Genomic DNA, 72,089 nt, shown 5'->3' with positions numbered 1-72,089 from the left:
GATGTCGTGCAGCCGTGAATGCGGCTGCACGGTTCCGGGAGCTGGTTTTTATAGTCTCTGAGTCTTGGTCATTGATGGGATTACACGGCGCCTGGGGGCCAGTTGTTGGGTGTGACCCCCGCCTACTGGAATTCGGAGGATCTTGGTGGAGGATGCTCAGCCCTGATCCGAGTAGGCTTGGAGATCTTAGCCCCGAGACCCGCTTGCCTTTGTTCCTCTGCTGGTACCTTCAGGTGTGTGGAGAGTGGTCTCAACATAAATTTCTTTATTTATATTTTGCCTAGTTGACACATCAGTGATGAAAAGGAGATACCAAAATCTTGTACTACTGTGATGTTGCTGTTGGTATCTTTCTTTAGGTTTGTACATATTTATACATTTTCATAATGATTCATTCAGTCCATATTTGATAATGAATGCTAAGTCTTCTTGATGTATAGATTCCTTGATCAATACATAACATCCATGTCTGTCCTTTATGGTCTTTTTAAAATTTGTATTTTATGTTAATTGGTATGAGTATGACTGAATTGACCTCCTTTAGGCTAATTGTTATATGCAAGTTTAGGCTCAACATTTTGCTTTGAAACTGCTTTCTTTTATAATGACACCTCAGGTTTGTCTCTAGTAAGCAAAAGAACGTTAGGTTCAGTTTTCTGATCCCTCCAAGATACTGTGGTTTTTCACTGGTGAGTTCAGGTCATTTTCACTGTATCACTGTCATCCCGTTGTTCATCAGTTTACTCGAGTGGGTGCCAGTAACCTCATCCCAGCCCTGAGATTTTAGCAGTCTCTCCTTACTCGTCTTTCCTAACGGTGCCATATTGGAGGGTCTTTCAGGGTCAGGCAAATGAGACCCATTATTGTTACTGCTTTTGGCATATTAAATACGTCATGGGTATCTTGCCAGCTCTGCCATGTGGGTGGGATACTCTTGGTAGCTTGCCAGGCTATCCGATATATATATATATATATATATATATATCTTTATGATTTTTTGCCTACTTCTGAACCCCATCAAATATGGTATGGTTCACTGTCACTGTCACTGTCCTCCTGTCATTCATCAATTTGCTTGAGCAGACCCAGTAACAATGTGAGACTTGTTACTGTGTTTGGCATATCGAATACGTCACGGGGAGTTTGCCAGGCTTTGCTGTGCGGGCAAGATACTCTTGGTGGCTTGGTGGGCTCTCCAAGAGGGGCGGAGGAGTCGAACTCGGGTCAGCAGTGTTGGCTGTGTGCAAGGCAAACGCGGTACCCGCTGTGCTATTGCTCCAGCCCATGGTGTGGTTATTATGGAAAATGGGTAGGGAGTGTCTTGTGATGTGTTGGTCCAAGAATATGTTCACTCATATGTGAGTCTCTGCCTGAGCGTGTGGAAAGCAGCCTGGAGCATGGCGGCTCTGAGCCAGACTGTTTTCACTGGGGTCACCCCAGAGGAGGCCAGGTGAGAGCCCCCTTCACCGCAAGGGATGCAGCCCCAGCAGCAGACCTCCACTAATCAACCCCCACCATGCTCCAGGGCACTTTCAGGTCTTTTAAAAATTAAAATTATTGAGATAAACTTATTGTTTGGGCTGGAGTGATAGATAGTACAGCATGGAGGGCAATTGCCTTGCATGTGGCCAACATGGATTCAAACCCCAACATCTCATATGGTCCCCCAAACACCGCCAGGAGTATATCCTGAATACAGATCCAGGAGTAGCCCCTGAGCATTGCCAGGTGTCACTCAAAAAGAAAAAAAAAAAACAAACATTATTGTGATCACTTTGCATGGATTGTGACTTTTTGTGATGTTTGTCTTGACTTTAAATGAGACCACTTAATGATTCTTGCAAACATTAATAAATGGTCCGTAGCTGTTATTTGACCTGAAAATTTTGTAACAGCCTTTTGAACTTAAATGATAACTTAGATGGGCACAGTATTCTTGTTGATATATTTATTGCACCAAACTTGTTGTCTATGTTCAACCATTGTCTGTTGTAGATAATCACAATAAAAGCAATCAGATTGGCACTTTTAACCTCCATCCAGTAGGGCAAGTAATATCACAAAGAATGAAGCAGACACTGCAGCTTGTGTTAAGAGCAAGCCGGCCTCAATAGCCCAAAACAAAAGGCTCCTCAGCTTTTATTAAGTACAGCTTCCGTTTGCCCCCTCTTTCTTATCAGATGTACGCTTTGTCAAGATGCTATTACATAAACTATTTGCACAGTGGTAGGAACGGGGAATACAAGGGAGATAAGCAATAACCTTGATACTAATAGAATGCTCTGCTTTTTTTTTTTTTTGACAGGACTATTGCTGCCAAGTTGTCTGTTTTGTGATCCTGTAAGTCAATCTAAGCCTGTACTCTCCCCAATAGGACATTTCCTGTTTAGGCTAGTGCTTTCCCTTAAGCTTGTTAAAACCAGGATATTGCTAATATTGTAGGGCCTGAATTTATGAGTTGATTTCACAAGAGTCTCTTTGGACTAGTCAGGTTTCATTGGATAGATCCATTTGGAGACTTATGAAGGTTCCTTTATAATTAAGTTTATTCTTAGACCTCACTTCTTTAAGATTTTATTTCTCTATCCTTGAATTTGTCATTTTATTACAATGTATCTTAGAATTATTCTATTTGCTTTTATTTTTTTTCAAACTCTTTGAGCTTTTCATATGCGGGATTATGACTCAATCATTTGATTTGGAAAACTGTCAGATATGTTTCTTCAACCAATAGTTGGTCCCTATTTACTCTCTTTACTCTCCCTTGGGTACTACTTAATTTGGATGTTGTTCTTTTAAAATTATTGGGAAACTCCTTGCTGTTGTCTTTATTTCTTTTTTAAAAAAATTTTATTAGTGAAACACCATGAGGTACAGTTTTAGACTAACAAATTTTCATGCTTGGGTTTCAGTTATACAATAATTGAGTACCCAACCCTCCACCAGTGCCCATTCCCCACCTCCAATGCTCCCAGCAATCCTCCTACCACCCACCCTTTTGTTCTCTCTCCCTTTTGTTCTCTCTCTCCTTTGGGTGCTGTAGTTTGTTCTCTCCCACCCTTTTGTTCTCTCTCACCCTTTTGTTCTCTCTCCTTTTGGGTGCTGTGGTTTGCAAAAGAGGCATTGAGTGGCAATCATGTTTGGTCTATAGTCTACTTTCAGCAAGCATCTCTAATCCTGGGAGGATCCTCTTGACACCCTTTACTTGGTGCTCCCCTCTCTATCTGAGCTGCCTTCTCCCCCAGCATGTGCAGCTGGCCTCCAAGCCATGGAGTGAACCTCCTGGAGTATCTCGCCCGCACGGCAGAGCCTGGCAAGCTCCCCGTGACGTATTCAATATGCCAGACACAGTAACAACAAAGTCTCCAATGGAGACGTTACTGGGCCCGCTCGAGCAAATCGATGATCAACGGGAGGGCCTTTTACCTTTTACCTTTATTCTTAGGTGTTAGTCTCCCATTTTGTTACTTTATATTCCCCAGATGAACGCGATCCTTCTATGTCTATCCCTCTCTTTCTGACTGATTTAACTTAGCATGATACTTTCCATGTAGTACCACTTGTATGTAAATTTCATGACTTCATCTTTTCTAACAGTTGCATAGTACTCCATTGTGTAAATGTACCAAAGTTTCTTTAACCAGTCATCTGTTCTCGGGCACTTGTTTTTTTCCCTGATTTTGGCTATTGTGAATAGTGCAGCAATGAACATAGAAGTGCAGATGTCATTTCGACTGTACTTTTTTGCCTCTCCGGGATATATTCCCAGGAGTGGTATTGCTAGGTCAAATGGGAGCTTAATTTCTAATTTCTTTTCACTATTTTTTCTTTCTTTACTTTATCAACAATATTCTGTATCCTGTCTTCTTAGCACATAGATTCATTCTTTGCCTTCTATTACTATGCTGATAAATACATCCAATGATTTTTTTTGGCTTACCTACCATACTCTACATTTTAATGATGTTTAGTTGCCGTTTTCTCATATCATCTCTCACACTTTTTTGTTCCTTGATTAATTATACTATTTATCTCAGTTTATTGAACAACTTTATAATACATTGAAGGCTTCATCTGAGAGATTATGTAGATCTTGAGTGTTTTGGAGATTTTTCTGGGCATTTGTTTCCACCCATTAATTTTGGTGGGTTCCTCTGATTCTTCTGTGAGAACTGTGGTGAGAATTTAGTTTCGTGCAGGCTTGAATAACAATATAAGTCTGACTTTTACCCATTTCACACAGTATCATTGGGACTGAGTTTGTACCATATCCAGTCATGATACAATACACGGCAGCATACAATATCAGTGTGGAACATGGATGTCTATGCCATAGAGCTAACTGCACCAGTTTTCTCTGGGTGGCTGAATTACATGGAAGTGTTGCATAACATTGGTTTATCCCTGCTCCTCCCTCAGGGGACTTAGGTTTATTGAGTTACTCCCATAACAGTGCTCCTGAGGCACACCCAATTCCATCAGGCATTAATAATCCTACATTTATTTTTCTCTTTCCTTTATGTCATTTAGCAATGTCCTTTTTGTATAGACACAGGAAAACAAATGATGCAATGCTTTTGTAACATGGGGGTTAATTGACTCCGAATAATATTTACTGTTGGGCATCTCTCATATTTACCTGACTTAAACCTCAGTTGCTCTTACTTCCTAACAAAAGGAGGGTTCAAAAGGACAAGGATGGAAAAAGGACAAGATGTAAGCTACCCTGGCAAGGAAAAGGGACAAGCTAAGTACCATAAGAAGTACAATAAGTTAAGAGCAAGGTCATGGAACAAACTCTGTCATGACCCAAAAAGAAGTAACTGAATAAGGACCCTTCTGGGTTAAGAAAGACAAACCTGGCCTGAGGACTATAGTCTGGGCTATATAGCGAGTTGTCCCCAGGAAGGGCCAACCTTTAGGATTAATATATCTCTTACTGTGTTCATATAAAATGACTGGAAATATTAGTAAGAAGTAAATTAACTATGATTATTTAAATGGATTACTAGCTGATGAAAGGAGAAAGCAATGCACCATTACATGGAATCCCACCCTTGAGCAGATCTCCTAGTAATCTAGAGTGCCTGATCCTCAGATGAGATTTTGTCCTTGAGTTAATCTCCTAGAAGAACTTTCCCTGAAGGAGTGGCTTTACACTCTTTGTTATTAGGATAATGTTCAACCCCACCTATATACACCCCCAGCCTTTATGACTTCTATATAACTATGCTGTAAACATGGAGAAGGGGGAAGAAATCTAGCTATGTTGGAGAAATTACTATGCAGTAAAGGGAAGAAATAACTATGCTGTAACAGAGGAGAAGGAGACATAACTACAGCTGTAGGGGGAAGAGAACTAACTCTGTAGGGGAAGAAAATAAAAATGCAGAAGAAGAAACAACTATGCTGTAGGAGAATGAAGATCTAAGGATGAGGATGAGACTGAAATAAACGGTCCCTGATTACCAGCCAGCCTGGGGCACTGTTCGTCTGTTTCCCCGTACCTCGTTCCTTCATTCACCTGATGTTATGGACCAGCCTGGGGAGGCGGTTCTTGGATACCACCTAACACTGAGGCCAGCACACCTGCGCTTTTTGAACTCACAAGGAGGCACTATTTTCTTTTTTTTCCTTTTTGGGTCACACCTGACATTGCACAGGGGTTACTCCTGGCTCATGCACTCAGGAATTACTCCTGCCGGTGTTCTGGGGACCATATGGGATGCTGAGAATTGATCCTAGGTCAGCCACGTGCAAGGCAAATGTCCAGCCCTGAAGGCACTATTATCTTAAGGCTACCTCCCTTATTCCTCACATTACCAGCCACCTGTGACAATAGCTAACTTTTCACTCTGCTCTTTTGAGGGAAGATGTTTCATTTACTTTGTGGGGATGTAGTGGGGGTGGGGGCAACTTTGGGTACTTCCTCCTAGAATCACCTCTAACTGTCAGCTATCTACTTTCTGCTGTGAGGATGCTGCCTGCTATGCCACCAGTTATGAAGGGAAAGAGCCTTGGGCTGTGTTCAGCTAAGGGCACATAGCACCCAGTATCCATGCCATTTATCTACCCTGACTTTGCACATCTGCTTTCTGTATCTCTTCCATCTAGCAGGGTTCAGATGTATAAATACATATCAACCCTATATTTAACCAGGTTATTACACCAGTTTGCTTACCTCTTGCCCTTGACAAAAGCTCCGGTGCTGCAAATATTTCCATGATCCCCTCTCTCTCCCTGGGATGATCAACTCAGCTATGGCTTTGGTGGTCTTCAGACCATATTCCATGACCAAAGAAATTCACCAGTTTATCTGGTTTCCAGTCAGGGGGAGTTGCATGTACATATCTGTGTCCCATATCATGTTTTCCTTTTTGAGTTTTGGGAATAGGAGCTCCCTCATTTCACTTGCTATTGCTCCATCTTCAAGAAAAGTGCCTCCACACATTTCTACTTCTTTAAATGTGTTATTGCTGCTTACTACATATTGTAGCTTCTTATTTGGTACATGACTTTTCAAAACTGTAGCACTCTAGCACTGTAGCACTGTCCTTCCATTGTTCATGGATTTGCTGGAGCGGGCCCAGCGATGTCTCCATTGTGAGATTTGTTACTGTGTTTGGCATATCGAATAAGAGGAGCTTGCCAGGCTTTGCCGTGCAGGACTTTTCAAAACAAATCTTTAAAATATTCTTGTCATGGGTGGTTTCTGAAGACTCTAGTCTATTTTTAAGCTAGTTAGTAGAAATTTATTTCCATAAATGTCTTGAGTTCTTAAAAGATAATGGCAGAGTGTGGCATGCTTTTCATACTAGTGGTGTGGGTGCTATCCCCAGTACCACATGGCGCCCCAAGCACTGGTATGAGCAATCTATAAACAAGGAACAGAGAGAAGTTCCTGAGCAGTGCTATGTGTGGTTCAAAAATAAAAGCAAATCCTCTTCTTTCTAAATACTGATAAATATTAATTTATTTAAAATTAAATATGTTACATGTAACTAGTATTTACCATACAGAACAAATCTTGTAGCAAACTTTGTAGCAAAATTGACACTGAAAGAAATCAATGTTTTCATGCATTTAGTTTGGGATAACATACAAACACACCATTTCTAGACTCTCAAAACAACTTTATACACATAAAGGGGATGGCAGGTGAGTAAAATAGAAAGAATGGTATTAATTAGCATACAGATATCATATTCTTGGATTCCTGAGAAATAAAGGGGCAAGAACCTTGACTCTAGGTTTCTCAGTCTAGGCATAGTGGACCACCAACCTGCCTACTCTTGTCAGTTCTAAATGTTTATTGGTGAGTAGAGGACCATGAGCTCCTCAGGGCATTGTATTCAAGAATAGCTGGACAGAATGTCTAGTTATGCAAGGAATCTTCATTCCATTTTCCCCTTTCAAATTCTGGATAGAACCCTTATTATTTACAAGCATTTTCCTTTCTATGACCATATGCTTCAGAAAGATACTCTCCACCTCAGGCTCCATGATGGGATTTCCTTGGCTTAATCCAGTACTCGTTGTGTTTTTTCCTCATTTTCCCTCATCTGCCTTCCAAATAGTTTTCAAAACTGTGTACCTCTTTACACATTAACAGTTTCTTTTTTAGTGACTACACTCAGTGTAGGTTTGGGGATCATGTGGTGCTGTGGATGGAATCTGGGACTCCTGTGTTCCAAGAATGCACTCAGCCCTTTGATACAACTCCCTGGCTCCTGCATTCACAATTCCACACAGAAGAATTGTCCATAACTTTTCTAAATTTAAAGAACTGTTATTAACAACTTATAGATAGTTGTTTTAGATATGTAATACTCTAACGTCAATCCCACCACCAGTGTCAGCTCGCTTCCACCAGTGTTCCCAGGTTCCCTTCCAGACCAACTCCACTGAATGCCACCTTGGCAGGCAGGCACTTTGCAAAGTTTAGTGGTTGTAGTTCAGATCGCATATATTCAGTGTTGCTGAATCTGTGCTTTGGATATGTAGTTATACCTCTACCCATATTCCAGTATACCTGAGACCCCTAAGTCCTATTCCCCCATTACTTCCTTTTCTCATCTTCCTTCCCAACCCCCTCAATTTCTTTTCTTCCATTTTGTTCTCCTCCTTATATTCTGAGGTCAAATATTATCTAGGAGCAAGTTGCCCTTTTTATTTTGCAAATTGTCTCTAAGTCAGGATACTTTTTCAATACTTTAGCCATTTCCTTGATAACTCTACCTTAACCTTCACTTCCTGTTTATGTGGAGAGCCTAAAATCACCCAGAGGTGAAAGCTGAGGGTCATTGCCTGAACCTGAATCATGCCCTGGTAATATATGTGGCCTTCTAGATTTTGCACTATATGTGAAAGTTTTACAAAGCCTTTATTCTCCAAATAAATTCTACCCACGTTTTATTCCAAGTCTTTTAATTTGTTTATTACTTGCTCAAACTGTAATCTTTTGCCCACGGTACTAATGATGTGTTTAATTGCCTTCAACATTTTTAATGCATGTCCTAATTACTCACATTTCTTCCCTGAGTTTTTAATTAGGCAAAACAAAGGCAAATACTTTGCATATGCTCTTGAAGTAACACCCAGTCAGGTAAAAAATATAATTGCTTGGGAAAAAATTTCCTTCTGCTTAGTACTAAGCTTTGTTTTTTAATCCGTTTGTATCCCTATAATTCTGTAGCACCCAGAAGTAAATCCACCTTATGGATTCTTATTCCCTATACTACGAAATAGAGGGGAAATATTCATAAGTGCAGAAACGTCATAAAAGTTGTTAAAGAATGTGTTAATTTTTTCCACAAAGAATTTCATGTGTTATCATTATAAAAATAATCAGAATTACTTACATTGAACTGGGCTTCCTAAATTTAATGGGGATATTCTAATCCTAGTGTGACAAGAATTAAATAACAATATTCAATCAACAAGGACAAGGTGGGTTAGGTTAATATAGTAAAGGTCAGAGCTAATGCAGTAATCAGAATAATCCTATTACTAATATGCATATGAAGACTATCCATCTTGTCCTTAGGGACTGTGATTGCTATTTCATTCCACAGGATATTGTTTCAATCTACAGAATATGATTACATTAAGTATAAATATTGTTTTAAGTATATCATACTGATTAGACCTGATGAGCAGGATATACCAATTATCTTAAGTGCATGTAAGTTGTATGCATTCCAGAGGAAATAAAATGAGCTCTAAAATTTCAGAGACAATATCTTTTATGATATTTTAGATAATATAAAGATGTAGACCATAATAAAATATCCCATCCAAAGAGGAGGAGGAGGAGAAATTGCAATATCAGACCTCAACCTCTTTTATGAAAGAAATATAGGAAGAGGAAATATCTTTTTTAATTTTTATTAGTGAAAGACCATGAGGTACAGTTGTAGACTTACAAATTTTTGTGCTTGGATTTCAATTATACAATGATCAAGTACCCATCCCTCCACCAGTGCCCCTTTTCCACCACCACGGATCCCAGTATCACTCCAACCCCATATCTCCCTCGTCCCACCCTGCCTCCGTGGCAGGGCATTCATTCCCTTTTGTTCTCTCTCCCCTTTTGGGTGTCGTGGTTCTCAAAAGAGGCATTGAGTGGCAATCATGTTCGGTCTATAGTCTACTTTCAACATACTTCTTCCATCCTGGGAGGATCCTCCCAACACCCTTTATTTGGTACTCCTTTCTCTATCTGAGCTGACTTTTCCCCTAGCATGTGTAGCTGGCCTCCAAGCCATGGAGTAAACCTCCTGGTACATATCTCGGCTGTTATTGGGTGTTAGTCTCCTATTTTGTTACTTTATGTTCCCCAGATGAATGCAATCTTTCTATGTCTGTCCCTAGGAAGAGGAAATATCTTAAAAGATATTTTGTTATCTTTAGTACTAGATATTTTGGGGATCAAAATTATCATCATAAATGATTCATTTCAAATATTCTTTTGCAATTACTGACATTTTGATTTTTTTAACTTCATGCAGCAAGTTAATTTATTGTTACCAATTGCATATGGAAACATATCATTGGACTACTGAAATAAATTCCACCTGATTACTGTTTTAAAATATTATTCCTTTTATTTATTTGTTTATTTTCATTTTGAATCAACCCGGCAACACGCAAGGGTTACTCCTGGTTCTACACTTCAGGGTTTACTCCTGGCAGTACTCGGGGGACCATATGGGATTCCAGGGGTTGGACCCAGGTGGGATGCGTGCAAGGCAAACACCTTACCTACTGTAAACAGTGCTGCAATGAACATACGAGTGCAGATGTCATTTCTATTATACTTTTTTGCCTCTCCAGGATATATTCCCAGAAGTGGTATTGCTGGATCAAATGGGAGCTCAATTTCTAATTTTTTGAGAAGCCTCCATACTGTTTTCCAAAAGGGATGAACCAGTCGGCATCCCCACCAGCAGTGAAGGAAAGTCCCTTTCTCTCCACATTCGTGCCAACACCAGTTGCTTTTGTTCTTTTGGATGTGGGACACCAGATAGTGTTTGGAGGACCCACTTGGGGTGGGAGATATGTGCTGAAAGTAGACTATAGACTGAAGACTATGGCTACTCAATACCTCTATTGCAAACCACAACACCCAAAAGGAGAGAGAGAGAGAACAAAAGGAAATGCCCCACCACAGAGGCGGATGGAGCGGGATGGGGGGAGGGGGGGATAGAGTGGGGATGGTTGGAGGGATAATGGGATTGTTGGTGGTGGAGAATGGGCATTGGTGGATGTATGAGTACTTGATCATTGTGTGACTGGAACACAAGCACTAAAGTTTATAATTTTGTAATTGTACCTCATGGTGGGGCTGGAGCGATAGCACAGCGGGTAAGGCGTTTGCCTTGCAAGCGGCCAATATGGCCGACCTGAGTTCAATTTCTCTGCCCCTCTCAGAGAGCCTGGCAAGCTACCGAGAGTATCTCGCCCGCACGGCAAAGCCTGGCAAGCTCCCCATGACGTATTCAATATGCCAAACACAGTTACAACAAAGTCTCCAATGGAGACACTACTGGGCCCTCTCAAGAAAATCGATGAACAATGGGAGGACTGTGACCGTGACCTCATGGTGATTCACTAATAAAAAATTAAAATAAAAAACACCTTACCTACTGTACTATTGCTCTGGCCCTATGTTCTTTATTTTCACTCCTTTTATTACTCCCTTTCATTCTTCTCATCACTGCTATGGCAGGAGTGGAGCAATAGCACAGTGGGTAGTCCATTTGCCTTGCATGCAGCCAACATGGCCAACCCAGGTTTGATTACTCCACCCATCTCGGAGAGTCCAGCAAGCTACCAAGAGTATCTCGCCAGCACTGCAAAGCCTGGCAAGATCCCTGTGACGTAATCAATATGCCAAAACCAGTAACAACAAGTCTCACAATTTGTTGTGAGACGTTACTGGTCATCAAACAAATCGATGAACAAAGGGAGGACAGTGCTACAGTGTAGTGCAGCACATACATGTCTGGCTGGGGTGCACATGCATTGTGGTGCTCCCTAGGGACTCCCATCAGGTTTCAATCTTCCCTGAGGAGTTATACTCTTATAGTTATACTCTTTTAGTGTGCACATGTGATTGCCAGGAGTCACACTCTTAGTCATGGTGATCATGGACTTTAAGGATGTAGTGCTCACTGATGATCTCTGTGGTGCTCATACAGACGTTCACCAGGTTTCATGTTTTCTAGATATGGAGCTCATATATCTTTTAATGGTGCTTAGATGAGGTTACATCCCTTTTTCTATTTCCGTGATGAAGACAGAAATCCCCTGTAGCACAAGGGATAATAAATAGAAGAGTTTCTAGGATCTTCCTTGGTGCGTGTGTCAGCACTGGGAATTAAATTCTCAAGCTTATACTTGCAAAGCAGATGTTTCTGAGACACTGAGATATCCCCAGATAGAATCATGATCACAACCATCCTGTTGTTCGTCAATTGCCTTGAGCAGGCCCCAGTAACGTCTCCTTCGTCCTAGCCCTGAGATTTTTTTTAAAGTGCCATATCAAAGCTCATTCATGGTTAGGAGAATGAGACCCATCATTGTTACTGGTATTTGGCATATTGGTTACGCCATGGGGAGTTTGCCAGACTCTGCTGTGTGGGCAGGTTATATTCAGTAGCCTGATAAAATTTTGCATGATTTTTAACTTGTGTGATCTAGTAATGCTTTATAATTCTGGAATTGCCATTTTACATTATCCATTCCTCACTGCAACCACCCAATATTTACTCCTTTCCATTTTGAATTTTCCCTCCAGGAAAATTTGTGGAACTCTTAGCTTTTAGAACCCACAACAGTGAACTTCTTTGGAAATAGGGTATTTATAAATGAATAAAATTGTATAAGGGTGACCCATAATCCAATATAACTGGTATTCTTAGAAAAATGCAAGCACAGATGCAGTGATAAATACTATGTGAAGAAATAAAGATTGAGATTGTGTATTTGTGTGCCAAGGGATGTGTGGCAATCACTAAAAACTATGAGTAAGTCATGGGACAGATTGTTCTTCAGATATTCCTGAAGTAACAAACCCTGTTGATAAGATAACTTTATTTTATAGATTGGGGTAACAAGAATTGTGAGAGATTAACTTCTCTCTCTTTAAACTACCTTATTTATGGTAATTTTTAATGACATCCCAGTAAAACTAACAGATTCCTCCCGAAACCTTTGTATGTCAGGTCTCTGAGAATTCTACTTTCTTCTTCACTTCAGATCTGGTCATCATGTTCAGTTAATCTGCACCAGAATCAAGTCTGAATTGAGCCTGGTATGGGTAAACTTCAAAGTTTCTCCCATTGCTTGTAACAAGTGGTTCTCAAACTTCGGGGATCTTCAAAAGACCTGGAACATTTCTAAAGCCCTGATGAGTGGCATATGCAGTTGCTTCAAGGTGAGGCCTGAGAACTTACATTTTGGAGGTGGAGCTTCCCTAGGGTGCTCAGAAATGTTGGAGGCTACCAGTGTACAGCTGGTCGTGCTCTAGGGGACATGAATTGCTTGCAGGGAACTTGGGGCCTCATGAATGCAAGGCATGTGCTACACCCCTTTGAGCTACCTCCCTGACCCCTGAGAATTTATTTCTGACAAGTTCCTAGATAATGCTGATGCTGCTCATCCACAGCAAGCCAATAACACCATCTGGTCTCCAGACAAGTTAAGTCAAGTTCATCCATGAGTTTATTTGAGTAAAATATAGTAGGGAATATGTCACCACATTTTTGTTGCACAGTTAGTAATTGTATATGCATTTGGGGATGCAATAAAAAATAATACAATTTGAAATATTTCATTCAAAACAAATAGAAAGTATACACTAATTTGAGTCATTATTATATATATAAAAATGTGTGCAGTTAAAAATTTTAATAAAGCTTTCATTTTAATAAAAATTGTTTTCAAATATATCTGTTTAAAGGTTAAGTTATTTTAACTAAGTTTTTATTGTATTAAAAACCTATGCTTTCAAATACATCTTTAAAAGGAAAAATTAAATTCATATGTCAGTTAATATTATTTTTGGATTCTAAATTTTGAAACAACACAAGTATTTTGGGAAATTGAGAACTAGAATGTCTATGAGGAAGAAATCTGTATTTTCTTTCACTATGTTTCTTTCTATAGTGCCCACTGTAGGATAAAATAAATTTAAATTAATAGCTTAGTGTTATTAATTGAATCAGTTACTTTCTAAATACGAGTCAACTCTATGTACAACTCTTTTCTCAAGATGAAAAAAATAAATTTTTTTCTTGTACCCTCTTCCTTGCATATCAAAATGTGCATACTTCAGTCATTTTATAACACTATCATTGTCACCCTCTTGTCTGCCATTACAAGTGCTTGAATTTTTTTCCTTGAGAAGTCACTCTGTAAAGTAAACAAATATTCCACCTTAAAAGATTGTGCTCTTTACAGATATCCATATCTGTAAAAATTCAGCAGGAGAGGGGCTTGGGGAAGGAAGGGAGGTAGAGAGAAAGGGACAGATAAGAGGAACCAGGCTAAGAATCATCAAACTAGTGAAAAACAATAATCTTATTTTGATGACTCATCTTCTTGTAAATGTCATATGTAACACAAGCTATAAATTGAAGTAATATTTATGCATTAATCATATAATGTGATCTTGAAATAGTTACCTTTTTTCTAGTTTGTTAGGATTTCCCAACCACCACTTCAAAATCATTGCTATTGCTAGATACTACATACCTGTTGCCAAATGATGACGTGCACTCATAGTGAGTCACTTTTGGTGCCTCTTCTGTTGCTCATTCTCAAAGAATATATCAGTGTATATTATCAGTTCTGGTATTTACCATCTCTGGTAGTCTTATTGGTATAGGATAAAGAACCTAACTGTGAAAGGAGAATATTTCAAAATATACCAAATTCTATGTTATTTATTATGCAAGTATATTATTAACATAAAAATCCTTAAAATTAAATGTAACTATTTATGTAATATGTATAAAATTTTGAAGCACAGAGGTTTCAGTAATAAACATCTGTGAATAGTTAAAACTCAAGACTGTACACAAATTCATATATTCTTCAAGGCTGCCCTCTGCTGGGTCTACATGCATTTTGGGTACTTTACCCTCATCCTCTTCCTCCTTGTCCTCCTTACTTACAGATTCTTCACTCTCTTCAACAGAATTTATATACATATTCAGTGACTTCTTTATTGAAGAATGATACATATTTTGCGAATAGCAATAGGAGGGAAACATATTCCAATTAAAAATAAGTATGACCATCCAGTACTCTACCCTCAAAAAATCTGAATAACAAAAATACATATACAATACATAATAATATGTAATAACTGACACGATTCTGGTGATTGATGCAATATTTCCATGTCACTCGCCTTTCTGTGCTTAATACATTGCAAGTCCAAGTCTTCTGTCTCTTTCCTGTATGTAAATGTAAATAATTTATTACATTTTTCTCTCACATCCTGTGCTGCTGATTAGTTCTGACCCATAGAAAATAGGATCAGAATCGAACCATTCTGAAAGTACTTGGTCATTTTTTTCAGAAAATCTTTGGAAGATATTATTTTGCTTAAAGTCAATCTTATGAGGGAAATTACTGTTTTTTTGACCCCTGAAAATGCTCCAAGAACATTTGGCCTTTTTCTTTTATCATCTTACCAAGAATATTTACATTTAATAATCATCAGGGCTAGAGCGATAGCACAGCAGGTAGAGCATTTGCCTTGCATGCGTCCAATATGGTTGACCCGAGTTCGATTCCTCCGCCCCTCTCTGAGAGCCCAGCAAGCTACCGAGAGTATCTCGCTCGCACAGCAAAGCCTGGCAAGCAACCCGTGACGTATTCGATATGCCAAACACAGTTACAACAAAGTCTCCAATGGAGATGTTACTGGGACCTCTTGAGAAAATCAATGAACAACAGGAGGACAGTGACAGTGACAAAAATCATAAACCAAATGTGGCATGAACCACTTGTTTGTGTCTTTCCACCCCCTCCAAGCTTCTTCTTGTGCATTTATTTATTGGTATTTGGCTTCTGTGAGTTCATAAATCACATTCTTAATCTCAGATCTATTACCAAACAGAGGCAGTATTCACTCTGAATGTGTGTGCAGCACGGGTGGGGGAGGGGGGGTCAGGAGGTGCTCCCAAGCAGTGGCCCGGGACACAGGCACCAATCACAGTGATACTTGGTTGGACATTTCAATGGCAGGGCTCCAACATGTGAAGCTTTTCGAGAGGCAGCAGTGCTGAAAGACACTGACTCCATCTGAGTGGTGCTGGAAAGTCTCCAGAGCTACACTCAGCAGTGCTCAAGGGACCACATCAGACATCAAACATGGATCCATTCTTATGCAAGTTATGTGTTTCTGACTCCAGAGAAGCCTAGTTTTATATGTGGGTTCATGTCCCAGCCTAGTTTTTTTTCTTATAAAAGAAAAACATTGACCTGCTACTGAGGCAAGTGCTAAGATTGGCTGCTTATGAGCCAACTGCTAAAACTGAAGATGTTGCTCCTGTGTAGTACCTAAGTCTCCTTGAGTACTCGGGAATCAATATTTCTAAGGCATGGTAGTGACATCATCCTGCCCTTTCTGATCTTGAACTACACTGGTTCCTCTGCTTTTTGGTAGACAGTTATCTCTGCAGGTTTCTCAACACTCAATACCCAAGGTGAGGTAGTCTTTGTAAGAACAACCTTTTAGACCTTGGCTCCCAGGATTGTGATTTTTTCTCTTAGGATTTGGGGATCAGGATAATGTGAACTGACCACTGTGTGGGACCTGAACAAACCCTGGCCATTATAATAGACACAATGTAATAAAAAGAATGGATCACATTCCAGAATAAGGATAGAAACCACATCATAAGGAACTTACTTATCTTCCATTTCTGTTTTCTCTTCCTCTTTGTTCACACAATTGTAGCTATACTCTACCTCCTCTTCTTCATACTCCTCATTCTCATATACTTCACCCCTTTAGCCTCCTATTCTCTCTTTTCTTTGTTGTCACTCTCGCTGTCATCCTCTTCTCCCTCTTATTTTTTGCCCTCCTTATCCTCTTTTTTTCCAAATTTTATTGAAACACTATGCCCTCCTTATCTTCTTGTCTTTGACATCTTCCCCTCTTCCTCCTCATTTCCCTCCTCCTTCTCTTTTTTATGTCTGAATTATTTTTAAAGGGTTCCATTTAGTAAACAATTTTAGCGATAATGAAGCAATTCTATTTTAGATGAACATGTATCACAAGTAATCAGGGTAGCAACTTCTGCTTCATCTTTGGAAATACTATATGTTCCACCACATCGGAAACTCAGAAAGAGTGACCATCTTCATTCTAAGACATTTCTTCAAGATGCACTTGAACATCTACTGCTCCAAAGTTTCTCAGATCATCTTTGCGGGGTCCGGATGCATTTCTGCCAAAAGCCACTGGGTTTCGAGGTTTGTCTGAATCTCTGGGATCATGGTCATTAAACAGCTTGATCAGGAGCCAGAGAGGCCATTCGTGGGCAGGGACTCGGTGTCTTGTTGGGGTGGGGAGAAAAGGGCCAGCTCCACCCCTATCCCATGATGACCTGTGTGTCTCGTCACCGCGGGGCAAAGCCTGACCATCCAGTGGCCTCTGAAGGATGGCGGCCACCGAGATGCCAGAGGGAACAGGCCAAGGCACGAAACCTAGTCCCCTGGGGTGGCCTGGCATCGGTAACCTACTATGGGGACCAGACACATTTCTGCCAAAAGCTGCTGGGTTCTGAGATTTGTTTCTGAGTCTCTGGGATCATGGCTGTTAAGCAGCTTGATCAGGAGCCAGAGAGGCTGTTTGTGGGCGGCAATTCGAAGTCTCGTTGAAGGCAGGGAGAAAAGGGCCAGCTCCACCTTCATCCTGTGAGGCCCAGAGTGTCTCATCACTGCGGGCCCAAACCTGACTGTCCAATGACCTCTGGATGATGGCAGTCACCGAGCCACCATGGGGGAGCAGGCGGAGGGACAACACCCTTTCCCCCGGGGTCGTCCGGTGCAGGTAGCCCATTCTGGGGACTGGACACAACTCTGCCAAAAGCTGCTGGGTTCCGAGATTTGTCTGTGAGTCACTGGGATCATGGCCGTTAAGCAGTTTGGTCAAGGAATGAGAGAGGCCTTGCATCCAACTATATAGCTGAGCCAGAGGTGGTTTGTGGGTGTGTCTCTCACATACCTTAACTTTTGGCTGTTTTCTTTTTTGGTAAACTTTGCCCCAAGTTTTTGGGGACTGGCCAAAGGCACAGCTGCAATTTTGGGGTATCTGGAAGTCTGAAGGCGCCATCAGGCTTCTGATGCACTCGCCTCACAGGTACAGATTGACCTAATGGCAGCACCATACCCCCACTCCTCTTCCTCTTTTAAGTACTGTGAATCCCAGTTCTCCTCAATTAATTCTTTCCCATCATACTTCTCTCAAAAAGCTCGTATGGTTGTTTTGGAAAGTTCTAAATGATGTAGACTTGTGCCACTGACTACCAAGAATTGGGGCACTGAATTTTCCATGAGAGATCTGAGTGTGGGATAAGAAAAAATCCCCTTGATAAAAAATCCCTAGGCTGTGATAGTAGTTCAAGTAAGCAAATTTAGCTTAGCTTAGACAATGAAGGCTGAAAAGGTTCACTGAGAAAGGAAGCATCCTGTTAGAATAAACTAGATTATCATGACATTAATGCTATATATTAAAGATGATTGCTGCTTGTTTATCATCCTGTGGTAACAGCTATGTAAATATTCCTGTAAAAGTACCTGCTAACTGTTCTTACAGTACCTTTTAATATAAACAATGATTCACATGTCTGGAGCAAGAGATCCCGGTGGGAGAGAAGAAATAATATTTAACAAATGCCCAGCCTACACCCTTGTTTGGGGCTGTCAGAGCTAGCTTTCAGCCTGGACAAATCACTATCTGTCTCATTTTTTTGTGATCAGTCCCGCTGGACCAGAGGTCAAAGGTGCCAGTCCAGTTGGTTTTATTTCGGTAAATCACCACATCTAAAGTCACCTCTTATCTCACCATTCACTTCAATCTGTCTACCTGGGGATAAACCTTGTTCCTTAGTAGAAGACATGATAGAAGGAGTTTACCACTCTGTGCCTAAACTGAAGAAGCAATCTGTTTATAATAAGAAAGGTTGCAAAGATGGCAGCCTTCAAGTTACTGATGTGAGCTAAAAACATAGGATCTTCCAAAAGGTTGGTAGGAGAGGAGCAAATAAGATAGCACGAGGGGAAGAGTGGGTAGTAATCTGTAACTTTGCCTGTGGAAACCTTTCAGAAACAGTCAAAGGAGCCACAAACAAGGATTGTCCTGGGAGCTGAAAGACTTGTAAAAGAATCTGGTGGGTGGGTTATAAGAGATAGTGCTTGAAAGAGCCAATTATCTGTGTTCTTCCTCTAATTTGCTGAAGGCCTCACAATTGTGAATTACTATTAGGCTCATACATACTTTGTAATTTTAAGTCTACCATCACTAGCAAAACTAAAGCGTTCTGATTTTGAGATGTCCTGTGGCTAGGACTTGTGATTTCCACCTGCCAATTACTTGTACCATAGAAATTATTTAGACAGGCAAGTAGATAGGGAAGACCCCCCTCCCTCAAGGAAATGGCAATGGATTTCCTGGGAAATAATAATATCAGTAGCCCTGAAGTTGCAAAAAGCTAACTTTGAAGAAAACAGGAACTAAAACCTTTTCACTTGGCCAGCAACAGCCTCAGAGAATGCTGAATCCCCTTTGGACAGAATCTCCAGCAAAAACAAAGGCCAAGAAAGGAATTTCAAAGAAGTCAATCACCACTCCCAACCCTGCCCCCTTGGCAACCTCCCTAGCAACAGACTTTGACCTAGGTAGAAGCCCCATGTGGGGCCAGGTTGGAAAAACCCTATAACCGCAACCTTGAACAAAGGAAGGGCTTGCATATGCTGCCTGAGCCCGTGTACTGTTTGCACCCATGTGTCCAAGCACATGTGGTACCCAAGCACATGTGTGGTCCACATATCCCCTCTTTTTTAAAAAATTTTTATTAGTGAAACACCATGAGGTACAGTTGTAGACTTACAAATTTTTGTGCTTGGGTTTCAGTTATACAATGATCGAGTACCCATCCCTCCATCAGTGCCATTCTCCACCACCACTGATCCCAGTATTCCTCCTACCCTCCATTCCCCCCCATCCCGCCCCACTTCTGTGGCAGGGCATTCCCCTTTGTTCTCTCTCTCCTTTTGGGTGCTGTGGTTTGCAAAAGAGGTACTGAGTGGCAATCATGTTTGGTCTATAGTCTACTTTCAGCATGCATCTCCCATCCTCGGAGGATCCTCCCAACACCCCTTACTTGGTGCTTCCATCTCTATCTGAGCTGCCCTTTCCCCTAGCATGTGCAGCTGGCCTCCAAGCCATGGAGTGAACCTCCTGGTACTTATCTCAGCTCTTCTTGGGTGTTAGTCTCCTATTTTGTTACTTTATATTCCCCAGATGAATGCAATCTTTCTATGTCTTGTTAGGACGTGGATCGTGATCTCCCTTTAATGACAAAGAGACTCCAGAGACTGCAAATAGCAAGCAAGGTTTATTGTGATACTGGCTAGCCAGGGTCGAGCCACCTACATAGATACGAAGGTCAGATAGGTGAGGCAAGATCCTGAAATTCTTCAAAGGAGATCTTATATATAAGATCTATAGGCCTTCACTGGCCATTACAGCAAAGCCCGTGCATTTCATAGCCAATATATTTGTAACAACATATACTTTTTTAACCAATCCATTTAAAAGTACATTACTCCTTAGCCTATAGATTCAAAGATCAGCATTTATGTACATAGGCATTGTGTCTAGTGGGCATCTGGTAACTCGGACATTCGGTTATCTTCTTTGTTCCCTTTGATTCTCAGCTCATGGCTCCTGCATTCCGGTGGAGCCGGATAAGGGAAAAGTTCCCAACAGAGTAACAGATAAGGAAGGGCCAACAAATTTCCGAATTTACATTCCAGCAAGGAAGAGTCAACAAATGGTTTCAGAATTTACATCCCAATAAGGAAGGGCTTCCCAGCTAAGGCTCTACTAGGGAGGGGGCAGGAAAGGAAGAGTTACTAATTTGCAGAGTTTAGCTCTGGAATTTTTCTCAGGGTCCCTAGGGACCTTACAGTCTGTCCCTCCCTTTCTGACTCATTTCATTTAGCATCATACTTTCCATGTAGTACCACTTGCATGTAAATTTCATGACTTTATCTTTTTTAACAGCTACATAGTACTCCATTGTGTACACATCTCCCCCCTTGAGATGTGTACTTTAATGCTTCCATTTATAATGTTGGGGTGTGTGTAGGGGCTTCTCCGCCTTTAGGGAAGCCTGCATTCTCACTTGAGCGTGTTACTCTCCACTCTCACACTTTCTCTCCCTTCTTCCCTTCAAAAGCCTCCCGAAAATCCATTTTTCTTCACTGCTCGTCTGTTTCTGAAATTCTTTTCTGTGAGGTGAGACAAGAACAGAGGAACCCTAAGTCCTGGGTGGCAGAGGTGGATTGGGAGAAATTGACTGTCTCTCTCCTTCCTGCTTCATATAAGCCACCCACAGGGCCCACGGATATCAGGAACAGATCCATAAAAATGAAACTTTCATATTTTAAAAAGAGTACAAAACTACCAGAATAGAAATAAATGAGTTTTACATGTTTAAACATTATTAAACCTACTTAGAAAAAATACATTGGAATATATTCAATTAGAATAATGTTAAAAGGATTATTATGAACAGGAGTTGGAAGGTATTTAATGAACACACCTGAATGCACTTAAAGTTCCTAAAGAATTAATAAGGAGGGATAAAGAAAGAAACTTCTTGTAAGGAACCAGGTTAAGTATGCAAGATATTAAAAGACAGCCTTCCTAGAATAATTTCTGAGTGAACAGTTAAATATATTTGCTACATTCAGCACCACTTAGCCAAGACCTCAGGTGTAAATGATTCTTACAATTACCAGAAAATCATTATTTTATATCCATTCTCTTTTGTTACTGAGCACAGAGGCAAGAAAGCAATACCTGCTGTTTCCTCTCACTTAAAACATACGCTGTCTTCTTTTTTATCTTACACAGTAACATTTTTTAATCTTTAAAACAATACATAAAATTTTATTTACAGGATCCCTGAAAAAAACTGATCAGGTATGCTAATTCTGTTTTCTTAGTTTCTCATTTTATTTTTCCCCAAAGTTTATTTTATTAGAGCACTGTAAATTACAAAGTTATTCGTAATTGAAGTAACCCAGAAGAAAAAGGACTTTTATCCCTGATGCAGAACAATTTCTATTTCTCCTTGGCAACCAGGGTCAGCTTACCCCACTACTACTTAAATACTTTTCTTTGCCTGTCGGCACACTGCTATGAAGATAATTGAAGTTACTGGGCTGTAGCTATAACTTCAAGCTCTGTAAAACCCACTCTGTAACTCTTACTAAAAGCAGTTCTGTTGGAATCCATAGCATTTAATATCAGAACCTAAAATTTCAGGAAAAAGAACCTCCATATCTATAAGCATGCTATGTTGATTAATAGTAAATGAACTGATATAGTCATACTACAAAGAAAATGTGAACCCCATACCTTCCCACAAAAGTAAAATACCAAGATTGATGACGCCAAACATATGTATTAAGACAGACTGACACGATTATTATTTATTTAGCAAAGCTTCAACCTCGCGATAGCACAGTGGTAGGGCGTTTGCCTTGCACACAGCCAACATGGCCGACCCGAGTTGGATTCCTCCGCCCCTCTCGGAGAGCCCGGCAAGCTACCGAGAGTATCTCGCCTGCACGGCAGAGCCTGGCAAGCTCCTCGTGACGTATTCGATATGCCAGACACAGTAACAACAAAGTCTCCAATGGAGACGTTACTGGGCCCACTCGAGCAAATCGACGAACAACTGGAGGGCCTTTACTTACTTACTTCAAAGAAGAGCAGGAAAATATTCTCAAACCAGTCTGATAATGGCCTAAGAGGGCAAAGAAAAGACATAGAATTTAACTTTTTGTTTTCATCAGGGAATAGGGGCTAGGATGACCAGATAGGGACTTTTATGGCTCAAATAAAAGGGTTGGAGCAATGTACAATATATAGGGCTCTTGTCTTGCATGTGGCAAACCATCGTTTGATCACTGACACCCCATATGGTCCCCCAAGTGTTTCAGGAATGATTCCTAGGTACATAATCAGGAGTAATCCCTGAGTAGTGCCAGCTGTGATTCCCCCGCTGCCCCCCCAAAAATCTACTGTATCCTAAGAAGAATTTACCTGAGATTTATCAGTATTCAAACATTTTTTAAAAAGTGGAATCAGACTAATGATTATAGGAATCAGTCTGATTTTAATTCCTTGATTCACACTATTTAACATTCCCTAAATGTTAAATAGTGCTAACATATTTAGCATTTTACACTAGATCTGAATGTATAACATAAAATCTCACTTTTTGTTTCAGGGTACATACCAGATTGTGGTGGTAGTAGCGAGTTCCCCGACCATACAGTGATGCACTGAACTGGTAAATCACTGAGTAGCTCTATTGGTTGGTATAATTAAGCCAAACATAAGTGAGATAATAATTTATGCTCCTCTTAATGGAACCTGAATTGACCCCCATGAACTGACTCCTTCCGTTGTTCATTACAATCTTATGAGGAAGTTGAGACAGATCTTCTAGGACTCATGCCATCTTATTGACTATGGTAAGAAAATTAAAGATAGGTTCCTTGTCATTGTCTCTAGGGTTATGTTTACTTGGTGCCAAAGTTATACAAGTTGACACCCAGAAAGAACAATTCTCTTTACCTGAAGACCCAGCAAAATTTCCAAGGACAAAAATATTGTAGAAAGTAATTCCAATAACTATAGGAATTACAGCTTTAATAATTATAGAAAACTATATGAGTTTAAAAACCATCCTCAACCCCAGAGGTAATATATTTTATAATGTCCACTCTGTAATACATACAAGTATATAACCCAAAGGCACTTTTACAACACATTTGGATCAATTTTTTTGTTTACTTTGTAGATCCAAGAGGACAGTGACACTGAGTATATGCTGTTTTGTTATCCATTTGTAGTATTCATATTGAAACAATGTTGTACTGCTCAGAACGTTTGTATATGTATGAGAGATTTCAGAGTATTTTCTTTCCCACAGTGTGTAATTGGAAAGATAAGCTTCGTAGTGGTTGAGACAGCTGCTACTGCCACTAGGCTCAAGTGAACAATGGGGATATTTTCCAAACCGTGGTACTGGATGAACTGGACATAAATCACTGATTATGCTCTCATTCCATGCCTGCCAAAGATATAAGGAAATACACCCCAAATTGTTGCTTTTCATTAGGTTGATGATACTTCTATTCCATGACCAAAAAAATCTGATTTTTCTAAACTAGCATTTAGTTTCCCATTGACCTAACTGTTCCTCACCTACAGCCATAAAAATTTGGTTGTTCTAGTGTTCACATGCATTATGGTACAATGGTAGACCTTTCAATGTATCAAATTATTTCCTATTGTTGCCTGAGTGAGCCAGAAGTTTAATATTGTTTCAAAAATTCTATCAAAGGATCTTTAAACCACAATGTCCAATGACTGAAGTCAAGTAGTAGTAGAAGCAAAAGGATGGTATAACCTCACAATTTGTGTTTAAGAAAAGTCAGTTAAAAAGAAAATAATAGGTAATGTTTGGAAATTGCAGTATGATGATGCAGAGAGCTTGACTACATGTTCTCTAATCACTTCTGAGTTCATGGTTTTCAAACAACCATTAGAGCCCACTGAATTCTGATGGAAAGTTTGCTTTGCCTGTCTGATCATTAACCCTGACTATGCTGCTCGCTCCAGGGCTCTGTAGACCAAACTGGGCACATGGTTTGATAAATCAAACAATTTTTATGGATAAATTACATGGGCTGGAGAGATAGCACAGCGGATAGGGTATTTGCCTTGCATGCAGCCAACCCGGATTTGATTCCCAGCATCCCATATGGTCCCCTGAGTACCGCCAGGAGTAACTCCTGAGTGGAGAGCCAGGAGTAACCCCTGTGCATTGCTGGGTATGACCCAAAAAAGCAAAAAAAAGTAGAATATCCCAGGACAAAAAGTGACAGAACAGTAGGAAGCATACTTTCCTTGCATGTAGCCAAATTGAATTTGATCCTTGGTACCACATATGGTCCCCTTGATGTAGGCAAGACAGGGAAGGACCCCCATAGAATGGAATTCCTAGGATGTAATAAAAACCATCTAGCCTTAAGACCATCAGGACCCACCTTGTGAGCACAGAAAGTAAGGACAGACAAGTACTACCTGGTGCCAGTAACAGACACAGAACAGGCTGGAGCCTCCTCCGAGAGAAGCTCCAGCAGGAACAAAAGTCCAGGAAAGGAATTTCAAACCGTGGACCACTTCCAACTCCACTGGTCTTGACAACCTCCCTAGCAACGGACTTTTACTTAAGTAGAAGTCTCATGTGGGTGCAGATTGGAAAAACCCTATAAAAATGCCTTGAACAAATGAAGCACATGCATATGCTAACTAAGCCTATGTGCTGGTTGCACCCACGTGGCTGAGCAAATGTGGTGCCTGATCTCCCCTCTTGAGATGTGTACTTTCATACTTCCACATCAAATGCAGAAGTGTGTGTAGTGGCTCTCTCCTCCTTTGGAGAAGCCCGTGTTCTCTCTTGATTGTGTTACACTCTCTCATTTTCTCACCCTCCTTCCCCTTCCTAAAATCTCCAAATAAAATCGGTTTTAATTAATTACTGGTGTACTCTTGAAACTCTTCTGTGAGGCAGGAGAAGAACCCGGTAACCCTGGGTCCTGGGTGGCAGATGCAAATTTGGAGAAAGTGACTGTCTCTCTCCTCCCCACCTCATATAAGCCAACCTTGGGGTCCACCAACTTTACTCTGAACCCGCCAGGAGTGATCCCTGAGGGAAGAGCTAAGAGTAAGCCCTGTGTAGCCCAAAAACTGAAAAGAAAGAAAAAAGAAACGGAATATTCCCTTGTTAAAAACAACTTTATGTGATGACCAGATCATCTTAATTATGATGTCTAGACAAGAATGATTTTGGTTGGGGATAAGGTGCTGCCAGCAGGTCAATCTGTACCTGTGAGGCGAGTGCATCAGCAGCCTGATGGTGCCTTCAGGCTTCCAGATACCCCAAAATTACTACTGTGCCTTTGGTCAGACCCTAAAATCTTGGGGCAAAGTTTACCAAGAAAGTAAACGACCAAAAGTTAGGTATGTGGGAGTCACACCCACAAACCACCTCCGGCTCAGCTATATAATTGGAAGCATGGCCTCTCTAGTTCCTGATCGACTGCTTAGCAGCCATGATCCTAGAGACTCAGAAACAAATCTCAAAACCCAACAGCTTTTGGCAAAAATGCATCTGGTCCCTGCAGTAGGTTACTAGCACTGGGCCAACCCAGGTGGGAATAGGTTTCGTGCCTTGGCCTGTCCCCCCTGGCGGCCCAGTGGCCACCATCCTCCAGAAGCAACTGGACAGTCAGGTTTGGGGCCACAGTGACAAGACACGTGGGGCCTCACAAGATGTGGGTGGAGCCGGCCCTTTCCTCCCCACCACAACGAGACCCCGAGTCACCACCCACAAATGGCCTCTCTGTCTCCTGGTCAAGCTGCTTAATGGCCATGATCCCAGAGACTCGGAAATAAGTCTCAAAACCCAGCAGCTTTTTGTAGAAATGCATCTAGAACCCCGCAGTAGGTTACTGTCACCAGGCCACCCAGAGGGTAAAGGGTGCTGTCCCTCCACCTGCTCCCGCTTGGCGGCTTGTTGGCTCTCATCTGCCAGAGGCCATTGGACAGTCAGGTTTGGGCCCACAGTGACGAGACACGTTGGGCCTCATGGAATGGGGGTGGAGCCGGCTCTTTTCTCCCCACCCTAACGAGACCCCAAGTCATCCCCCACGAACAGCCTCTCTGGCTCCTGATCAAGCTGCTCAACGGCCATGATCCCAGAGACTCAGGAATAAATCTCGGAATCCAGCAGGTTTTGGCAGAAATCCCTCCAGATTTAAGTGTTAAAATTTAGAAATTTCAAAATCGCGTGATCACTACAGCAGCCATGTGACATCATATGTTATTCTTAAACAGCAATAGAAAACAAATTGTCTACTATTGCCTTTTCAGCAGATCTGAGTGTTGGGGTAAAATCCCAAATAATAATGGTGGGTCTGGTGTCAACATATTGAATGTGATCAAAGCAGAGAGAGAGTAATATGCAAATCATCTGCCTCACAGGTAGGGGGAGGGTGTGGGATGGGGGTATACTGGAGTTTTTGGTGGTGGAGAATGGGCACTGGTGAAGGTACTGGTGTATCATTGTATGACCGAGACTTAAACCCAAAAGCTTTGTAACTGCTCTCATGGTGATTCAACAAATTAAATTATAAAAAATGAATAAAAAGAATAATTTTGGCAACATGACCTACCCCTACCCAGCAATCTTTATAATACCCTCCCCTTTCAATGTTGCAAACAGCTTCATTATAAAAGGGTATGCAATTCTTATTCAATGTCATGTCTATCAATATACATTCTCACAGAAGAATGGAAAATTTGAAGCCCGAATAGGTTTCAATAACTACTAGACACCAAAAATTAGCCATTGACACTTTAATAAAGGATAAAAGTAGTCACACCAGGTATAAACTATTGTAATTACATGGAATCAGCCATGTAATTTGCTGGACGGTATGACAGATAAAGAGGTCTTTTGAGCCCACTGAATTCTGATGGAAAGTTTGCTTTGCCTGTCTGATCATTAACCCTGACTATGCTGCTCACTCCAGGGCTCTGTAGACCAAACTGGGCACATGGTTTGATAAATCAAACAATTTTTATGGATAATTTACATGGGCATTCACATAACAACTTGAAAGTGTCAAATCTGACTGCAGCAGTGACTCTTCTGAGATCATGATCCCAGATGAATATTTATTTTACATGTCAGTTATCATCTTCTGTGAGCGCTAACAGTTTGGATATTAGCCATAGCCTAAGATCCAGTGAAGATCCAGTGTCAGACCCAGGTTCAATACTTGTCACTTCAGGTGCTCCTGTAAGCTCTGCCAGGAGTGATACCTGAACACAGTGCCAGTAGTAAGTTCTGAGCATCACTGGGTTTGGTGGCCAAACAAACAAAAATGACATGCTTGTCATTAGTGGAGCACTGTCTAGGGAAAGACTGGCAGCTTTCAGTTTGATCTATGGTGTTGACTTGCCTTACTGACATGGGTCTTTTAAAATAGATGTTGAAGCTGAACAGCTGCTTATGCCCAGTGATAGCATTAGCTTTTACTATGCTCAATTCTTCAGTACCTCAAAGGGAAGCACCTCGGTGCTTTGAGGAAGTGTGCTCACCAGTTAAATACTTCCTTGTGAATGAACAAAGAGAGAGAAAATGGTCCCTAAATGCATGGTTACAACCTTTCTATATGAGTCAGACAGCTATAGGAACAGAGTTACAATTTAAATATAAAATTCCATTTACTACGAAGATGTTCTTGTGCTCACCCAATTTTCTTGATAAATCTAAATGAAATAAACACAAGATGGGATATCTGGTTGTCATGTTACCTGAAATTTCTGGGTAAGGCTCTTTTTTCCACAAATATTCACGAGGAGGCCTAAGGTTGCTTTCATAATAGAGAATAGTGGATGTTTCTATCAGGGAACAGTAGATTTAAGGCAACAAAAAGCACTTACAGCACTTACAGATGGAGTTTATCTCTCTTGCCATAATCTCAAATCAGTATAGATAAAAGTAGCACAGTACTTTTAGAGTTTCCAAGTGTAGGACTACTGTGGTAACTTCTTGCACAGCAAAAGCATTACCTATACCTCTATATCCTACTATATTGCTTTGATTTATTTTGTTTCACATATACATATGATGCAACAAAATTTGCTTGATAAGACCTGCATTATGTCTAATACACAGTCAAATCAATTGTTGGTCTTTAAAATAGTAAGCCATAGGGTGACTAGTTTTCTCTTTATTACATATTAATTGATCTTTGGCTTTCTATTCATATGTCTTTTTCTTGTTTTTATTTTGTTCTAGGACCACACACAGTTGTACTCACGATTTATTTCTGCCTCTTTTTACAAGGATCTTTCCTGTCAGGACTTGGGGGACCATCATCAGTGCTGGAGATCAAACCCAGGTGGACTCTATACAAGATAAATGCTTTATGGTCCGTACTACCTCTTAAACTCCCTATACTGTTTTAGGACCTCGTCAAATTTTTAATCAATTTTTCTCCTCATAAAGTTTTATATTGTATCTTTAATATAATTTGGGAAAGAACTAAACCTTTATTAGGTTGTGGGTGGTGTGGGGGGTGTGGGAGTCGGTGTGGGTGTGGGTGGGTGGGTGGGTGGGTGTGTTTCACTCTGTCACTACTCTGAAGGTGGCTCTGCAATTAGTAAAATTTCCTTAAGCTTTATGAACACTCAGAGTACTTCTATGTAAAACATAAATAGCAATGAAATATAAAGCAGTATAGTAAAAATATAAAAGGAATTTCAAATTGTTATAGCTAACTTTCCCAAATTGTTATAGTTAATTTTCTTTCTCATTTTAAATTATTTCCAAATCCAGTCAGTTTTGTGGCAAACCTTGCCCCTCAAGAGACCTATTAAAAGATACACTTGGGCACTGGTTTCCAAATGAGCCACATTTTTATTTGTTCTGTTCCCACATTGTGCCTTTTTTGCCTTTGGACTCTTCTGGATTCTGACTTAGTCCCCACTCTTCAGCTAAGGATGCAATGGCACAGTCAGGCATAGGATGTGCTTGTAGTAAAATGTTCTGTGGAAACTGTTTCTTCCTTCTATAGAAAGAAAGAAATTGATCTCAATGGCTCTATAGGAGTCACATGGATGAAACTAGATGGTGTCATGCTGAGTGAAGTCAGCCAGAAGGAGAAGGAAGAGTACAAAATAATATCTCCCACATATGGATTATGAATAAGCATAGTAAGGGAATAGCACATTTTCAAAGGCAACAGAACCTGAGAACCGGTCTACAGACTGAGCTTACTATGAGAGAAATGGACAGGTTGGGGAGGGGGATTCAGGTCAGGGATGTTCATGAGACAATAATGGAGGGAAATGGTCACTTTGGTGAGGGTATGGAATTGGAATGCCCTGTACATGGAACTTATCATTAACAGTACTGCAAATCACTATTACTAAATAATTATTTTTAATTATTTGAAGTTAAATAGTTTCATTTAGATAAATTGCTAAGAAAAATATTGAGGGAAGAAGTGACAGAAAGAGAAGAAAAGAGCAATTTTTTTAAAAAAGAATCACTCTTCCTACTGGATAGGTAACCACTTGTTTGCATTCCTTGTCTGTTCATAAATAGATCTCAGCTAGACCAAATAGATTCTCTGGTTAGCCTTTAAGAATTCTTTATTTAATAGAAAATCTATGCTGACAAGTAGCTATATCTTTGTAAAGTGGATTTATTTTTACTACCATCATGTAATTCTAGACTGCAGAAACTTAGCTTGGTTGAGGCTGACTCTATCTTTATACTGGATATTCTTTGTACCAAAACGGACCTCCAAGTACTGATAACAAAGTTCATGGAGTTTTGCTGGGGGGCAAAGAACAGTCACTCTTTGGGTGAGAGGCTCATTATAAGAGTTGTCATTCTGCTCCTGGTAAGTTCATCTGGAATAGCTAAAATTTCTGTTTTGAACATCTTCCTCATTAAAATTCTCCCAAGGTTAATCATTAAATGTCATCATTGAAGAAGAAAGTCATATTTTAATATTTGACTGTTTGGGGGAAATCAAGAGAAGAAAATTTCATTGGCTAAAAACCCACAGGTTGAAAGATGACTAACAAGTCCACAAAGAAAAATTCTTGTCTGTGAGGTCACAAGAAGGGGTTGTATGGACCAGCTCCAAAGATCCACAACTAATCTTAGAAGAGACACCATGCTACTGAATTGTTCCAGGTACACTTATCTCTGGGCTGAGAATTTTGGGACCTTCTCAGAACAGGGATGGGCCAATTCCTCACCCTGCTAAAAGATTCAGTAGCTCCCATCCATATGCATCATCCTCAGACATAAAAAAGGCCCAGCTCCACAGTTACACAATTAAACTTGAGACACTAAGCCGCAGAATCATTCTGAATCTACAGGTCCTGTAGCAAATGGCCCCATATGCAGTTGTGCACACCACCAAATTTCACTGAGTATTGAGATCCCAGTAGTAGCACAGTAAAACTTTGATGTGAAAATTGCATAGAAGACACTAACTGAATGAGTGAAAACAATAACACAGAAGCCAAAAGTAGCACCGACCATCTCAGTAAATCCTCAATGTCTTTGGTAACACTGTTGTGAGATACAATAATTTTCACAAATTTTCTTTAACTAAACTATTTTTGTTAAATTCATTTTCCATCTCGTTATAATAAGCGATATAAAGCAAATTATTTTGTGCCTTTTAAGGCGACAGACACAGGTGTGGAAGGGTAACTGGAAGGAGAGAAACTGGTGATATTGGTGGAGGGAAGGTCACACTGGTGGTGGCATTGGTGTTGGAACACTGAATGCCAGAAACAACTACATTATGAACAACTTTATAAATAATAGTGTTTAAATAAAATTTAAAATGTAAAAAAGCAATTTTGTGATCATAAAAAGATTTGAAGCAACGTATCTTTCGCTAACATGTGCACACAAATATACACACAGCCTTGCCTTTAGATGCAGCTTAAAATTTAAATGGTATGGGAGTGCTTCTTATATAATTGTCATTAATTTCTTTGCTGAGTTGTGTTGCTGACAACTGAATGTTTATGTTACTAAGATGCTTCTGTTTAGAGGTGATGTTTGTCTGTAATACATGTTTTCTCAAAAGAGAGACAATAGGAGAAGCAGAAAGTGTGTTTAAGGTAAATTTTACCAACTTTGAGTAGAATTTATATACAATAAACTTTATTAATTCAAACTTTAATAAACAATACTAATTTAAATTATTGAGAATATGAAGTTTTTTAAATACTCCTGATATGACTGCAACCAAATTTAAAATAGAGAATATGGGCAATCAGAGAGCTAGTACAGCAGGCAGGGTGCTTGCCTTCATGTTGCTTGCCTGGGATCAATCCCCAGCACTCCATATTGTCCCCCTGAGAACTAACAAGAGTTATCCATGAGCAGTCAGGAGTAAGCCATGAACACCATTGGGTATGACCTCAAAACAAAAAAATGGGGAATATGGCCATAAGCCCTGAAAGTTATCTTTTAATGCTCCTCACCTAATTATCCCACCTATTCAACAAATAATATATTTTATTCTATATAGTTTACATTTTCTAAACATTTACACAAACTGTAGTATCCTATTTGTTTTGCTTCTTTTACCCAGACTGCCATTTTGGTTTTGATTTGGTTTTGGGACCACACCTGGCAGTGCTCAGATGTTATTCCTGGCCCTGCTCCGAAATCACAGTTCAATAAATAGTTTTTTAAAAATATCAGTGTAAAGTGTCCCAAACATGGGGGAGAAAGTAAAATCACATGTGTGTGGAATTAGCAAACACTGGCCATAAAAATCAAAGAAATTTACATAACATGTAGTAAAACTATTAAGAATTCAAGATTAATAAAAATATTAAAAATAGCAAGGGATAAAATAGGCCATTTATAACACAGTTACTTTCTTCAGACTTCTCTGTAGAAACTTTACAGGTCAGGAGTGATTCCCAGAACACAGAGCCCTGAGCACTGCTGGGTGTGGCCCAACCCCCCACAATCCAAAAAGAAAGGCTTGTGATTAACAATTTAATAGCTGAGTTTTAGACATATCCTGTTCTAGCTCCCAACCCATCAGCAGTATCAACTTCCTTCCAACATTGATCCCAAATTTCCTTCTCACCCCCTAGCCTCCCTCCTTGACAGGCACATTTTAAAGTTTGGCGATTGTAGTTTGAATTTCATCATTTCAATGTTGTTGAGTCTGTGGTATGGCTACCAAAATACCTGAGACCTCTGATTCCTGTTCCGTTGTTACTTATTTTTCTCATCTTCCTTTCCCTTTGATTCCTTTCATTCTACTCCCTATACTCTGGGGTCAAGGGTGTTCTAGGCATCCCCCCTTTACTACATTGCATTCCCGCATTCAGTTATTCTATGTGTCACAAATAACTGAGAGCATCTTGTGTTTGTTCACTATTATTTTTGAATAAGCTCTCTGCTCCCTTCTTTCTCTCCACATATTCTGATGAAACCATTATCCATACGGCATATTTGCTAATGGAGTCAGGTATTTCTTGTTGTATTTCTTCATTTTTTAATATTTTATTTATTCCTTTTCTTTGAACTGAATCTCACTGATTCAATTCTCCATTTGCTGTTGTACTTCTATAGCTTTGTCTATCTCTCTTTATCTCATTTACTGAGTAAAAACATCCTAAATCTCTATTATTGCCCTTAAAGAAATTTATTTATTGAGGTGACATGGTTTTGAATGATGTAAATGTTTATGTTTCTGTCATACAATGTTACTGAATCTCCACCATCACTGAAGTGCCAGAAATGATAAACTATTGTCTTTCTGTTATTATTCCTCTCCACGGTATTCCAGTTCTGGTGTCACAGTCCGAAAGATTGTTTTCATTGCACACTGACTATTCCCTTCCTTCTTTCTTTTTATATCACAAACAAATGTGTGATATCATCTTGCATTTGTCCTTCACCTTCTGACATATTTCACTTAATAAGGCACTCTCCAATTCCATCCAATTGCAGATAAAAATCAGTATTTCATTTCTCTTATTGATAAGTCATATTCATCATGTATACATGTCACTATATACATGTGACACATGTGTATATATATGTCATATATATGTAATCATGTTCTTGAACATTCAGGTTGTTTCTAGATCTTAGTTATTAGAAATAGCACTTCAATGAATGTTGGAGTCCATATATCTTTTTAGCTAATTTTTTCCTTGAGATAGATGCCAAGGAATATAATTACTGGATCATATGAAATTGCATTTTTAATTTTAAAATAACTCTCCATACCATTTGCCATAAGATTAAACCAGAGAACAGTACTACCTAAGTGAATGAGGGTTTCATCTATCTTTTCTTTTCTTTACTTTTTTTTCTTTTCTTTTCTTTTCTTTCCTATTCTCTTCCTTTCTTTACTTTTCTGCCAAAACAAGTGATAAAAATATTTTTTCACACACACTTTAAATACTTTTTGTTAAACAGATTATTTGTTTGTTCCCCTCTTATACAATCTTATTTTTGTGTGATTTATTCATGTTGAAGCTTTAGCGATTCTTTTTCACTGCTTTTAAGTTTTTTATCCATCACATAAATATCAAATAGTGCATAAATTTGCCTGTCAATGGTAATAAAGGTTGTTTACAGTTTTATGGAAATTATGGTGCTATTAAATTTTTTGTTTTGGGGCCTATACTGAAAGTGCTCAGTGACTATTGTTAATTTGTGCTGGGGGTCACTTCATTCAGTACTGAAGATGCGTTTCCTGCATACAAAGCATGCACTTCAGACTATTGAGTTATCTATCATCTCAGCCCATGTTTTTTTTTAATTAGGGTATCAATCATAATTTATGGTGTATTGTTTACATTCCCCAAATATGCATGTATAACATTTTCTATGGTCTAGTGGTTTTCAATTAAGGGCAATTTTATTCCCAACAAAGTGATATTTAGTAATGATTGGAAACAATTTGTTTGTTAAAAGTAGAGGTGCACTATAGACGTATCTAGTGGTATAGATATCAGGGTTCTGGTAAACACCCTGTAAAAGACAGAACTGTCTTTCTCGATCAAGTATTACCTGTCCAAAATGTCTATAGAACTGAGGCTCAGAAATGTTGATTAAGAGGATATGCCTGGGGGATGGAGCAATAGCACAGCGGGTAGGGTGTTTGCCTTGCATGCGGCCAACCAGGGTTCAAATCCCAGCATCCCACATGGTCCCCTGAGCAGTACCAGGAGTAATTCCTGAGTGCAGAGCCAGGAGTAATCCCTGAACATCACCGGGTGTGACCCAAAAAGCAAACAAACAAACAAACAAAACACAAGAGGATATGTCTTTAGATAAATTTGTAAGGCACAGGGTCTGCCCAAGATCAAATTTACTGAGTAATAGAAGTTCCCTCCCAAAATGACTGTACCAATTAAATATTCCCAATAGTGGAGGATAAAATTTCTTCTTGCTCTACCATTTCACCAAGTCTTGGTATCACTACCTTAATTACATAGTACCTGACCTATGCCATGGTCTCCTAACTTTTTTTTAATCTCTGTCTCCAACATAGATTCATTTTTCTTAATATTGCCAAGTTTGCTTTCTGATTCCTGGTTCTGATCAAACCAAACTCTTGAAAGAAAAAAAAACTTTGTGGTTATACTGCATAGAAGCTTGGTATTCAAGACCCACAAAAATGTTCAATAGTTTTGTACATCTACTAATATCAACTTATTGAATAATTCTCAAAATTGGCTATAGCTGATGGTACTTGGGGGAATCATCAAGACCAGTGATCAAATTCTAGGTAACTGCTTGCCAGACATGTGTTCCATCCCTGTGAGCTATCCCCCTGACTCCCCTCACACCCATGTCTTCATAATCTATACTTATTTATCCTGACAGGTTACTTGTAGATTTGTGTGACCACAGAAAATCAACAGGCACTGATGATCTGGTGAAACCATAATTTTGAATTGGTTAGAGTCCAAGCTTGGTGCCACAGGCCTTATCAAATGCTCTACCACCTACCCAAAAGTTGCTCCTCATGTCATCCTGACCTTGGCCCTACAGTTGTTGCCAGATATGCATCAATGCAAATATCCTGGTAGCTAAGCAAGAGTGCTTGGGTTATAAATTGCCTTTGTGAACCCCCCAAAATTTTCGAATCATTTTGGACTTCAACACTTCACTACTTCAGGTATCAGCAGCTGAAAACCCTAGTTTACAGCCCAGATCTGCTATACATTTGTGCTGTAGATACTAAAAGACATTCATGAAAACAAAATCACAGCATTCATCCAATTCAACAGAGCCATACTTGAATTATAAATTATAAACCCATAATTTTAGGCCCGAGAGCTCAGAAACTCATTCTTTATACCTCTTATACCATCAAGAACATGAAGAAGCATGCTAAGTAAAGTAAGTCAGAAGGAGGAAGATAAATACCAGATGATCTCACTAATAGTTGGTTTATAGAGAAACAAAGTAAGGAATTAGAAAATTTCCAACAAAAACAAGCCCCAGACTCTGACAAAAGAACCTAGGTTACCTCAAGTAAAGGACTTGAAGGGAAGGAATTTATGGACTGTGTTGAAGAGCTACTGGTGCTTTGCTGTTGGATTTGGTGTGATAACATTGTACTCTAAAACATATAAATATTTATACTATTTAACTAATTAATATTACCTCAGTGAATTGATCATGATAAAACTATGAAAATATTTGTCAACAAAAAATTTTGAAACAATGCTAAAGGTAAGAAAACATATATCACCAGTTATCACAATTAAGATTTTATTGGAATTAGGAAGGAGCTTGCTTCATCATCACATGCCCATATATTCTCCTTCCCCAGTATAATTTGAGCTCCTCAAAAGCATAAATCACGAATCATTCATCTCAATATCCTCAATTACATACCAAGGAATTTAAAAATAATGCTTATTGTTTATTAAGTAAACATACATTGCCAGATTTCTCTCTAGAAGGACAATTTCTAAATACCTACTCATAATCTTGTCAGTAGTCAGCTTTCTTACTCTAATACAAATTTTCTAGACACTAATGAAGAATTTCATAAAATGTAATTGAATATTCATATATGCATATATAAATACATGTAATAGATATATCATAAGAATATCCTTATGTGGAATAAAGGAAATAGAACACACACAGCAATACCAATTAACACCCTAGCTACTCCAGTGAATTAACAAAATAGTCCAATGTCTTGAACTATTTCTTGAATAAATGTAAGGTTTTACTATCAAAAGGGCTTCCTAATTTTGAAATACAGCTTATACAATAAACTCTTGGATATTTTGACTATGGCTATAGTAAATTAAATAAACAAACTGTACTCAGAATCAAGATCAAAATCTAAATTGCTTTTCCAGCCACTCATTGGTGAATACCAAGGGAGAGAAGAGATTTTCTAGTCCAACAAAGATGATCACAAAATGTATCATAAACTAATCATAATCGCCTTTGTATTATCACTGCTTATCAGTGAGAATAATTTTAAAATATGTATACTTATGCATAATTTTATCCCTTTTAAAATATTACCAATATCTCATTAATTTCTATTATCAAGGAAAAACCTAGTTATTTTTTCTATTTTATTTGAAATAATATTTTAGTATCACATAATCATGATTTAGAAGGTTCTAAACTCCCCCAAATGTCTGTTTTATGAGAGTTTGAAAGGATGTTCTGCAACTGAAATTAATTGTCTAAGCAGTTAATTTTCTTAAATTACTTGAGAATAAATCATTGTCATGGTAGGCAATACTGTGTTCTCACTAAAGTAAAGCTAAATACATAAGCATTTTGAAAAATCAAAACATAAATAAAATTTAATGAATTCTGACAACATAAAGGTGGAGAAATATAAGAAATTATAGATTTAAATCATCATTATTTATATCATTCCCAAGACATTGCTTAAAAATATCTTATACAGATTCTTGGTAATATTGCTCATGTTCCCATAGAATAGAAAAATCATCTCTTAATAAGGAAATGTAAATATTGATAAATTAAAATCTTCCAAATGCAAAATGATAATTTTCACATATTTATTGAGTTATAAGGACAAAATTTTCTATTTTAAGTAAAAAGTAAAGTAAAGGCCCTCCCGTTGATCATCGATTTGCTCGAGCGGGCCCAGTAACGTCTCCATTGGAGACTTTGTTGTTACTGCGTCTGGCATATCGAATACGTCACAGGGAGCTTGCCAGGCTCTGCCTTGCGGGTGAGATACTCTCGGTAGCTTGCCGGGCTCTCCGAGAGGGGCGGAGGAATCGAACTTGGGTCAGCCATGTTGGCTGCGTGCAAGGCAAACGCCCTTATTTGCATTAAAATCAAAAAGTTATGCAACTAAAAAATCACTATTTACACATGCTATTCTGTTCAACACTTTAAAATGATCTCTTTTCTCATTACAATTCATCCCTGTTTTCTAATTCAGAATCAGGCAAATAGGAATCTACTTTCTATTTCTATAAATTTTTCTTTTCCATACATTTCATATCATTTAAATCATACAACTATGTGGCTATTTTGATTTAATTTTATTATTTAGTCAAAATGTTCAATATTTAGCTACTGTAGATTTATATATGCACCTGGCTATACTTCACTATTGATATGGCAAATATTCCATTGTACAGAAAGACCGTATTTTGTTTAACCATTTATCAACTGTGAAAAATTGGGTTGTCAAATTTGCTCTTAAGTGTTTTATATATTGATCACAGAAATATCTCAGTAATTGAGCACCTGCCTTTCAACCACCAACACTGCTCATGTGATAAATATACAGAACTGAAGTTTTTATTTTACTTTTGTAATGCTTATTGCTAATTTAAAATACATGGCTGAGTTTTGTATACTGATATTAGATTATGAAATCTTATTGATATATAACAAATTTCTGACAATTGTCCTGTCTTTAACATGAAATCCTTTTATTTATTTTCAGTATTTATACCTTTCATTATTTTTTCTGGGCTAATTGGCCTGACTAAAGAGGAATTATCATAAAGAGCTTTCTTGTCTGTTTTCAGACTTTCATCAGTAAAAACATTGCTAGTTGTCACTTGTTTTCAATCTCTCATTCATTACTGTTCCTTGCTGATTTTAATCCAGTGTGTTACCCACAACCTCCCCAAAACTACACCTTTTTTGTATTTTTTTAGTTGTTTTACAAGAAAGTATGTAGACTGAATTATGGAACCCCACAAAATTGCTGTATCTCAACCTGAATAATCCATAAATATATTGCCTTATTTTAAATTAACATATTTTAAAACATTACAAATGTAACTTAGTTATAGATCTGAGTAGGAAGATTGCCATATAATATCTGGTTTGACCCAATGTAGTAACAAAAGTCCTTGTAAGGGAGGAGATGATGTACATACAATGCAAAAAGAAATTTGAATATACCGTCCTGGTAGCTTTAAAGTACAAAAAAGGAACTGGAAATATACAACAGTGAGTATGGCGCTTGCCTTTCACATAGTCAACATCGGTTTGGTTCCCACAACCACATGCGTTCCTCCAATCCCTACCAGGAGTGATCTCTGAGTGCAGATCCAGGATGAAGTCCTGAACATAGCCAAGTGTGCTCTCCTGCCCACACCAACCCCACCAAAGCAAGTTAATTATAATAATAAATTCCATTATCCAATGAAGTAATTATACACACAGCTCTAAAATTTAGAAAAACAAACCAAAGAAAAGCCATATTCCCTAAAGCTTCTAGTGGACCATAATCCTGCTAACACTTTGGTTTCACCTTGGAGAAAAAGCATTTCAGAAAACTGAGATCCAGATACATAGAATGATGTGTGTTCCTTTAAACCATTATGTTTGTGCTAACTTCTTACATTAGCAATAGTGTAATAATAGAAGATTCTGTCTCTGTTATTTCATAATATGTGTAAGCAGAGGACAAAAATATCCACTGTAAATAAATTGTTTCTGAGGCAAATAATGACAACCTACTAAAGTTAGTGTTAACCTTAAAGCATAGAAGATATTTGTGACATAAAATGTAAACATATTTTAACAGATGAAACTAGTAACACATGTTTTTTTTTTTTACCTAAGATAAAGTAGAAATCATCTCAGAATCAGAAGTGTTAATTTGCTTCCCTTCCTCCAAATGCAAGTCCCTCTGTGGCATCCCCTTGAGCACAGCTTAAGAGTGAAAAGGGTATTTAATAAGACATAGGGTTAGCGGAGACCATGCCTAAGCGTTACATATCAGAATTAAGACTATGAAGCTAAGCTAATTAAATTTATATACCAACTGCATACTAAAGCATATTTTATACATATTTTATACTGCATACTAAAGCATATTTTATACATATTTTATACTAGGAAAATACCATAAGGACTTTAAATAATCTGTCTTTAAATAATCAGATGGAACCCTGGTGACCAGAAGCCTCTACAAACACAGCTCGAGTATGCGGGAACGAGGACTTTTTCTCAAATCTGCCGGACTACACCTCCCAGGTAACCTCTGATCCCGGAAGTCATGCCCACAGCCCGCCCCCCAGCGCCATCTTTGAAACGTTCAGAATAAGAGAAGGAACACATGGAGGGTGCGGGATCCCGGAGGAAAAGAAAAAAGAAAAAACAGGTTCCAAAAAGAGCCGAGAGCACCGGGAAGTTCCAGATGGAGTAGGCGCCGCATCCCGCCTCCCCCAGATGGAACCCTGGTGACCAGAAGCCTCTACAAACACAGCTCGAGTATGCGGGAACGAGGACTTTTTCTCAAATCTGCCGGACTACACCTCCCAGGTAACCTCTGATCCCGGAAGTCATGCCCACAGCCCGCCCCCCAGCGCCATCTTTGAAACGTTCAGAATAAGAGAAGGAACACATGGAGGGTGCGGGATCCCGGAGGAAAAGAAAAAAGAAAAAACAGGTTCCAAAAAGAGCCGAGAGCACCGGGAAGTTCCAGATGGAGTAGGCGCCGCATCCCGCCTCCCCCAGATGGAACCCTGGTGACCAGAAGCCTCTACAAACACAGCTCGAGTATGCGGGAACGAGGACTTTTTCTCAAATCTGCCGGACTACACCTCCCAGGTAACCTCTGATCCCGGAAGTCATGCCCACAGCCCGCCCCCCAGCGCCATCTTTGAAACGTTCAGAATAAGAGAAGGAACACATGGAGGGTGCGGGATCCCGGAGGAAAAGAAAAAAGAAAAAACAGGTTCCAAAAAGAGCCGAGAGCACCGGGAAGTTCCAGATGGAGTAGGCGCCGCATCCCGCCTCCCCCAGATGGAACCCTGGTGACCAGAAGCCTCTACAAACACAGCTCGAGTATGCGGGAACGAGGACTTTTTCTCAAATCTGCCGGACTACACCTCCCAGGTAACCTCTGATCCCGGAAGTCATGCCCACAGCCCGCCCCCCAGCGCCATCTTTGAAACGTTCAGAATAAGAGAAGGAACACATGGAGGGTGCGGGATCCCGGAGGAAAAGAAAAAAGAAAAAACAGGTTCCAAAAAGAGCCGAGAGCACCGGGAAGTTCCAGATGGAGTAGGCGCCGCATCCCGCCTCCCCCAGATGGAACCCTGGTGACCAGAAGCCTCTACAAACACAGCTCGAGTATGCGGGAACGAGGACTTTTTCTCAAATCTGCCGGACTACACCTCCCAGGTAACCTCTGATCCCGGAAGTCATGCCCACAGCCCGCCCCCCAGCGCCATCTTTGAAACGTTCAGAATAAGAGAAGGAACACATGGAGGGTGCGGGATCCCGGAGGAAAAGAAAAAAGAAAAAACAGGTTCCAAAAAGAGCCGAGAGCACCGGGAAGTTCCAGATGGAGTAGGCGCCGCATCCCGCCTCCCCCAGATGGAACCCTGGTGACCAGAAGCCTCTACAAACACAGCTCGAGTATGCGGGAACGAGGACTTTTTCTCAAATCTGCCGGACTACACCTCCCAGGTAACCTCTGATCCCGGAAGTCATGCCCACAGCCCGCCCCCCAGCGCCATCTTTGAAACGTTCAGAATAAGAGAAGGAACACATGGAGGGTGCGGGATCCCGGAGGAAAAGAAAAAAGAAAAAACAGGTTCCAAAAAGAGCCGAGAGCACCGGGAAGTTCCAGATGGAGTAGGCGCCGCATCCCGCCTCCCCCAGATGGAACCCTGGTGACCAGAAGCCTCTACAAACACAGCTCGAGTATGCGGGAACGAGGACTTTTTCTCAAATCTGCCGGACTACACCTCCCAGGTAACCTCTGATCCCGGAAGTCATGCCCACAGCCCGCCCCCCAGCGCCATCTTTGAAACGTTCAGAATAAGAGAAGGAACACATGGAGGGTGCGGGATCCCGGAGGAAAAGAAAAAAGAAAAAACAGGTTCCAAAAAGAGCCGAGAGCACCGGGAAGTTCCAGATGGAGTAGGCGCCGCATCCCGCCTCCCCCAGATGGAACCCTGGTGACCAGAAGCCTCTACAAACACAGCTCGAGTATGCGGGAACGAGGACTTTTTCTCAAAACCGCGCGGCCGCTTACGCGGCCGCGCGACATCTCTCTATATACAAAGTGATCAATGAGAAGTAAACCACCCAATCTTTCTCCCTGAAAATCAGAGTTAAGTTTGGAGCATGGCCACAGCCTCAGAAACACAAGGACTTAATGCAGAAACCAGCAGCTTAGAGCAGAAAAGTGAACGGACGATGCGTTAACCCAGGCCATCATTTCTGCCCAGAGGGGAAAAGGGTGTTGCCCCATTCGCCCTCTCTTCTCTGGAAAGAAGGATGGCGGCCGCATGGCAGCCTTGTGGACAGCAGGTATGAGCCGGGGGTGTGGGGGCGACTAAAATCTCATGGGAAGGGGGGCGTTCCGGTCCGTCCTTCACGCCCTACCGAGGTCACCAGTTGCCCCCCACGAGCGGCTCTCCAGCACGGCCACAGCCCCAGAAGCACAAGGGCTTAATGCAGAACCCAGCAGCTTGGAGCAGAAAAGTGAAAGGACTATGCGTTAATCCAGGCAATCATTTCTGCCCAGAGGGGAAAGGGTGTTGCTCCCTTCCGCCCTCCTCCCTCTGGAAAGAAAGATGGCGGCCACATGGGAGCCTTGTGGACAGCAGGTATGAGCCGGGGGTGTGGGGGCGACTAAAACCTCATGGGAAGAGGGGCGTTCTGGTCCGTCCTTCACGCCCTACCGAGGTCACCAGTTGCCCCCCACGAGCGGCTCGCCAGCACGGCCACAGTCCCAGAAGCACAAGGACTTAATGCAGAACCCAGCAGCTTGGAGCAGAAAAGTGAAAGGACTATGCGTTAATCCAGGCCATCAAGTCTGCCGGAGGGGAAAGGGTGTTGCCCCATTCGCCCTCTCTTCTCTGGAAAGAAGGATGGCGGCCGCATGGCAGCCTTGTGGACAGCAGGTATGAGCCGGGGGTGTGGGGGCGACTAAAACCTCATGGGAAGGGGGGCGTTCCAGTCCGTCCTTCACGCCCTACCGAGGTCACCAGTCACCCCTCACGAGCGGCTCTCCAGCACGGCCACGGCCCCAGAAGCACAAGGACTTAATGCAGAACCCAGCAGCTTGGAGCAGAAAAGTGAACGGACTATGCGTTGATCCAGCCCATCAAGTCTGCTGGAGGGGAAAGGGTGTTGCCCCATTCGCCCTCTCCTCTCTGGAAAGAAAGATGGCGGCCACATGGGAGCCTTGTGGACAGCAGGTATGAGCCAGGAGTGTGGGGGCGACTAAAACCTCATGGGAAGGGGGGCGTTCCGGTCCGTCCTTCACGCCCTACCAAGGTCACCAGTTGCCCCCCACGAACGGCTCTCCAGCACGGCCACAGCCCCAGAAGCACAAGGGCTTAATGCAGAACCCAGCAGCTTGGAGCAGAAAAGTGAAAGGACTATGCGTTAATCCAGGCAATCATTTCTGCCCAGAGGGGAAAGGGTGTTGCTCCCTTCCGCCCTCCTCCCTCTGGAAAGAAAGATGGCGGCCACATGGGGGCCTTGTGGACAGCAGATATGAGCCGGGGGTGTGGGGGCGACTAAAACCTCATGGGAAGAGGGGCGTTCTGGTCCGTCCTTCACGCCCTACCGAGGTCACCAGTTGCCCCCCGCGAGCGGCTCTCCAGCACGGCCACGGCCCCAGAAGCACAAGGACTTAATGCAGAACCCAGCAGCTTGGAGCAGAAAAGTGAACGGACTCTGCATTGATCCAGGCCATCAAGTCTGCCGGAGGGGAAAGGGTGTTGCCCCATTCACCCTCTCCTCTTTGGAAAGAAAGATGGCGGCCACATGGGAGCCTTGTGGACAGCAGGTATGAGCCGGGAGTGTGGGGGCGACTAAAACCTCATGGGAAGGGGGGCGTTTCGGTCCGCCCTTCACGCCCTACCGAGGCCACCGGTTGCCCCCCGCGAGCGGCTCTTCAGCACGGCCAGGACTCCAGAACACAGAAACCAATTTCTTAACTATCTGACTTTCAGTAGAAATACTTCCAGGGTCAATAGGTAAAAGAGCAGAAATCCAAAACCAACATTTAATTCTTGAACCCAGCCGTAGAAAGCAAATCACTTCACAATGCTTTTTCAGCATGTCTGATTTGGGGGGGGGGGGTAAACTCTAAATAATAGTGGTGAATCTTTTATTGAAACAATGAATCTAATCAAAGCAGATAGAGTGTTAACTAGAATTCATCTGCTTCACAGGGACGGGGAGGGGTGGGGGGTGGGGTTTTATTGGGGTTTTTCATGGTAAAAAATAAGTATTGGTAAAGGGAAATGTGTTTGATATTTGCATGATTGAGACATAAACCTGAAAGCTTTGTAACCTTTCCCACAGTGATTCAATAAATAAATTAAAAAAAAAAAACTCAAAATCAAAATGCAACCACTGAGATTAGAAATTTTATAAGGAGATGGGCCTGGAGTGATAGTACATTGGGTAGGGTATTTGCCTTGCATGCGGCCGACCCAGGTTCGATTCCCAGCATCGCATATGGTCCCCTGAGCACCGCCAGGAGTAATTCCTGAGTGCATGAGCCAGGAGTAACCCCTGTGTATCGCTGGGTGTGACCCAAAAAGCAAAAAAAAAAAAGAAATTTTATAAGGAGATTATACTTATGTATTTATCTATATAGTGTATATCCTTGAGTGTGGCTGAGTTTGTCCTAAAAGCCAAAAGGAAAAAAGTGGAAAAGGGAAAAACACAAAATTAAAGTTTCTTCAATCAGCTCTTAGTAGCAATGCCTGCCAGCCTCCCTTCACAGCAGGAACAGTCAGCCCTGACATTTGCAATAATATATTAAATCAGCTTCTCCACATACACAAAGGCTCCTAGTGATGTTAGAGACCCAAATGATCTTATTCTGAAGCAAATCACACCTTCTGCCTGGAAACATTAGCACTAAATGGTTATTCTCTGGGGCAAGATGACATAGTTCAGTTGTCATAGAAACCAAAAGAACATCTTGTTTTTCTTTGGCAGTTGGACAGTGAAAATTCATAATTAGGGAAGGATGTTTAATCTCTAAAAGAGATGTTCAAACTCCCCCTATTCAACAAATGAATTAAGAGATTTTTAAAGCAAATACCAAAAACTTAACAAATATATGCATAGAACAGGTACTATTTCTAAACAATGGTTTAGAGAATCAGTTCAGAAGAAAAGTTGGCAACTATGAAGATCCTGTCAGACAAATACTTATGTTCTAGCCCAAGAGTAGCATAAGCTTATTAGACGTCCATAATGTACTGTGAGTAAGAAGGTCATCTCAGAATTATGTCCTCTTTTATTTCCATGTGGCATCTAATTATGATAATTCTCAAGGAAATTGAGAGCAGAAGAATAATTAAGACTTTTATGTATCATTTAAATAAGCCTTCAGGTGTGAGTGATATGGTAGAAGAACTCCGAATCCTTCTATCGACATACAATCAACATCCTTATTCTCACATACAAACTCACATAAACAATAGACATTTGAAACTCCAAATACCAGTAACTCATTTTAGGTGTTCTTATAAATGCATGTGTTTGCCAATAAATAATATCTCTGTGGAATATACAGTGAATCTCTGTTCTCATAAAGAATAGTTTGTCACATAAATTATAAGAATAACTTCCTTATAGGAAACCTGAAATTTGTCTTTAGAACCAAAACTTGGGGGTTATATAGATAGTACAGTGAATAAGGAGATTACTTCACATGCAGTCAACCCAGGTTTGATACTCAAAAAGACATATGGTCCCTCAAGCTCTGCAGGAATTGATCCTTGAAAACTAAGCCAGAAGTCCTGAGCACTGCTAGGTGTGTTACCCACAAACAAAATAAAATAACAAATGAAAAATAGAGCTAGAGCCTAAAGTCATATCTTTGTCATTCAAAAAGGCTATATATTCGAAGAAAAGATATTCTTTCTTTTACAAAAATTCGCTTTTTTTGTTTGTTTTGCTTTTTGGGTCACACCTGGCAATGCACAAGGGTTACTCCTGGCTCTGCACTCAGAAATTACTCCTGGCGGTGCTCAGGGGACCATATGGGTTGATGCTGGGAATTGAACTTGGGTCGGCCGCGTGCAAGGCAAACACCCTACCCGCTGCATAGCACAGCGGGTAGGGCGTCTGCCTTGCACGCAGCCAACGTGGCCGACCCGAGTTCGATTCCTCCGCCCCTCTCGGAGAGCCCGGCAAGCTACCGAGAGTATTCGATATGCCAGACACAGTAACAACAAGGTCTCCAATGGAGACATTACTGGGCCCGCTCGAGCAAATCGATGATCAACGGGAGGGCCTTTACTTTACTTTACTTTACTTTACTTTACTTTACTTACAAAAATTGGCATCGTGTTAAACTATATCATAACAAAAGTGAGAGAACCAAAGCTTAAGCAAAATGAAAAATAACAAAATAAACAATGGAAACAATATTTTATTCAGAAACATATGTTTATTGATGCACTATTTGCAATACCCAAGACCCAAAAACAACAAAAGTGCCTAACAAGAAATGAATCGATGAAGAAGTTGTGATATATTCACAATATTCAGGTGTAAGGAAAGATGGATTCTTTTCTTTTCCTACATGGATGGAACATATACATATCGTTGTTTCTACATATGCTACATAAAATGAGATCATTTGATATTTATATTTCTCCTTCTGTCTTATTTCACTTAGCATGACACCCTAGATGTTCCATCCGTAGAAACAAGGTTGTCACACTCTTCAAAATATAAACCTCAGGCTTGTCTGTTTCAGACTCTCCTAATGCTAGATTCCTTCAAAGTTTGGGAGAAGAAGTAAAAGCAGTGGGAAAAGTTGCAAAAAGTTTTGACAGTTCAAAATTCCTTATCTTATATATGATGCAAATTTTTAGCAGTACTGAAAAATACTTGACATGATTTTAATCTTTACATATTTATGAATACATCATTTGTTCCCCTTATCCTTGAGAATATTTTATTTGCACTTGGGAAGACTGTATTTATTTCTGTTGGGATGAAAATTTCTGTATAAAACTGTGAACTCTATTTCTTCAGTTATTGCATTTATGATATTATTTCTTTGTTAGTTTTATATCTCAATAATTTGTCTATGATTGCAAGTGGTGTTTTAAGTTCCCCTATTTGTTGTGCAAATGTATTCCCTGGACATCTCTTAATAACTGTTTCATAAATTTTCATGCCCCCAAGTTCAGTATCTAAGTATAGGTAGGTAGATAGATAGATAGATAGATAGATAGATAGATAGATAGATAGACGAGACAGATAATATATTTCTTTCTGGGTTGAACCTTTGATTAATATGTAGTGTATATCTTTTTCTTTTATTACATTATCCATGTGAAAGTCTATTTTATCATATATGAGACTTTCCTTCTATTTTTGTCTGTATTTTTGGCTGGGAACACCTTGTTCCATACTTTCTATGTAAGCTTATGTTTGTCTTTATATATGATTATCTTATGTATAACATATATCTACTTTGTTTATTATTCATCCTGTCACTTTCTGTATTTTTGATTGGTGAGTTGATATCATTCATATTTTGGATGAGTGTTGATATATTAAGCTTCCTTAGATATATTCTATCATTTATTTTGAGTTTTTAAAATTTCTTTTCCTGTTTCCTTTTGTCTCTGTCTTCTCAAATGAATAATTTACCATGTTGATCCTTTCCATTTCTTTATGGTTTCTTTCACATGTATTTGCCTATTCAGATTTACCCATTGTAATGGTAGTTGATATGCATCTCATTGCTTGGCGAATCTTTGCCAATTGATGTCTTTTCTGATTCTATTTCACACCATAATCATGTGCTTTCAGATATACAGATGTATGGTATTTTGTCTTGCACTAAACTGCAATTAACAAAGGAAAGAAAGACTACATAAAACTAAAAGAGAAACTGAAGGGATAGTGTGACAAAGAGAGAGATTTCCTAGCAGCTGACTCAGATTTGTTCCCTGGTACCTCATATGGTCTCTTAAGCTAAGCCAGTAGTGATCTCAGAGGCAAAGTGAGGAATAAGCCCTCAGCAATGCTGGATGTTGTTGAAAAACAATATAGAAAAAGAAACAATGAACAGAAGAGAAAAACATCCTATAAAAGAGGAGAACATATTTGCAACTACATATATAATTTAAAAATTACTCCAAAAATATGTAAAGAACCCATAAATGCTATAAGAAAAAAATCTAAGAAGAAAAGTTTCACTTGTACAGAGCAAGTAACTTGTATAGATATTTTTCAAAGACATTAAAATAGCCCAACAGGTGCACAAAAGAATATTTCCAGCATCAATTTCCAAACATCAGGATAATAAAAATAAAAGTATACTGATATATCACCTCATACCAGTTAGATTTATTATCATCATGACAAAGGGGATAGATAACAAGTATTTGAATTGATGCGGGAATAAAAGGAACCATGTGCATTATTGACATGAATGTAAAGTGAAACACACAGGGCACGAATTAATAGCACGATGTAGGGTACTTGCCTTGCACTTGCCTGGCACTCCATATGGCACCCCAAACACTGCCATAAGTAACCCCTGAGTGTTGCTAGGTGTGGCCCAAAAACCAAAAAAAAATTGATGCATACAATAAAGAAAACTACATGGAGTTCCACTGAACTTGAAAATAGAATTTTTTTTATAATTTAGCAATTCAACTTTATATATATGTATATATAAAAATATTTATGTGAATCTAAAAAACCTGAACTTGTCAATATAGTAAGACTGTTTCCAGGGACTGGAGATGGGGATATATGGGTAGGTATTTTTAAAGAGTACAATTTAAGTTATAAGATGACTATATTTCAGCCATATATATTCTAGTGATTATTAAAATATTTGAAAATTGTAAGTAAGTATGATTTAGTTGTTTACATCACAATAAAATAATTGGTAATTATGTTATATGAAGGTCATGTAAGCTTATATCATGGTGGTATCATATTCCTATATATACATTTATTGAATCAGCACAATGTGCAACTAATATTTATACAGTGTTATATAACTTTATATTTCAACTTTATATCTCAGTAAAGTTGTAAAAATAAATTTTTAAAATGGATAGAAAGTTTTAAGGATTTACGTATGAAGAGTATTGATCCCAGAAAATAATCTTTTTGTTTTGTGTGACATGGTCCATGGCAAGTATTATTATATAGAACCAGGTCACTTTTTCACAAGAATGCTGTCAGAACAGGAAGACTGTGACTTATTTGACGTTTCAAAGCTACCTGCTCCTTTTAGATAACTTATTTTTGTAACTCCAGCTGAATAAAAGTAAAATAGTAGGAGCTATAGAGATAGTAGGTAGATTAAGGTTCTTGTCTAGAATGCAGCTGACCCTGGTTTAATCCCCAGTATCAGGTGGCCTGCTAAGCATAGCTTGGGGCAGCCACTAATGCTCCTGAGGTCAACAGGAGTGGCACAGGCAACCAACAGCCTCAAAGGGCCCAAGCAGACCAAGTCATCACCCATGAATGGCCTTTCTGGCTTCTGATAAAGCTGCTTAACAGCCATGATCCCAGAGACTCAGAAACAAATCTTGGAACCCAGTCGCTTTGGGCAGAAATGCATCCGGACCCCACAGTAGGTTACTGATACCAGGTCACCAAAGGGGGTAAAGGATGTTGTCCCTCCACCTGATCCCCCTAGGTGACTTGGTGGCCACCATTCTCCAGAGGCCACTGGAGAGTCAGGTTTGGGCCCACAGTGACGAGACACGAGGGGCCTCACGAGATGGGGTGAAGCTGGCCTTTACCTCCCGTCCCAACGAGACCCCGACTCACCGCGCATGAACGGTCTCTCAGGCTCCTGATCAAGCTGCTTAATGGCCATGATCCCAGAGGCTCAGGAAAAAATCTCGGAACCCAGCAGGTTTGGGCAGAAATCCCACCAGATTTAAGTGTTAAAATTTTGGAATTTCAAAACTGCATGGCCACTACTACAGCCATGTGACATCATATGTTATTCTTAACCAGCAATAGAAAACAAATTGTCTACTGTTGCCTTTTCAGCAGATCTGAGTGTTGGGGTAAATCCCAAATAATAATGGTGGGTCTGGTGTCAAAATATTGAATGTGATCAAAGTAGAGAGAGAGTAATGTGGAAATCATCTGCCCCACAGGTAGGGGGAGGGTGTGGGATAGGGGTAAAGGTAAAGGTAAAGGCCCTCCCGTTGATCATCGATTTGCTCGAGCGGGCCCAGTAATGTCTCCATTGGAGACTTTGTTGTTACTGTGTTTGGCATATCGAATACGTCACGGCGAGCTTGCCAGGCTCTGCCGTGCGGGCGAGATACTCTCGGTAGCTTGCTGGGCTCTCCGAGAGGGGCGGAGGAATCGAATTCGGGTCGGCCATGTTGGCTGCATGCAAGGCAAATGCCCTACCGCTGTGCTATCGCTCCAGCGATAGGGGTATACTGGGTTTTTTGGTGGTGGAGAACGGGCACTGGTGAAGGTATGGGTGTTTCATTGTATGACCGAGACTGAAACCCAAAAACTTTGTAACTTCTCTCGTGGTGATTCAATAAATAAAATTATAAAAAATGAAGAAAAAAGTAATATGGAGTTCATGCTCAATTCAATCAGCTAATCACTTAATCACTTAATCACTTAACTTCCCGTTAGTCGTCGATTTGCTCGAGCGGGCGCCAGTAACGTCTCCATTTGTCCCTGTCGCGTGCTAGTGTAGCCCAATGGCATCTCTTCGCTCCGGGAACATGGAGGGCCTCAAACCGATCGTTCATGATCTTGACAAAGAAGTCTGACCATCTGGTAGGTGGGCGGCCACGCGGTCTCTTGACATCCCGTGGAATCCAATCAGTAACAGCTCTAGTCCAACGGTCGTCTTTAAATCTCATTATGTGACCAGCCCATCTGATTTTCGACAACTTGGCAAATGAGACAGCGTCCCTGATCCTTGATCGTCGACGGATGTTTTAGTAGTGTGTTTGGTGGACCTGGCTACCAGTGGTTTTCATAGATTTATTGAATATTTATTCCTTCTTACAAACACTGGTTTTCTTATTTTGGGTCATATTTCCCTCTCAGATTATGTCATGACCTTGTTACTTTTACAGGCATCTATTATATCACTGTTGTTGATATTTATTGCAATCACTATACTTTCTGGTTTGTGTTTTTTTTTTCACTTTGACATATACTTTTCCAGTCATAAGGTTTTAATCTTGAGAACCAAATTTTCTAAGATATTCCTATTTCCAGTTTACAGGAATATCTGTATTGTTACTATTTTTGTTGTTACTATTTTGAAAATCTTTCCTCACTTATCATACTATAAAAACCCTTCAGCAGGAATGAAGGGCACAGCACCAGATGAACTATTTAATTTATTTGGTCACTTTCAATCTCGCCCATCAAAATGTATCCAGTGAAAATAGATAATTGGATAAATGAGAACAAGAAATGACAGTAGATAACCTTTCTCTATCTCCTGCTCTCTCTCACTCTTTCTCTCCATACTCACCCAGAGAGATTGTAGAATCAGGGGGGCTTGCAATTCTGAGCAGCCAGAAGGATCAGGCAGGGCTCGAATGCCCAAAACAAGACAAGACACTAAACACAGGGATCTCACCCCTGAGCATGTGCCCACAGCCCGACACAAGGAAATCTCAACAGTGATTACTGAGCTACATTTTGAGAGAAGCCCAGCAATAGGTACAGAGCACAGAAGTGTCATCCTCAAACATGTGGCCATGGCCAAGAGACTTAGAAAGCTAGGACAACAGGGAACTACTGGAGTGCAGTTTTTGAAAGGTCTAGTGACAGGTACAGAACACAGGAGCCTCATGAACATGCACATGGTGGTGAGTAGAAACTTAAGGAAAATCAAGGATGAAAGGAAACTGCTAGGGTACAGTCCAAGATCAGTCCAGCAACAAAATTTCAGACTAGGAGAAAATACAACAAATAGAGAGTGGTGTAGGACAAGATCAAGTCATTGTACACTAGAGGAGGACAGGTAGCAAGGGAGTCTTATACAGAACAGACAGGACAAGTGACATCATACATGTGAGGCAGGCAGGTAAATAGGAAAGAGCCCATGGCAATGGAATTCCTGGGGAATAATAAAAGTGATAACCCTGAAGCTGCAAAAAAGCTCACCTGTGAGCACATTAAGGCCTGGTAAGACCTTCCTGGGGTCAAGAGACACAGAGATGGCTGGACTCCCCCTCCTCCCTGAGAAAAGCTCTAGGAGGAACAACAGCAGGAAAGGAATTTCAAAGAAGGCCACCCACCACTCCCAACTCCAACCTTTTGGCACCCACTTTAGCAATGGACTCTTGCCTATCTAGAAATTCCCTAGGTTGGAGGCTATGTTGGAGAAACCCTATAAAAGCCACCTTTAACAAAGAAGGGCACACATATGCTCCTTGAGGCCATGTGCTACTTGTGCCCACATGGCTGAGCACATATGCTGTCCACATCTTTCCTCTTGAGATGTGTAATGGGGCTCTCTCGCCTTTGAAGAAGCCCACATTCTCTCTTGAGCATGTTACTCACTCTGTTTCCTCTGCATTCATAAAAGCATCCAACTAAAATCTGTTTTACTTCACTGATTGTCTACTCCTGAAATTCCTTTCTGTGTGATAGGGCAAGAACCTGGAAAGGCCTTAGGTAAGGCCTTAGGACTGGTTCTCCTTTCCTGCAAAGAGCAATTCCTAGCTCCAGCCTGAGTGCAGAGCTCCCCAAGAAATAAAGTGGTGGGGATTAACTCCCTTGCAGAGAAGATCAAGCAGAATCTAGGTGTGGCATACCAGTCACCTGGTGAGCTGCCAGGGCTATGGCCCAAGCCTCGCAAGGGTTTATCTGCAGACTTTCAGTCCTAGCCTTCCCAGCCAGTCCCTGTGTGGTAGAAGCAGATCTGGAAAAAGTGAACATCTCTCTTCTCCTGCCTCACATTAGCCACCCATGGGGGCCCGCCGACTCCACATGGAAAAAAAGGAGAGGCCTGTACACTGGGGAGGGACCAGACCACCTATAACTAAACTGTACAAAAAGCTCTAACTTCTAAACCTTCTGTGGTTTGTATGCAAATCTTTGATACAATTCATAAGTACACATCAGCACAGGAAAATGCACTTTCACAGTAACAAAAATACACCTGTTTCTAATAATTTCAAATTTTTTATAATTAACCATTTAGTAAAGCTGGAACTTAATGTGTTGTGAAAGATAGGGCTCTAATATTTTTCCACTTAAGTTCATTGTTCCACAATCAATATTGATCTGATTATTTCCCTACAGTTTGCTATTCTCACATTCTTATCTATCAAATCCCCATTTATATTTGTGTTTATTTGAATTTCTGTGTTCCAAATTTAAGTGAAATGATGCATCATTTATCTTCATCTGACTTATTGCACTCATCATAACATTGTATTACCATAACAACATTATATTACCATATAATCCATATTGTCACAAATAGTGAAATTTTTCTCCTTTTGTGGGTTTATAGTACTCTATTTCAAACATGTGAAAAAGGAAGCCTCAGTTTTCCCTTGCCAACTTCTATGAGAAATCCTATTTTTGACTGCCCCCATCTGATATTTTTAACGTTCCTGTGAGTTCCTGGGCTCTTTCTTACAAACAGGATGTTAACAATTCTCAATTCTTCAAGAACATATAATTCTGCCCCAGAGTTTCAGCACAGTGGGCTACTAAGATAATGGGCAGTATGAGCAAAAAGCCCAATTTACACTTAAATGAGCCTGAACAAAAAAAAATAAATCTTTATCATTTACTTCCCTGCATTCTCTATGACACAAAGACCCTATAAACCCCACAAACCTGAGCCATAGTTAACTTAATTCAGTTCCTCCCCGCAAAGAGAGTTACTTTTCCTTTATCTTCTAAATTATAATAAAGTTTTCTATTTTCTAACTCTGAATCTGAGTATCTTTATTACTCAATGTTTTCATTCTTGAAAATATTGAACAACCTGAGAACCATGGGCCAACACAGAGACCTACCATCACCACTCCTGCATCATATGTACATAATATTTTTTTAGTTTTGAGTCACACAAAGATGTTCAGGGTTTGCTTCAGCTCTGTGCTCAGGTATCACTTTGGCAATGCTTGGAAACTCACATGTTATGTCAAGAATTTAACTGGAATTGTCCATATATCATATATTTTGTATTCATTAATCTATCAGTGAACATTTAGCACTTTAATATCCTGGCTATCATAACTAATTAACAATAAACATAAGTGGTACATTTATCTTTTCAAATTTTTTTTTATTTTTTTAAGATAAATATCCTAAAGATAAATCGCTGGATCATATGGCAGTATGGGAAATCAGAGCCCTAATAAAAACTGCAAGGTCAAGAAAGTATCCTGGATAAAACAAGTTTAGCTTAAACTTTGAGAGCTGCAAACAGAAATTAATAATTACCCCACCTTCAGTGCTTTATATAAAAGGTACTTGCTGGCTACTTATCACCCTACATCCACACCTGGCCAGGAGAGATAGTGCAGCTGAAACACATATAGTCCCCTAAGCACCACCAGGAGTGAGTGATTCCTGACTGCAGAGACTCCTGAGTATTGCCAGGTGTGGCCCCCAAACAAAATAAAATCAAAAGAGCCTACAGCCACAGCTATTTAAATATCTAAGCATTTTACTTAATGTGTATGTTAACTTGTAAAGAATAGCTCTTATAAACAACAGCCCTCCCAACTTGTAAAAAATGAGAGCCGGGGGGAGGTTAAGGAAAAAAAACAAATAAGCCAAAACTTCCCCTTGCTAGAACTGTTCCACTGTTTGCTACTGGCCTGGTGGAAGGGATCAAAGTTGTTTTGCTTTTGTTTTTAGGTCATACACAGTGTTGTTTAGGGGTTACTGCTGGCTCTTTACGTAGAAGTCACTCCTGGCCAGCTCTAGGAATACCAGGATTGAACCAAGGACAGCCGCATGCAAGGCAAGCACTTTACCAGCTGTATTATATACCCAACAAAGTAGTTCTAGTTTTCATTTTCTGAGTAACTCCCATATTGTTTTCTCTTTCTTTTTTTAAATTTTATTGGCTCATCGTGAGATAGTTACAAGCTTTCATGTTTGCTTTACAACCACACAATGATCAAACACCCATCCCTCCACCAGTGCACATTCCCCACCACCAATATCCCCTGTATACCCCATTTCCCACCCTCCCCCTGCCTTCATGGCAATTTTCCCCATATTCTCTCTCTACTTTTGGGCATTATGGTTTGCAGTGCAGATACTGAGAGGTTATCATGTTTGGTCCAATATCCACTTTCAGCACACATCTTCCATGTATGGATTTTCCTCAAGCCATCATTTTCTTAGTGATCCCTTCTCTATTCCAGCTGCCTTCTTCCCTTTGATCATGAGGCAGACTTCCAGCTATGGAGCAATCTTCCTGTCCCGTGTTGTTTTCTATAGTGGCTGAAACAATTTAGATGCACACATAGTACATGAAATTTTCCTTTTAAGAAAACTGTTAGTTTTGTTTATTTTGTATTTATCAATTTTACCTAGCTCTTGGACTGGAGCCATAGCAGAGCAGTAGGGTGTTTGCCTTGAGTGCAGCCTGCCTGGCTGAGCTGGGTTGGATTCCTCCGCCCCTCTCGGAGAGCCTGGCAAGCTACCGAGAGTATCTTGCCCACACGACAAAGCCTGGCAAGCTCCCCGTGACGTATTCAACATGCCAAACACAATAACAACAAGTCTCACGATGGAGACGTTACTGGGCCAGCTCGAACAAATTGATGAATAACGGGAGGACCATGACCAACCATGACCAAGCTCTCAGTTTAATTCTATTAACATATCTGTAGATTTACTAGATCCTCATTGTAGCCAATAATAATTATATTTAACATTAAGTACAAATGACAAATTTACTTCTTTTTTCAAGTTTGTAATTTCTAAAAATTGACTGTTCACTACTGATTGCATGTGTTTAAAGCGTCAAATTTTATATTTTTAATTTTTCTATTCTTGTATTGACTAGTTACAACCGAAAAGATTTATGGGTTGCAGTGAGTGGTCTATTGGTATGGCCATAAAGAAAGCTTAAAAGAATAGGTACAAGGAGGCCTCACAGAAAAAAAACAAGTTTTGTAAACATGGAAATAGTTACAAAATTTGAAAATCTTTCTATCACGTGTTAGTACCTACCAGAAATCAGGCAACACATAAAAAGACACTAACCAGCAAGATTCTACCTTAAGACAAAAAGATCCATAACCTAAAGAAGCTGCCTCTCAGATATCTTTGAAGAAGTATATTTGATCAACAAATAGTGTGAACAGTATTGAATATTAAGGTATACCTTATAGACTCATTGTCAAGAAACAATTTTTCTCAGCTGTACTGTCAACATTAGCTTTAAGGGCAGCCTCGGATGCAAATAAATGCCTCACCAATATCCAATGACTTCTTCCTGCTGTGGGTGTTTGAAAGTACACCCATCCAGGTCAAGTGAAAAAGAAATGTGGGTAGATGATTTTCCCTCCCTAGATCTCTTCACATAATCAGTCAAGACTCTTGCTTTGTGGGTCTGTATTTCAAATTACCTTTGCCTCCACTCAGCTCAGCTTCCTTGTCTTCCCTCTAATCGGCATTTATCTAAAGAACGCTTCCTAATAAACATCTTATGCAGCTAATTCTGTGTCAGAGTCAGCTTCCTGCTTAATTTGACATTAGGTAAGTGGGTATTTCTTCTCAATTTGAGTATTTAGATATGAAGGTACTTTTGGTCCTGTTTTCTGACAAGACAGGCTTCTTTTATCTTGTTTTGAACCATTAAATGTCAGGGATCAAACTGAGCATGCCAGGCATGTGCTCCAACCCATTAAGCTACTTCCCATACCCAAGGCAAGGTTTTAAAATTGGAATACACAGAACTTTCAGGGAGATCTAAGGGTGATTCAGAGGAGCAATAAATATATTTTCACAAATTTCTTTCCTTTTGTTTTTTCAGCCACATGCCATGGTGCTCAGGACTTACTCCCAGATTTGCATTCAGGAATTACTCCTGGCAGTGATCAGGGAACCATGGTATGCCAGTGACTGAACCCAGGTCAGCCATGTGCAAGACAAACACCCTACCCACTGTGCTATCACTTGGCCCAGCTGAAATTTAGCATTTTCTTAATTTATGTATGTGAGTCACAGTAGTGGCAGCTGTACCTATAATTTTTGTCACAAAAGCTAAATGTATTGCAAAATCACCATAATCTCAAGGTACATTATTGTTGTAGACATTTCAAAAATATAATTTATACTTCCTATATTTTGTAAGTACTAGGTTTATTATACCTGCTGAGAAATGGTATTATAGAAGCATACATGTTACTATACATAGTGTAAGTACCTGGAATTAAAGTTTTTTATTTTAATGCAAGTTCATAACATTAACTTTTCAGTTTCTGAGGGTAACCATTTCAAAGACTTTCATCTTAAATAAACATTACCAACTCTGATGGTTACTTACTATACAAGTAAATGAATATGCAGTTCACCCCCACCCATAAAATTCTCGTTTAAAGAAGTCCTGGGTAACCTATACAATCTATCACAAGGAGTAGCTCTACTTTCCTCTTCCTATATCCTAGTTTCAGCTCTTGTTTTAAATTCACCAGTAAAGAGTTAATATATAGAACACTAATCCCCCGCTGAAGCAGAAACACTGCAGTCTCTATGGTGACAGAATCCAGTTGTCCCAGATCAGTTCCGGTCATCAAAGAATGATTACCAGACACAGGGTTCAAAATAGCAGAGAGCAAAGATTGATTACAAGAGCCTTTAGCTCCCTAATGGAAAGAGACATCATAAAAAGAAATTCCGACTAGTGTCAGGCAAGCATTTATCCTTACAATAGGGAAGCTGTTCACAGAAGCTATGCTAAGTTTAGAGATTTTTGTTGAACTTTCTGTCTGGTTATTTAAAGTATTAAAGTATTAAAGTATCCTGTTAGCTCATGTTTCGGGTCAGAACATAATTTACCTGATTGTCTGAGTAAACCTTAAGTTATGGTTGCCTTAAGAAATGGTTGCCACCCAGGATTGGGATTTTGGGCTGCCCCAAAGAAGCGAGCCTGAGAAACTTTGATTGCTTTGGGCCCAGAAAGAAATCTAGAGAAACTGCAGAGGAAATTAAAACTTAAGGTGTATTGAAATTTTAAGATGGAGTGTCTCCTGGGTACTAGCAAAGGGGCACTGGCAAGGGAAAACTGATTATTTCTTTTTCACTGTCTTGGAACTTAGTAGAGTATCTCCTCTATGTTCTCTCTCCCTTTTCTCTAGCTACTTATCCTTCTTCCTCCCCCTCCCACTCTACCTCTTTCCCCTTCTTTCTTTCCCTCTTCTTCCTCCCACTCTTCCCTCCTCCACACAACCTCACCATTTTTCTCTAGGAATGTGGTATGTCCTCCACAACCCTATAAATAATAAGCATTATTTATTCAAAGTTCTCTGATAGTTGTTGCTGAAGGGCAACTTATACTCTTAAGAGCTACAAAGTGTTGTTCAGCAAAAACTTTGGTTTCAGGTGGTAAACATCTGTGATGTTCTCCATAGGTAGAATGGGAGGGGAGTAGAGTGTGTCTCTGGCACTTCTATCTAGCTTCTAATTATGGATGACTAGGGCTGAGTATTCATAGTGTCTAAGGATAAAATGATAGTGAAGAAATATTGTAAATAATTTGTCATTGTATTATTTTATAACTGTATTTCAAGATTATTGGTGCCATTTATAATGCTAAAATTTTGGAAACTTAAAAGTTCATTTCAAAGATAGATGCATAGTTTTCATGTGAGTAAGATATCATCTATTTAACAGTCAAAAATATATCATTAATATTGCAATTGGGGAGGGCTAGAGCCATAGTACAAGGGGTATGGAGCTTGCCTTGCATGCAACCAAACAAGTTTCTACCTCCAACACCACAAATAATCACCCAGTCCTATTATGAGTGACCCGTGAGTGCAGAACTAGGAGAAAAACCTGAACACCACTGGGTATGGCCACCAAACTTTAAAAAAGCAAGTAAACTCATTAATACTGCAATTTTGGTACAACATGGAGTTAGAGGGGGTCATGTTAAGTAAAATAGGTTAGAAAGAGAAGGACAAATACTATACCTTATCATTCATACATAGTATATAAATAAATAAGGCAATAAATAATGTGCAATGAAATTAAAAATCTGATAATAGAATTAAGGTCACCAACCAGGGTTTAGAGGTGGATAGGAAAAATCGTACAGACAGTGGTGGAGGGATATTGGCATTTTGGTTTTGAATGGAGAATAGTAGTATCATATCCATAAAACATATAAACATTTATGTGTTCTTAAATTATTGTCACCTCAGTCATGGTCACGGTCCTCCCGGTGTTCACGATTTGCTCGAGCGGGCCCAGTAATGTCTCCATCATGAGACTTGTTGTTTCTGTGTTTGGCATATCGAGTATGTCATGGGTAGCTTGCTAGGCTCTGCCGTGCGGGCGAGATACTCTCGGTAGCTTGCTGGGCTCTCCAAGAGGGGCAGAGGAATCGAACTCGAGTCGGCAATGTTGGCTGCGTGCAAGGCAAACGCCCTACTGCTGTGCTATCGCTCACCTCAGTTCAAAAAAGTAAAAGGATTTGGGGCCAGAACAATAGTACAGCGGGTAGAGCATTTGCCTTGCACGTGATCAACCGAGGTTCAATCCCCAGCAGCACATATGGTCTCCCAAGCAACGCCAGGAGTGATTCCTGAATGCAGAGCCAGGATTAATAACCTCTGAGCATCGCTGGGTATGACTCATAAAGCAAAATAAATAAATAAATAAATAAATAAATAAATAAATCTATTTTATTATGCAGTATCATATGTAATTACACAACCTAGTTCAGAGGACTTTGAAAGAAATTGAAACAGATCCACCCCATTTTGATTTTCAACTCCACATATTGATGCAGTACATGTAGTGGTGATTTTTATGTTTGATCCATAGTCCCCTGACACAATATTTTCAGAAATAAAAAGACTGAGAAATAATGATGTTCAGACTTAGATAGAAAAGCTTCTTGAAGATTGAAGGAGAAAGAAACTCCCAATGCAGGGGAGGAACTTAGCGTAGAACAAAGTATAGCTTCATTAGTAGGGGTTCTATGGAAAAATTTCAGACTTTGTGTTTCTTATTAAACAAAATATCTGAGAATTCCATTTATTTCCACAATGTCTTGTTAATTCAGGGTATCTTTATATTGTTATAATAATATTAGCATCTTGCAGTCCAACTTAGGCTGACAAAGCACATTAATTTAGAAAACTTTTAGGATACATAGTTGATCAGTGACCTTGGTACAGCCTGGTATTTCCAGACTAAGTAAGGACTGGGGTATAATTTATGGACCTGAGAAAATCAGGGGATCCAAGTTTCCAGGATAACCCTGGAAATAGTAGGAATATTTAGAAAGAAGGGTGGTTTCAGCATTCTAGTGCAATTGAAACCATTGATAAGAGGAAACAAGCTTCCTCTTTGAACATGGTCTCTTGAGCCCCAACAGGAATTATCCCTGAGCACAGAATCATGAGTAAGCACTGAGCACCCCAAACACTGTCCCCAAAGAAATTGGAAACTGTATCCAACCCTTGTAATGTCCTAATAAATGATAGGGATGCATTAGATAAATGTATCATTAGTCTATTTAATCATTGTGTGAATATTTTAGAGTGAAATTACACAGCCCTGAATATAGCAAAATCACTTAGGTTTTATCATATAGTCTACTGAGACCACTCATATAAAGTTGACAAAAAACATCAAATCATCATGGCTATAAATAACACAGACCTTGTTACAGGTACTAATATTTAATTATGAAATCTTAAGTTATATGACCACACATAATTATAATGGAAAGTTGAAAATATAGTAGCACTGTAGCACTGTCCTCCCATTGTTCATCAATTTGCTTGAGCAGGCACCAGTAACATCTCCATTGTGAGACTTGTTGTTACTGATTTTTTGCCATATCGAATACGTCACGGGTAGCTTGTCAGGCTTTGCTGTGCCGGCAGAATACTCTCGGTCACTTGCTGGGCTATATAGTATATCATAGAAATCACATAGCTATAACTCTAATACTAATAATTCTAGTAGTAGAGAAGGGGGGCAAAGTTAATGAAGCCCACATATTTCATACCACTACTCTTGTATCCCATTCCCCAAGAAGTTCCCTCCCTTTTGTTCTAAGATTTTGTCTATAGTATTGGGGCCATGGCAGGAGGGGAGGCTGATGGGTATGTATTTACAAGTTCATTTCCAGGCTTACCATACACGTTTTATAATGTTTTATTCTTTTTTTGCTTTTAGGCTATACCTGGCAGTATTCTCAACTTACTCCTGGCTCTAAGCTCAGGGATCACTTCTGGCAGTACTCTGGGGACCATATGAAGTGCCAGGGATCGAATCAAGATTGATCACACGCAAGGCAAGTGCCTTACCCATTGTATTAACTTTTCATACCCTATAATTTTTATTCCTTTCTCTGTTTTATATGGGGTGGGTGTGAGGGGACACACTCTGCGGTGCTTAAGGCTTACTTCTGGCTCTGCGCTCAGAATTTGTGTCCCCCACTGTACTATCTCTGGCATTATTTCTTTTTCTTTTCTTGCTGCATTAACATCACCAACAAAATCTTTAATAGAAACAATTATGCTGTTTTTCAGGTCAGGGAGAAGGTTCAGTGGTCAGGGGTGTGTGCCTTTCAAGCACAAGGACTCCTTGTGAGCCTCAACATCACACGCCTCTTAGTTCCTGAGTATATTCCAGGAGCCCACTTGCCTAAAAGTGTATTTCTTTTCCCTAAATTAATAGAAATGATACTGTGAGCCTTTACTATTAAGCGAGGTGTTTGATGTTGCTGTTTTTTTGGTTACCCCTTATAAAGTTAATGACAGTAACTTTTATTCCTACTTTCCTAAAATGAACTGAGGTTTATAAGGCGAGTGGTGGTAATACTTCATGATTTGGCCATTAAAATGAATTACTGAATGACATTTAGTATTTATCAAGTTGTATGAACTGGTTGAATGATAATGACTTGCTAGTCCTGACTTTCTTTTGGTGATACTTTTCTTTCCAGAACAACCTCTGATCCAACTGAGGAAGTTAAGAAGGAGTTTGTAAAGCATTTACTATGGTCTCTAGAGGTAGGCCTGAGAGAGTAAAGAGAAACCTGAAAAATCAGAGGATTCATTCTACAGCCTGATACTTACATGGTCTCTCTGTCTGATTTTGACCAATAGTGGTGGAGCAACCATTAATATCAGGGCTTTTATTAGTTGTCAGTTTCAAAATTTATCAAAATAAAGTCAAAACACTAAATCTGAAGAGGTTCACATATCCACCCATGTTTATTGAAGTACAATAATCAAGAACTGGGAATTACACATTGACTCAAATTGGAATCCTGTTTATCAATAAAAAAATGAAATTCCACTATTTGTAGGCTGGACCTAGAGGGATAGTATGTCTAGTGGAATAACCCAGATGGAAAAAGAAAAGCACCATATTATTTCATTCATATTTCTATATATAGAAAACTAATAGATGGGCTGAAAGCAAAAGTTAAGACTTTGAACTATAAACCGAATTAGTAGTTACCAGGAGAAAGTGGATAATTATATAGTGAAGTGTCAAAATGGACATTTAATGGTCAACTTAATGTACTATATGCAGATATTGACTTATAATGATATGCACTTGAAACATATAATGTAATAATGAAATGTTGCTTTAACAATTTTTATAAGTGGTAGAGATTGAATTTTAATGTGACTTTAATGAAATCAGACTATATTAGATACAATTTTCTGTGCCATAAATCCCCCTTTTTCTAGACTTCTAAGTTCTTGTCAGAAAACAAACTGTTTTTGTCTTTTCAGGATTAAGAAAACCTATCATGCAAATTGATCTGATTAAGAAAAACATGGGGGTTATGGTGCCACCAGCAGGTCAATCTATACCTGTGAAGCGAGTGCATCAGCAGCCTGATGGCACCTCCAGACTTCCAGACACCCCAAAACTGCTGCTGTACCTTTGCCCAGACCTCAAAAACTTGGGGCAAAGTTTACCAAGAAAGTAAACGACCAAAAGTTAGGTATGTGGGAGACACACCCACAAACCACCTCCAGCTCAGCTATATAATTCGAGGCGTGGCCTCTCTGGTTCCTGATTGAACTGCTTAACGGCTATGATCCCAGAGACTCAGAAACAAATCTCGAAACACAGTGGTTTTTGGCAGAAATGCGTCCGGACCACACAGTAAGTTACTGGCACTGGGCTAACCCAGGTGGGAATAGGATTCGTGCCTTGGCCTGTTCCCCCTGGCGGCCCAGTGGCCGCCATCCTCCAGAGACCACTGGACAATCAGGTTTGGGACCGCAGTAACAAGACATGCAGGGCCTCACGGGATGGGAGTGGAGCCGGCCCTTTCCTCCCCACCCCAATGAGACTCGAGTCGCTGCCCAAAATGGCCTTTCTGGCTCCTGATCAAGCTGCTTAATGGCCATGATCCCAGAGATTCAGAAACAAATCTCAAAACCCAGCAGCTTTTGGCAAAAATGCATCCAGACCACGCAGTAGGTTACTGTTGCTGGGCCACCCCAGGGGGGAAAGGTTGCTGTCCCTCCACCTGCTCCCCATTGGAGGCTCGGTGACTGCCATCAAACAGAGGCCATTGGACAGTCAGTTTTGGGCCTGCAGTGACAAGACATACGGGGCCTCACTGGATGGCAGTGGAGCCGGCCCTTTCCTCCCCAGCCCAATGAGACCCCAAGTCACCGCCCATGAAAGGCCTTTCTGGCTCCTGATCAAGCTGCTTAATGGCCATGATACTAGAGACTCGGAAATAAATCTCGAAACGCAGAGGCTTTTGGCAGAAATGAGTCCAGTCCCTGCAGTGGGATACAGGCGCTGGGCCAACCCAGGTGGGAATAGGTTTCGTGCCTTGGCCTGTTCCCCCCTGGCGGCCCGGTGGCTGCCATCCTCCAGAGGCCACTGGACAGTCTGGGCCCGCAGTGATAAGACATGCGGGGCCTCACAGGATGGGGACAGAGCAGGTCCTTTCCTCCCCACCTCAACAAGACCCCACGTCGCCACCCACGAATGGCCTCTATGGCTCCTGATCAAGCTGCTTAACGGCCATGATCCCAAAGACTCGAAAACAAATCTCAAAACCCAGCAGCTTTTGGCAAAAATTCATCCAGACCCCACAGTAGTTTACTGTTGCCAGGCCACCCCAGGGTGGAAAGGGTGTTGTCCCTCCGCCTGCTCCCTCTTGGAGGCTCAGTGGCTGCCATCCACCAGAGGCCATTGGACAGTCAGGTTTAGGCTCGCAGTGACAGATACATGAGGACTCACAGAATGGGGGTGGAGCTGGCCTTTTCCTCCCCATCCCAACAAGACTCCGAGTTGCCGCCCATGAATGGCCTTTCTGGCTCCTGATCAAGCTGCTTAATGGCCATGATCCCAGAGACTTAGGAACAAATCTCAGAACCCGGCAGGTTTTGGCAGAAATCCCTCCAGATTTAAGTGTTAAAATTTTGAAATTTCAAAATTGCGTGGCCACTACTGCAGCCACATGACATCATATGTTATTCTTAATCAGCAATAGAAAACAAATTGTATACTGTTGCCTTTTCAGCAGATCTGAGTGTTGGGGTAAAATCTCAAATAATAATGGTGGCTATGGTGTCAAAGAATTGAATGTGATCAAATTAGAGAGAGTAATGTGGAATTCATCTGCCCCACATGTAGGGGGAGGGTGTGGGATGGGGGGATACTGGAGTTGTTGGGGGTGGAGAATGGGCACTGGTGAAGGTATGGGTGTTTCATTGTATGACCGAGATTTAGACCCAAAAGCTTAATAACTGCTCTCATTGTGATTCAATAAATAAAATTATAAAAATATTTTTAAAAAGGGTAGAATTTATGTCCAATTCATTCAGCTAATCAGTGGCTGAATAAATAGCAGTACTCCTACATAAAACAATTTTTAAAAAAGAAAAAAAGAAAAACATGGATGGGGCTGGAGAGATAGTACTGCAGTAAGGCACTTCCCTTGTATGCAGTCAACTCACTTTCAATTCTCAGCATCCTCTATGGTCCCCTGAGTACCGCAAAGGTGATTCCTGAGTGCAAAGCAAGGAGTAACCCCTGAACACTGCCAATTGTGGCCAAATTTTTTTAAAAAAAGAAAAAATGGAAATGTTTGTGGGTTTCATATTTTTCCAAACAGTGTGTGTCTATCTTAAACAAAAATTACAATAGCAGTAACAAAATTTAGGCATTATTATTAGTTCCATTTCATTATAGTGCTGAAATATAATGTAACATGACTAATATTCACTGTAATATTTATTTGTACTGAATGATAATACTGAGACTTTGAAAAACATACTTTTTGAGAGTAAATACATTATATTAGGTAGGAGTAGATGAATGCACAGACAAAGGTTATTGAAGGATATAGCAATAGGAAACCATCAAATTTCATTGAGAATGAGACAGAAATAGTAACTTGTAATTTAGAATACTACTATTGATAGGATTTCATGCACACTATGCTCCAACATCACACCCTCCATCAGTGTGCCCCCCACCAACCTATCCCACATTCTACATCCCCGTCACGATAGTAAACTCAGTTCTGTATACTAGTTCTCAGATTGTTGCCTTTCACCACTTATTATTCTCTTATTACATTATTGTATATCCCAATAAGCGGTAGGGCATTTGCCTTACAAGCGGCCAACATGGCTGACCCGAGTTGGATTCCCCGCCCCTCTTGGAGAGCCCGGCAAGCTACCAAGAGTATCTCACCCTCACGGCAGAGCCTAGCAAGCTACCCATGACATACTCGATATGCCAAACACAGAAACAACAAGTCTCATGATGGAGACATTACTGGACCCGCTCGAGCAAATCGATGAACAATGGGAGGACCATGACCGTGACCGTATATCCCAAATATCAGACAGATCATTTTGTTTTTGTCCCTCTCTTCTAATTTCACACAACTAGTTATATTACATATTTTCACATTACAACTTACAGTGTTGTAAATGTATTTTCACTAATTGCTACATACCGTCACCAGCATTCTGCACTATAAAATTTATTATTTTTCAGTGATATTTTTTAAATGGCAGTTCATTGTGGCTTAATTTGGTAGTTTTTCTGTTGCTAATGAAGTTATATTTATTTTCCATAGGTTTTCTGACCTTCCAATATGTCTCATCTTTGCTTATAGTATCTTTTACTAATGGTTTCATTTTAATCCAATTGTAGTACAAACTTATTTAACTTTTAAATATAGATATATTAACAAGGATACCTGTATTTGAGCAACTGAATAGGGACACATAATTTGACTTATATTATGAGTGGAGTGCATAAAAGAAATATAAGATATGAGGTGTGGCAAATCACCCCTACCCCAACAAAAATCCAAGGTGAAGGTAGTTCCATGGGTAAAACAGAAGCCCACTTATTGAAGAGGCTAGCCTAGAAGACACCAACAGTAATGAAGTGATAGACAATCTCTCTGACAAGGAATTTAGAAGGGAGCTACAGAGGATGCGTAGGGAGCTAAAAGAAACAATGAAAAGCAATGCCAATAAAAGGCAAGAGGATTTGAAGGTAGAAATGAGGAAAATGCAAATAAAATTACAAACAGAAATGTCAGACCTGAAAAACCTGGCAGGAGAATTAAAAAACTCAGTGGAAGGCCTCAGCAGCAGAGTAACAGCTGCTGAGGACAGGATCAGTGAGCTTGAAGATGAAGTCCAGAGACTCTCCAGAAAAGGGCAGAAAATGGAAAAGAGACTCACAATCTCAGAACAGATGGCAATAGAAGATCGTGATGAAGCCAAGAGGATTAACATAAGAATTATTGGTGTCCCAGAGGGACAGGAAGAAAACCCTGATGAAGAAGAAACTGTCAAAGACATCATTGCTGTGATATTTCCAGACTGAAGAAAACATGTGGCCACATTCAGGAGACCCGAAGGGTACCAGATAGAAGAAATCCGAATAAAAATACCCCAAGACACATCCTGATCAAAATGACCAAAACTTTAGATAGAAACAAAATTCTGAAAGCAGCAAGACAAAGAAAGAAATCTCCTATAAAGGAGCATCCTTAAGATTCATAGCTAATTTGTCTGATGAAACCCTCATGGCCCAAAAACAGTGGTGGGATATAGTGAAAAAACTCAATGAAATAAATGTGTCACCAAAAGTGCTTTACCCAGAAAGACTCCCATTCATTACAGAATGAACAACACACAAATTCACAGACAAACAACAGCTCAGGAATTTCATAGTCTTAAAGCCATGGTTAGAAGAACAACTAAATGGGCTACTTTAAGACAACATAGGCCTCTCAAATACCCCAAATTTCAACAGAAAAATGGGTCAAAACTCCATAACAAAAATCTCTCTCAATGTCAATGGACTAAATGCACCAATGAAAAGACATAGAGTGGCAGTATGGATTAGAAAATTGAACCCAACATTCTGCTGTCTCCAAGAAACACACATCAATAGTCAGAGCAAACACAAACTAATCTCAACCGTCAGAGCAAACACAGGTTAAAAGTCAAAGGCTGGAAAACAATCCTACAGGCAAACAACTCCCATAAAATATCTGGGGTACAATCCTAGTACCAGACCACATTGATTTCAGTCTGAAGAAGGTCACAGAGACAGTGAAGGCCATTTCTTATTGATCAAGGGATCTGTACAACAGGAAGAACTTACAATACTAAATGTATATGAACCTAATGAGGGAGCAGCAAAGTACTTAAAACAACTACTCATAGACTTGGAGAAAGACATCATAGCAACACAATGCTAGTGGAAGACTTCAACACCGCTTTATCACCTTTTGATAGATCAAACAGACTAAAGCTTAGCAAGAACATTCTTCATCTGAGGGAAAAATGGAAGAAAGGGACTTAGTAGATATATACAGGTGACTTCATCCTCAGAAGGTGAATACACATTCTTCTCAAGCATGCATGAAACATTCTCCAAGATAGAACACATGCTGAGCCACAAAACATAACTCCATAAAATTAAGAATATAGAGATTGTATCAACAATCTTCTCAGACAAAAATGCACTGAAATTAGAAGTATGTCAAACACACAAACAGAAAACTAAAACAAAAACCTTGAAATTAAACATCTCACTATTGGACAACGAGTGGCTTAGAAAGGAAATCAAAGAGGAAATCAAAAGATTCCTGGAAACGAATGAAAATGAGGACACGAGTTACAAAAATTATGGGACACAGCAAAAGCTGTGTTAAGAGGAAAGTTTATAGCTCTACAAGCATTCCTCAGGAGAAGTGAACCCACATAAGTAACCTAAACTCACAGCTTAAGAGCTTGGAGAAGGACCAACAAAAGGAGCACAACCCGAACAGGAGAAAGGAAATAATAAAACTCAGAGCAGAGATTAACGAGATGGAAACCCAAAAAACAATCCAAAAGATCAATGAAAACAAGAGCTGGTTCTTAGAGAAAATTAACAAGATCGATAAGCCTCTAGCAAAACTCACAAAGAAAGGGAGAGAGAAAACCCTAATAAACTGAATCAGAAATGAAAAGTGGGTCATTACAACAGAAACTACAGAAATTCAAAGGATACTCCGGGAGTACTTTGAGAAGCTTTATGCCATGAAACATGAACATCTCGAGGAAATAGATAAATTACTAGACTCCTACAGACTCCCAAGGCCAAACCAAGAAGACCTGGAATACCTGAACAGACCTATCACCATCAAGGAAATTGAAATGGTAATAAAAAGTCTCCCGAAGCACAAAAGTCCTGCCCCAGATGGATTCACTAGTGAATTCTTCCAAATCTTTAAAGAGGATTTACTCCAGATCCTCTTTAAGCTTTTCCAAGAAACTGATGTATCAAAAACATTTCCAAACAGTTTCTATGAAGCAAATATCACCCTAATACCAAAAGCAGACAGACATACTACTAAGAAAGAGAATTACAGGCCGATATCCCTGATGAACACAGATGCAAAGATCCTCAACAAACTATTAGCAAATAGAATCCAACGATTCATCAAAAAGATCATACAACATGACCAAGTAAGATTCATCCAAGGGATGCAAGGATGGTTTAACGTTCGAAAATCAATCAACATAATCCATCATATCAACAAAAGAAAAGATAAAAAGCATATGATCTTATCAGTAGATTCAGAGAAAGCATTTGACAAGATCCAACATCCGTTTATGATTAAAACTCTCAGCAAAATAGGCATTGAAGGAACTTACCTCAATATAGTCAAAGCTATCTAACACAAGCCCAAAGCAAATATAATTCTCAGTGGGGAAAAACTAAAAGGCTTCCCTCTAAGATCAGGCACAAGACAAGGTTGCCCACTTTCGCCACTCCTGTTCAATATAGTACTGGAAGTCCTGACCATTGCAGTTAGGCAAGAGAAAGGTATCAAGGGAATACAGATAGGAAAGGAAGAGGTCAAACTATCACTATTTGCAGACGTTTTGATACTATACTTCCAAAACCCTAAAGATTCTACAGAAAAACTCCTATAAAAAATAGGTCGGTTTAGTAAAATGGCTGGCTACAAAATCAACACCCAAAATTCCTTGGCTGTCTTATATACAAATAATGAAAGAGACATTAAAAAAAACAACCCCATTCACAATAGTACCTCAGAAAATCAAGTACCTCAAATTAGCTTAATCAAAGAGATGAAGGACCTATACAAGGAAAATTACAAAACGCTACTTCAAGATATAAACGAGGACACTAAGAACTGGAGACACATCCTCTGCTCATGGATAGGGAGGATTAACATTATCAAAATAGCAATACTGCCTAAAGCACTATACAAATTCATTGTGGTCCCGATCAGGATACCCATGATATTTTACAAAGAAATAGACGAAACACTCCTGAAATTCATATGAAACAATAAACCCCCACGAATAGCTAAAACAATCCTTGGGAAAAAGTAGACGGGTGGCATAACCCTCCCCAACTTCAAACTATGCTACAAAGCAGTAGTAATTAAGACAGCATGGTACTGGGCTAGAAACAGACCTGCAGCCCAATGAAAAAGAGTTGAATATTCTGTCACAGACCCCCAAATATATGACCACTTAATCTTTGACAAAGGAGCAATAAATGTAAAGTGGAACAAGGAAAGCTTCTTCAATAAGTGGTGATGAGAAAACTGGATAGCTACCTGCAAAAAAATGAACTCTGACCTCTGTCTAATGCCAGGCACAAAAGTCAGATGAAAGTGGATTAAACACCTCAATATCAGATATGAATCCGTAAGTTACATAGAGGAAAATGTAGGCAGAACTCTTACAACATTGAAGCTAAAAATATCTTTAAGGATGAAACAGCACTTATTATGTAAGTGGAAGTAAACATAAACAAATGGGACTATATCAAAGTAAGAAGCTTCTGCACTTCAAAAGAAACAGTGACCAAAATACAGAAAGAGCCCACAGAATGGGAAAGAATATTTACCCAATACCCATGTGATAAGGGATTAATATCCAGGATATACAAGACACTAGTAGAATTGCACAAGAAAAAACCTCCAACCCCATCAAAAAATGGGGAGAAGAAATGAACGGAAGGTTCCTCAAAAAAGAAATACAAATGGCTAAAAGGCACTTGAAAAAATGCTCCACGTTACTAGTCATCAGGGAGATGCAAATCAAAACAACAATGAGATATCATCTCACACCACAGAGACTGGCACACATTCAAATGAACAAAAGCAACCAGTGCTGGTGTGGATGTGGGTGAAAAGGGACACTCTTTCACTATTGGTGGGAATGCCCTCTAGTCCAATTTCTGGAAAACAATATGGACAGTCCTTCAAAAGCTAGAAATTGAGCTTCCATATTCGGGGTGCCGCAATACCACTTCTGGGAATATATCCTGAGGATGCAAAAAAGCACAGTAGAAATGACAAGTGTACCTATATGTTCATTGCAGCACTGTTCACAATAGCCAAAATCTGGAAACAACCTTAGTGCCCTAGAACAGATGACTGGTTAAAGAAACTTTGGTACATCTACACAATGGAATACTATGCAGCAGTCAGGAGAGATGAAGTCATCAACTTTGCTTATAATGGGTAGATTTGGAGAGTATCATGCTAAGTGAAATGAGTCAGAAAGAGAGGGACAGACATAAAAGGAGTGCACTCATTTGTGGAGTATAAAACAACATAACATGAGGCTGACATCTAAGAATAGTAGATACACAGGACAGATGAATTGCTCCATAACTCAAAGCCTACCTCATGAGCAAGGGGGAGAATGCAGCTGGAATAGAGAATGAATTACCAGGAAAAAGATGGCTGGAGGAATCGGTCAGGATGGGAGATGTGTGCAGAAAGTAGATAAAGGACCAAACATGATAACCTCTCAGGGTCTTTATTGCAAACCATAGTGCCCAAAAGTAGAGATTATGGGGAATCATGTCTCTCATGGAGGCAGAGGGAGGGGGAAAGGGGGTTATACCAGAGATATTGGTGGTGGGGAACGGATGGAGAGATGGGTGTTTAATCATTGTGTAATTGTAACCCAAACATACAAGTTTGTAACTATGTCACGGTGATTCAATAAAATTAAAAATAAATGGGCAGTGCTGGCATAAATGTATACATATATGCATACATACATACATATATACTCACGTATGTGTGTACACATATACACACATATATATGTGTGTTTATATATGTGTATATATATATATATATATAGAAAGAGAGAGAGGAAGAGAGAAGGAGAGGGGAAGGCAGGGAAAGGAAGGGACGGAGAGAGGGAGAATGGAGTTCCTAGAAATGAATCATGCCATGCATGGTCAAATAAATTTTAACAATAATACTGGGACCATTCAATAGTTCTTTTAAGGGTTTTGTAAAAACTAAATCTTCATGCAAAAGTATGATGCTGGGCCTTATACTACATGAAAAAGCTTACCCAGATATATCAAAGTTCTAACTATAATCAATGAAATTATAAAACTCTTAGAAGAAATCACAGTGAAGTACTTCATGCTATTAGATTTGGTAGTGACTCCTTA

Source organism: Sorex fumeus, unplaced genomic scaffold, assembly GCF_029834395.1.
Source record: "Sorex fumeus unplaced genomic scaffold, SorFum_2.1 ptg000058l, whole genome shotgun sequence".
Lineage (NCBI taxonomy): Eukaryota > Metazoa > Chordata > Mammalia > Eulipotyphla > Soricidae > Sorex > Sorex fumeus.
The sequence above is the reverse complement of the archived record's forward strand: the minus strand, read 5'-3'. Positions refer to the sequence as shown.